Source organism: Cephus cinctus, unplaced genomic scaffold (genome assembly GCF_000341935.2).
Source record: "Cephus cinctus unplaced genomic scaffold, Ccin1 Ccin1_scaffold0345, whole genome shotgun sequence".
Classification (NCBI taxonomy): Eukaryota; Metazoa; Arthropoda; class Insecta; order Hymenoptera; family Cephidae; genus Cephus; species Cephus cinctus.
Window position 1 is genome coordinate 160583 of NW_014333037.1, and position 55070 is coordinate 215652.

The 55070-nt window shown below is 39.0% G+C and overlaps 3 protein-coding genes and 1 long non-coding RNA gene across 18 annotated transcripts; 3 read left to right on the forward strand and 1 right to left on the reverse strand.

The window, feature by feature from the left end:
• Positions 1-12294: 12294 nt before the first annotated feature.
• Positions 12295-42128, forward strand: LOC107267125. 8 transcript variants are annotated; one of them, XM_025084327.1, is made up of 4 exons: positions 18230-18614; positions 18882-20526; positions 23711-23778; positions 40533-42128. In XM_025084327.1, exons 2-3 carry the CDS (start codon positions 18894-18896, stop codon positions 23767-23769), a joined length of 1692 nt encoding a protein of 563 aa, XP_024940095.1. In that variant the 5' UTR covers positions 18230-18614; positions 18882-18893; the 3' UTR covers positions 23770-23778; positions 40533-42128. The 8 variants fall into 8 exon arrangements, 2 of the variants coding, with proteins under 2 accessions (XP_024940095.1, XP_024940096.1); XM_025084328.1 differs by lacking the exon at positions 40533-42128 and adding an exon at positions 23874-24573; XR_003059499.1 differs by lacking the exons at positions 18230-18614; positions 18882-20526; positions 40533-42128 and adding exons at positions 12295-12829; positions 23874-24573.
• LOC107267127 (breast cancer type 1 susceptibility protein homolog) lies at positions 21452-44365 on the reverse strand. 8 transcript variants are annotated; one of them, XM_025084325.1, is made up of 9 exons: positions 44182-44364; positions 43367-43581; positions 42167-42182; positions 41993-42079; positions 31889-35244; positions 31736-31800; positions 24602-25349; positions 23565-23682; positions 21452-23483 (listed from the first exon to the last, which is right to left on the reverse strand). In XM_025084325.1, the coding sequence occupies exons 5-9, from the start codon at positions 35150-35152 to the stop codon at positions 23293-23295; spliced, it is 4386 nt and encodes a 1461-aa protein (XP_024940093.1). In that variant the 5' UTR covers positions 35153-35244; positions 41993-42079; positions 42167-42182; positions 43367-43581; positions 44182-44364; the 3' UTR covers positions 21452-23292. The 8 variants fall into 8 exon arrangements, with proteins under 8 accessions (XP_024940093.1, XP_015593896.1, XP_024940092.1 ...); XM_015738410.2 differs by lacking the exons at positions 41993-42079; positions 42167-42182 and having other exon boundaries at positions 24602-25200; positions 25249-25349; positions 44182-44363; XM_025084324.1 differs by lacking the exon at positions 41993-42079 and having other exon boundaries at positions 42115-42182; positions 44182-44363.
• A 2493-nt stretch (positions 44366-46858) lies between these two features.
• LOC112494250 lies at positions 46859-47690 on the forward strand. The gene is made up of 3 exons (XR_003059503.1): positions 46859-47307; positions 47397-47456; positions 47534-47690. It is a non-coding gene; the product is annotated as an uncharacterized LOC112494250 (long non-coding RNA).
• Positions 47691-48045: 355 nt separating this feature from the next.
• LOC112494253 lies at positions 48046-51172 on the forward strand. Its single transcript, XM_025084332.1, has 3 exons — positions 48046-48746; positions 49700-49799; positions 49923-51172. Exons 1-3 carry the CDS (start codon positions 48723-48725, stop codon positions 50315-50317), a joined length of 519 nt encoding a protein of 172 aa, XP_024940100.1. The 5' UTR covers positions 48046-48722; the 3' UTR covers positions 50318-51172.
• The last annotated feature ends 3898 nt before the right edge of the window (positions 51173-55070 follow it).

Genomic DNA, 55070 nt, shown 5'->3' on the forward strand with positions numbered 1-55070 from the left:
CTTTGCCCATTCTCTTCCTATACCTCTCCTATACTATTATCTACTCTATACCTCTCGTATGCCTCCACCTATGTATCCTCCACATCTTTTAAAAATCCAGAATCAAAAATCGGCTAACACTCTGTAACTTTCACATCGTAACTCGTAAAGCTCTGAAAATTGGCATACTCATTCCAGTGAAGAAAAAAGGGGATATGTATTTTTGCATTTCTTTCTCAGAGAATTTTTTCAATTTCACGTATTTTTTTGAAAATTCAGAGTCGACAAGTGTTGCGTAACTTTGCCACCGGAAGTCGCAAAGGGCTGCAATTTGGTATGGACATTCTAGGATCGAAAAAAAGGGATACGTGTTTTTGCATTTCTCTCCTAGTCCACTTTTTCAATTTGACGTATTTTTCACAAGATCCGGGGTCGACAAGCGTTGCGTAACTTTGCCACCGGAAGTCGCAAAGGGCTGCAATTTGGTATACCGATTCTTGGAACGAAAAGAAGGGATACGTGTTTTTGCATTTCGCTTCTTGCGCAACTTTGCCACTGGAAGTCGCAAAGGGCTGCAACTTGGTATACCGATTCTTGGGACGAAAAAAAGTGATACGTGTTTTTGCTTTTCGCTCCTAGTCCATTTTTTCAATTTGACGTATTTTTCACAAAATCCGGGGTCGACAAGTGTTGCGTTACTTTGCCACCGGAAGTCGCAAAGGGCTGCCATTTGGTATACCGATTCTTGGGACGAAAAAAAGGGATACGTGTTTTTGTATTTCGCTCCTAGTCCATTTTTTCAATTTGACGTATTTCTCACAAGATCCGGGGTCGACAAGTGTTGCGTTACTTTGCCACCGGAAGTCGCAAAGGACTGCAATTTGGTATACCGATTCTTGGGACGAAAAAAAGGGATACGTGTTTTTGTATTTCGCTCCTAGTCCATTTTTTCAATTTGACGTATTTCTCACAAGATCCGGGGTCATGATACGTGTCTTTGCGTTTCTCTTATAATCGATTTTCCTATTTACGTATTTTTTACAGTCTCCAGAATCGATGAGTACTCTATAACTTTGAAATCAGAAATCGCGATGTCTTGGAAATTCGATACGATAAGACGAAAAAATAATACTTCTATGCTTAGTTTTCAATTCATTTTAAATTTAATCCATCAGTCCCACCACCCACCCTCCCGACTCCCTCTTACTTTAATAATCTGTTTTCCTCCGGACTGCTATAAATTTCAGTGCATGACGTTTTGGACACCGTGTACCGGTTTTTGTCTGGCTGAATGCATATCCCGAAACAATTGCCGATCGCGCGTTGCACGTGTAGCTGCTGCGCCAGCCTAAGTCACGCCCATGCCCATATTGGGAGTAGTGCATGACGTTTTTGACACCGTGTACCGGTTTTCGTCTGGCTAAATGCATATCCCGAAACAATTGCCGATCGCGCGTTGCACGTGTAGCTGCTGCGCCAGCCTAAGTCACGCCCATGCCCATATTGGGAGTTTGTCAACGAAACCTATGACGCTCGCTCGGGCTATGAAACAATTGCTAAGCGCGGAATTTGTGGGAAGCTATTGCAAAGCAGCAATCTTTGGCATCCGCGAATGAATCCGCGGAAATCCTTCATTCTGATTGGTCGCACTTAAATGCTTCTCATTTAAAAACTATAGCGAATTTTGGCAAACGGTTTGCGGGAGGGTACTCAGGGCACCTCCAGCCATCGCCCACTTTCCGGTCCAAAAAATTCCTATGACGCTCGTTCGGGCTATGAAACAATTGCTAAGCGCGGAATTTGTGGGAAGCTATTGCAAAGCAGCAATCTTTGGCATCCGCGAATGAATCCGCGGAAATCCTTCATTCTGATTGGTCGCACTTAAATGCTTCTCATTTAAAAACTATAGCGAATTTTGGCAAACGGTTTGCGGGAGGGTACTCAGGGCACCTCCAGCCATCGCCCACTTTCCGGTCCATCTATCGCGAATTTTGGCAAACCCTGAAAACTGCTCAACAGCACGATGCTTATATTTTAACGAGTCAACTCTGTAATTAAATTCCGCTGGTCAGAAGCTGCTTTCAGACACGATTCCATATTTCATTTATACAAAAACAACCTGCACTCCTCAAAAAGAGTTCCTGCAGCAACGTCATACTGCCGGTGCTGTCAGCAACTCTCCAGAATTCACATCACCAAAAACCCTTCCGAAGTGAAGATACAGCGAACGGGAGTCATTGTGACCATCTGTGGGTTCTGATCTTTACGACACCTATTTCCCGCTGGACCACAGTCTTCGGACGCATTGTGCACTCTGCTGTATTGTGGCCGCAGCTCCTTCTTTCCAAATCCCTAAAGTGAATGATTCGATGAACGGAGATCATTGTGATCATCTGTGGGTCCTGCATCTTCACTGCTATCACTGCCCGCTGTGTTACAGTCTTCGGACGCATTGTGCACTCTGCTGTATTGTGACACCAGCTCACCCCTTCCTACAGTGATTGATTCAGCGAACGGGGGTCATTGTGACCATCTGTGGGTCCTGAATCCTCACTCTCCAAACTTCAGCTACGCCACAGTCTTCGGACGCATTGTGCACTCTGCTGTATTGTGACACCAGCTCACCCCTTCCTACAGTGATTGATTCAGCGAACGGGGGTCATTGTGACCATCTGTGGGTCCTGAATCCTCACTCTCCAAACTTCAGCTACGCCACAGTCTTCGGACGCATTGTGCACTCTGCTGTATTATGGCGATAGCACTCTCATCCCCACCCCAAAGATAATTGGCTCGGCAAACGGGAATCATCGTGATCACCTGTGGGTCCCGAATCATTATCATCCTAACCTTCAACTGGACCACGGTCTTCGGACGCATTGTGCACTCTGCTGTATTGTGGCGATAGCACTCTCATCCCCACCCCAAAGATAATTGGCTCGGCAAACGGGAATCATCGTGATCACCTGTGGGTCCCGAATCATTATCATCCTAACCTTCAACTGGACCACGGTCTTCGGACGCATTATGCAGTCTGCTGTATTATGGTTCCAGCTACCTCTTTCTAATCCAAAATGCTAGCAGAGAGAATAAAGTAAACAAAAACACTTCTTGTCGCCTGTGGTACCACTGGTAAGCTAGAGACGCCGGAGACGCAAGCCGGAGACGCCGGGACCCTAGGTGTTTCCACGTGGCCGAGAAGATGATCGGTAACTTAGAGAATATTCGACAATTCCAAAGCACTAAATTACCACAAAACGCAATTAATTACAATATATTCGATATACTAGGTACTCTACGATAATAAAAGAAAAGCGAAATAAGATAACGGTATCCGGCACTATCGTCCTTTTACTTAGAGGGACTGGAACGACATTCAGTCCCGGTAAGCGAGAAAATTTGCCATCGAGACAAAGCGCCTAGACGGGATTACTTCAATTAAATTCACAAAATCTCCAAAATTAGGGTAACGGAAGGTGCTCACCAAATATATCAGATACGGAATCGAGGAAATCGGTTCTCAGACTTCCTTCCTTCCTTCAATATAATATAAGTTTTAGAACTCGGTAATCTCAATGGGTCGAACCCGGTTCGTCTTTGTTCGCTCGGAATTACTTTTGAAAATCAACCACAGGCTAAGATGCTCCAAACGCAAGTGAACGAGCCGGAATTCGTCGCTAGAGGAAGAGCCCTAGGGGCCCCCCTCCATAAATTATTAATTCCTTATTCGCACGGTAGAGCGATAGCAAAATATAATCATACAGAATAGGTAAATCTAACGCTTGACGGTAGCCAGAGACGTAGCATTACGCGGCTAGAGTCGGAAGATAGGCGGAGAGGGCCGAGTTGAGCGCGGGAATCCTTGGTGCGGCCGATCGTAAGTCCTCGGTGCGAGCAGCAGGATCCAGCGAAAATAAAAAAAATAAAAACGAAAAAAGCAGAAGGGGGAATAAAAATAAGCAGAAAGGACGATAGGCGGAAACAGAGTGCATAAACGATAAGCGAGACAAGCAAAGCCGTCTTTGGAATGTCGGGTGACTGACGTTTGGAAGATCGTTGCAGGTGGATGGTTTCTTTTCCCTACTTCCAGCAATCTTTGTGACTGTGAACTTTGTGACTTGTGAATTTCCGAAATTCACGTCACAGTACATACCATCAAGTTGAGGGTGTGTCGCTCTTCGTCTGGTCCTTCTCCAAGTGCCTGTCCGGCTTGGTAGGACCTGCCAGGAGCCAAGACTCCCGCCGGCATAGCCACTTGGGTCATCAGGACTCGCAGGCCCCTCCACCACGACCAGGTGGCGACACATTGGGGAGGAATCTAACCTAACCTCGCAACCGGTAGCGAAATGGATGATGCTTTCAGCCTTGTTAGTTTTTATTTCTTTCACATGGTACCTGATAGGACCATGGCTGTTAAGATTATAATAGTATTAGTAGTTTATAAGCTGATCAGGGTGATGCGCTCTAACGAAAAGCAGCATTAAACCAGAGGGATGACCATGGTATAAAACCCTGTTAAAGGTATCATAAGTAATGTTAATATTAAAGTTGGAACTTCATTCTAAAGTTTGTTGTAAGGAAATACACACTGGCCTTAGACGAGATAAATAAGTAAAGTAAAATTTTGCTTAACCAAGAAGTAATGATTTAACTGTTTGAAAGTATAAAGTGATAAATATCTTTAACAGAATTAAACTATAGACTGTTGAATAAACTCATTGAGTAAAGAAGCGTTGCATACATGATGTACATACAAGGCTATTAATACATGATAAGTAAATCAGGTGATAAAAATAGTATTCAATTTAACAATAGATTGCACGTCCAGACCATAGTTTATTGAAAGAGTCCAGAGCAATACAAGATACAATAAATAGAGAAAGTGCTTACTGATACAAGAGAGATAATAGTATTACGAGTGAACCAAGTAGTGCAAAACGTTGCTAATGATTTATTCCAGTACCTATAATTATTAATCTACAAAGATAAGCTGGGCTTTAATAGTCAGGTAACAAATAAATTCAGATCTCCAAGAATAAAATAATTAGCACGAGTTGCAACCTGTGCAAGTAGTATATTTTGTCATATTATAAAGCCTGTTAAGAGTAAAAGTAATTTATAAAAGGAGAAAGGACAGTTTAATGGAAGGAACAATATATTTCAATATAACGTAAATAAAGCCTTTCATCAGAAAAGTATTCTGTGCAGGTTATATAATATATTTGACGAATAATGAACAAATAATAATTTCAGTGAAAATTTACAATTTAAATTATGGTCAATAGAGACTATTGAAATAATAGCGTAATAAAGATTTATATCTCACAAAAGCATATGTGGTGTGTATTTCTCGTTATATTATGAATAGTTAATATAAAAATAATATATTAATTTCGGTTTCGGCAATAGAAGAAATACATAGTGTTATGATGCTAAAGTAATGGGAAGTTTCAGTAGCGGCGGTTAATTCTAAGAAATCCCGGTCAATTCCAAGAATTGCAATCACGTGATTTCTAATATCGTCGTTTCTAACATTTGTTTGTTAACCAACTAAAGGATTATAATTTGTTACTATTTTTAGTTTTGTTCGAGTCGTTACAAAATGTTTATAACTGGTAGTTCAATAGCAATAATGTTATTTGTAGTGCTTAAGACTAGTTATGAACATATATTCATATTAGAGATATTATTAAGTAATATATTATTATTAATTAATAAGTTTTGATGTGATCGCTACACGACTCGAGTCTTGTGAACATGGTTTGAATAGTAAGTCAACAAAATTAATATCCAGCGACGGAAGTATTGGATTGTATTGGAATTTATGCACATAATTGATCATAGAAAGGTTATTTTGGATAACAAATGACTTGATTAATATAATTATTAACTAGCATAATTCTAAATAATAAATTCAGAAATTTAAGAAATCCAGACTTCCGATTGGCTGCCGAGAGCGTAGTGGGGCGACGCTGTGCATCTGGCGTCTGATTGGCTGCGCCGGAAAGACTACTAAAGTCTATTTAAGAGGGGAGCGCACTGGCTCTTGGTTCTTTGAGTCTGCATATCGCTAGCCGTGCGTACACAACGAGCTCCGCAACTATACTTGTAATTCGCGTCTCGCGCATCGTGCAAGCACTAAGATATAATAGACTACTCTTCCGGCAGTCGTGATAGCTAATCGCAGATCGGTTGCTGATGTATCTTACTTACCGTGATTAAGCCTGTATTTCAAGGATTGTAGTCGGGAGTGTTCGGAAATAATAATAAATATTTTCGTTCGTTATTTTGAAATTAAATTCGCTTTATTTTAAAATCCCACGTAATACATCACTTGGGGCTGAAGCAGATCAACGGGGGAAGTACATCGGAAGAGAGGAAACCCTTCCTGTTGACGGATAAAACAGGTGGCGACCATGCACAACGGTTCACCATTCAAGAGGTACACGAGTCAAGGACCGCCCTCCGTGGAGAAGCTGGATCTAGGGATATCTTCTTCTGGGATAAGGTGGAACATTCCTCCTGGGAGACCCAGTCCGGTCACAACCTAACTTAACTTTGCGACCGGTAGCGAAATGCTCGACAGTTTCAGCTTTGTTGTTCTTATGTTGCTAACCTGGAACCTGATAGGACCAGAGTTTTTTAAAATAGATTAAGCTCCTAGTTGATAAGATGATTAGGGCACCTCACTCCTATAAGATGCTATGGCGAACCAGAAGGAAGTCATGGATGCACGAGAGGATTGAAACCCTGAACATGGTATCATAAGTTATATTAATACTATAGTTTGAATTTTATTTCGAGAATCTTAATATAGCTTATCAGTTTGTACGAAACTACACACCTGTCTTAGATGAGATAAAGTAATAAACAGAGAACATAGATTCATGTTTGATTGAAAACTAAGTCAGTTGTTCAGGAATTTAAATACAAAGGATCCTGGACAGACATAAACATAGATTTTTAGATAAAATCATTGAGCCTACAAGCATTGATCATATAAGTAATTAAGTATTGATGCATGGAGCTGTAAATACACGGTAAGTAAGTCAGTTGTCTAAAATATTAACTGAATATCCAATCTCATGATATAGTAGAATCAGAAACGTGAATTCGTTGAGAAAAAGGGATTGGATGAATTAGAAGAGATAAAATTATAAGGATAAAGCCAATATGATAATATCTATTGTAGAAGCAAAAGTTCTTATAGAAAGAAAAAAGGAAATATAGCTAACAGTGACTCAAGTATCGTAAAACATTACTATTGGTCTATTACAATAAATAGAATTTGTAATTTGCAATGACAAGGTAGATTTCAATAGAAAAATTACAAATAAATAAAAATAACAATGAATAGGATACTTACCGTAATCACAGCCGATGCGAGTAGTTGGTTTTCTTAAATAATAGACACCTGTTGAAGGAAAGGTAAAAAAATATTGAGAGAAAAATCAATTTGATGAAAAAATATATATATTTTCAAAATTACATTTACAGGGATCTTTAGTGCACTAGAAGTACGTATAAGTAGTATCAAAGATCTAGATATTAATTAAAAAACAGTAATTTCAGTAAAAGATTGCTATAATAAATATGATCAATGGAAACTATTAACAGAATAAATCAATAGAAAATATTATCTCGAACAAGTATTTATGGTGTGTGTTTCAATAATAATTTTTATTAGTTAACATAAGACACGTAGATTAGTTCAGATTTCGGCAATATAGAAATCACTATTGTCCCTATGGTAAAGCATTGGAAAATTCCAGAAGCGGCGGTTAGTTCTGGGAAACGACAACCAATTCCAGGAAATAAGGTGGCGTGATTTTTAATATTGGCGAAGCTATAATATATACGGCGTTTCTTTGTTTATCAAGTAACTGCTTATAATTTTTGACTATTTTTGAGTTTATTCGAGTTAAGGTCAAATGATTGTAACTAGTGTTTTAATAGTTAAAATCTTTATTTTAAAATTTATAACTAGTTATAAACATACACGCATAAGTTAAGTAATATTAAGTTGAATATTCTTGTGTTACCTACCATCTTGCGTCACGGCGACATGACTCGAATGTTATAAATAATAGACGAATAGTCGAAAATCTAGAAACTTGTATAATAACGGAAGTGTTTGTCGATTTGGGAATTTTGCAACGAAATTCGGTACAGTAAGGCATATTATAATAACAATGTACTTGAATCGTGTTATTGTTAGTTAACGTTGCGTTTAACAACAAATTCTTTAGATCAACAAATCCGAGCATTTGATTGGCTTGCGGAAGCATGTTGGGATATCGCTATGTTACTGAGCGCTGATTGGCTGAGCTGAAAGGCGTCGACGAGCCTATAAAAGGAGGGGATAAACTGTCTCGAGGTTCCCAGTCATGAGTTTGCGACCACTGCGTGCACATCGCGTATCGATAGTTCCGAGTCGTGAAACAGTGTTGCGCGTGCGCATCGTGGATCGAAGGTTATAGTCTATTGTTCGCGTACGTTCTATGTTCTTCGCAAGGACTTCTCTTCTAATAGCGAGATTGCTAATCGCGTATCGTACGTTGGTGAATCTTTTACTTACCGTTGCCATTGTCTCGATTTCAGGATCATCGTCGCGAGTGTGAAGGGTGTTAAATAAATAATTTTGTTTAATATTTTAAAAATAAATTTTTATTTATTTCAAAAAATCCCTTACAAAGTGATATCTCCGGCGGAGGCAGGATATCGGAAGAAGATCATCGGAAGAGCGGGAATCCCTTCCTGTTTATGGATAAAGCAGGTGGCGACCGTGGAAACGGTAGTCCATTCTAAAAGGGTACACGGATCAAGGACCGCCCTCCGTGGTGAAGCTGGATGCAAGGTTACTAAGTTGCAGGCCAAGGCAAAGGATACATCCTGGACGTACCAATCCGGTCACAACTTAACCTAACAAATACTGGATGTCTAACATTGAAAAAAATATATACAAATTTGGTTTGAGAGTCCGCTTTATGGTCCTCAAAACAGTCATTACGCTGGAAAATCTTTAAGGTTGGTCCTCAAAACAGCCATTTGTCCTCAAAGAAAAGGCTTCGTAAATGAAATCGTTTGCAAACAGCATATGGCGGTGTTCGGGAGACACCACTGATCACGAAAATAACCTTCCTTTTCTCCGGAAGGCCATAGTTTTTAAATAGGAGCAGGTCAAAGTTGACCAATCAAAGCGAGGCGCCAAGAGAAACGTAGGCACCTACGAACTCTGAGTTTTCTTCCCTCGCTTTTGTTTATCGGTGGTTTGTTTCTTGTTTCCAATAGGCATGTCTTCGGCTGACGTCATCCTGCCTACAGTAGACAGTAGTACTTGCTTCTTGTACATGATGATTATAGAAAGCGTTAGTATACGATCAGTGCGGGTGTCTGAGCAGTACTGCCTAAACCAGGCGTATTACAGGCGATAAGCTTCCCGATTGATTTAAAGAGAAGCCGGTAATAATTTGTTTCGAAAACGAGCGGTTTAACCCGTATACAGTAGACAGTAGTACTTGTTGCATGTCCCCCAGGGGGCGTACCACGGTCGGTAAGTTTTTAATCATCCTAAGAAGGTAAGCGTACCATGGTGAAGTAGAACGCAGTGTTTTTGTATGAAACGCTATATGTATTATAAAGCTGTCTGGTGTGACACATTTTCGATGACTAGCCTGAGCCCTGTATAGAGGAATACGCTTATTGTTTTATTTCCTACCGCCCGTTACCATTATTGACAAGATATGGGGAGATACTACGACGGTGAGAAATTTTTGCGGCATAGGCGTATACAAAGGGCGAAGACACGAGCCCTCTACCGCTACGCAAACCCCGAACAATATCCAGAGGAAGAGACCATACGAGATTATTGACAAGATATGGGGAGATGGAGGTGAAGGAAACAAAAAAAAAGAAAAATAGGTATTGTAAATATTGTATATATATTGTATATTGCAAGGAACAGTAGTTGTACAATTTTATTAAGTGAATAAACCCTTAAGCATGACCGTTCTGGGCAGCCGTGGTGCTCCGCACGAAGGAGAGGTACTCATGGTTATACAGGGAGAGTAGCTCCACCAATAACTGATAAAGAGCTGGCGACCACAGACCTTTCTTTTCCAAAACCATCCGAAGATCGTCCAATATGTTGTCCCTGGAGGCGTCATCCCCGCGGCGATCGAGCTCCGCAATCAGCGTGTCTTTGCAACTGTTAGCGCTGTCGGTGATCTCGCGTAGTCTGTTTATTTGGACGGTCACGCAGCGCAAGACCCTTTGGAGATTGAGGTACGACACCCTTTTCATTACGACCACGGGTGTGTACGCTCTAGCTTTTTTAATGCCCGAGTCGTCGTTACTCGTAGATATCGGCACCGATGGTTTGAAAATAATAGCCCGCTCGCCATATGAGTACGTGAAGATTATTTCGTGAGCGGGCGTGGAAATAGGTGTGTTAAAATCCTTAGGTACCTCCTTGATGTTGTCCTCGGCGGCGAAGAACCTGTCGGTGACGGGGAAGTGTTCGGCGACGATGCCCCACTCGCTAGGTTCAAACTCCACGCCGGAATAATCTTGATTAACCAGGCGTATTACAGGCGATAAGCTTCCCGATTGATTTAAAGAGAAGCCGGTAATAATTTGTTTCGAAAACGAGCGGTTTAACCCGTATACAGTAGACAGTAGTACTTGCTTCTTGTACATGATGATTATAGAAAGCGTTAGTATACGATCAGTGCGGGTGTCTGAGCAGTACTGCCTAAGGCGGTATCTAAAAAACGGATCATCGAAATATCATTGAACATATACCCCCACCACCGCAGCCTCCGCCACACACTGTTTTCATAGGATACAGCAGACAAAGAGTACATGGCCTTGACAGAGTATTCTGCTGATACCGTAGGATGTATCAGAGATGACTAGATACTGATGATACCCTATAGCGAGTGAGTCACTCCAGCGTGCATCTACATCAGCGTTAACATGATCCAGCGGCGGCCAGCGGCACGCGCGAGCATCCACTGATGTACAACCCGAGAAAGTCAGTAGAATCGCTACAGAGGTACATTGCACAAAGAAATTTATAAAATTGTACGAAGAAGAAATGGCGCACTACGACGGTGAGAAATTTTTGCGGCATAGGCGTATACAAAGGGCGAAGACACGAGCCCTCTACCGCTACGCAAACCCCGAACAATATCCAGAGGAAGAGACCATACGAGAATGGCTGCGATTAGGTCATTTAACGGGTGTACCACTAGTATGGATATACATGTCGAAACCAGGAGCCCTGCACGCTGATGAGCTATACGGTGATAATGCACTCTACTCTGCTGTTGGATATTTACAAGCAATCTGCAGCATCGTAAGGATAGTCACAATGGTCTGTTTAGGGTCTAATCTTTCGGAAATTTACCCGGATCGGCCGCTTACTTGCACCTTATGCCGTTGATGGTCATGAGACTTGATTGTACAGAACGGATTGTTACCGACGGTTGATAGAAATTCAAATCCACAATTGGAAACTATTAAGAAAACTGATAACATTGGAATTCTACGTATGATGTGGTATACTTGACCATGAATTAGGAATTTATGGGATTGTTGAGCGAAGATAAGTTGGTTTAAGGATTAAAGGAGGGTTGATGATACGGAAAATTATACGGAAACGTCGAGTACGGGTAACAACAGATTCAATATACGAGTTATATTTTAATTTAAAGGTAAAATAAGATAACTTACGTTTATTATAATAGATTGTCAATATGATGTTCAAGAGTTGAATTCGTAAGTTTGGAATGGCGGCGGGTTAGAATGGTTTGTTAGAGGTATATCGGATGGAGATGGTTGACGAACAGCAAAGACTGATTGCATATAATAAAGATACAAGAAGAAATAACGTTAAAAAAATTTGAAGTTTGATCGAAGATTCTCATCCGGATGTAATATGTTCATGGATTCTGTCAAATCAACAAATAGTTACATAAAATTACAATCAACCTTTATTTTATTTTATATAATTTTTTTTAAGTAAAAAGGATGCGTATTTTGCAGTTACACTACTGAAATGAGAATGGAGTTCGAGTACCGATAATATCGGTAATAGGTTCAATGTGATTTTTGTGGAGGATACGATGTATAATTGAAATTGAGGTTATGCTATATTTGAACTCAGTGAGATGTATTTCTTATTGTTTGAAAACAGGGGCATTGAAGATGTTTCCTTCCGTTTAGATTTAAATATACAAGCTGATACGTTTTCAGATTTTATTGTATATCAGGAATAACAGCATTAGTCTACAAAAGTTTAATTAACACAATTTCTGTGCAACAGAGGTTCAGAAAACAATATATCTGAAATACAAGGAAATATGACTTGTGCCATTTTTACTGGGTGCCGTGGATGTAACCATCATAAAACAATTCCATATTACGATAATAGTTCGTTTCCCATGTGAAGACTGGAATAGACTGTACCCAGGTGAACCTTGGGTCTCTTTGGTCCATAAACCTGTACTATATCCACGAAAACACACACAATGAATCAAGATAGTCACATACATACACGTATGCATGCGCACGCGCATCGTAACTTCTGCGAGCAGTCCTTGCTGGTCTGAAGAATCCCGGCGTTCCAGTCGTCTATGCGCCGTTCGATGCATTACGTGGGCGTCGTGACGCATAGTTTCTTTTCTCATTAATACCCAGTTTGATGAAATATCACGACGCGATCGAAATTTATTTCGCTTTCTAGCGAAATTCACAGAAAATCCTAGTTCCGTTTAGCTCCGTTCAATTGGAGTCTTCAAATTCAGACTTCCGGAACTTTCCTTAGATAACGACTCGACCACCATATACGGTGAGCATATGCTTATATTTTTATGTACATTACCTAAATCTCAAATGCATTTATATGCTTATATGAGCGTAAAATATTCGAAGAGTAGAATGTTAATTTTCACCTAAACGCCATTCTATATAATCTATACTCTATATAATGTATATCGCCAAAAGATACTGTTATTAGTCACCAGACTGTTTATCTCGCTGGTTTTTTACTTCCGTGGTTTAAAACACTTTTATTTTCCCTCTATTTACACAGATATATTATCTTTATCACAGTACGTCGAGTTTAACGTTCTGGGCCAGGATATTGATTTTCTCTTACCATGTATCTTTGTATTCGAACAAAGTACAAATATATATTAATTAAGAACAAACTCACGTCATTCATGTTATTTCCTTTCCTCGGACTACTGCCTGTTTCTACCATTTAAGACGAATTTAAATATTGAAAAATTGCGAAAGGTATTCTAGATTTTTTAATATGTTATATTTTTATTCCTATTTACTTATTAAGTTAATTATGAAAAGCAAAACACATCAGGACGTTTTTTTAGTTACATTGAAATATACTGAAAAAAGACTTTATTTATGAATAAGAAACACATTATATGCCACTTTATGTAGATTATTTATTTAAGAGAAACAAATTTAGTGATTCTAAACAAATATAACGTAATATTTATCTTCAAAGTATTTATTGTAAATATGGCATTTATTTGGACACATTTGTTTCATACGAACAAAAGACGATTTTACTATAAATAAATAATGGGATATAGTCTGTTAGAAACCGTTTTGTTAACATTAAATATTTGTTTAATAACGGTAAAGCAATTTTAGTTCATTGAATAGATTCATAAAACAATATATTAAATAAATTAATTTTAATTACTAGATGTAACTATATCATTAATCGATACAATTCAATAAATAAATAAATTTAATTAACTCATTAAGTTCTCGCAAATGAATTATTTATTTACTATAACCAAATATTTTGTAACCTTATATTTATTTGCTTATGTCCAAATATAGGATTCGTTTACTACAAGTCAATATCAATAATTCTAAATGAACTCTTTTTCTTTAATTAAACCACACTTAACATTTATTCCTGGTTACGCTTAAAGTATTTTATTGAGACACTATTTCAAAAAGTCAGTTACAGATTTACCATTAATTGTAGAAATATCAATTTCAATCAGTATTTCGAATTTTCATAAGCGACAGCGTTCTTATTTTTCCATAATAATTAAATTATTTTATACTTCCATACACACATTTACAAAGCATTTTCAATCTAACCTTAAGTAATTTGATGACTCATGGTGAACTGGATTTTTAAAAATTTGAGCATTACCTTGTTATCGTAACTTGAAATTCATAATGTTTTCAAATGTAAACACACTGTAATTATCAATAATTTTATAAGTCTGCAAATTTATATAATTTAGAGACAATAATAAACATAGAATACTTATTTAATTAAAACTTCAATTGGTTAAGTAAACATTTTAAATAACCATAGATCATCACACCTATTTATTTACACTTAGGCCGTCACGTATAGTCTGCCAGATGACGTTTTCATTACTTTATAACTTTTGCATAAATGCTTATTTTTAGGTTTAATTATAGTAAAATTGAAACTCCATACTCCGACTAACAATAATAAACTATAGTTCAATATCAAAAATAAAGTTTGAATAACTATAACATTAAAAATGTGTCATGAAGAACAAGTAAAAATGCAATGTTTCCTTCGATTCATCGGAAAAAGTACGATGAGATAGGGTTCAATATCATTGTAATCATTTTTTGAGAGGGTATAAATCTTACACGTATAAATCCTACACGTATTAGATGCCACTTAGACGTATCTTACATATGAAATATCTTAAACATTATATACATATGCGACATGAAGAAATCCTACATGTGTTGAATTAATTGTGCAGAGTTTGTCCTATAGAATTGAGTCCCACTCGGAACGGACCAAATGTATAGGATAGTGCAATCTGACTACACGTGTAGGATTTCTTCAAGTCCGTACTTATAACGTTTAAGATATTTAACATATAGGATACGTCCAAATGGCATCTAAAACGTGCTGTATATGTATGTACACGTAGGATACGCACATGTAGGATACACATGTGTATGATTTATACGTGTAGCATTTATGCCTTCGCCATTATTTGAATATCACTTAAACACGTTCAATTTTAGTTTACGTATATCCATTTTGACCTTTAAATCGACTTTCAGACTCACAAGGAAATCGCGCGAGGTGTTAATCTCTGATTTTTATGGAAGTGCAGGATTCCATAGTTAGTATACATATTTGGCACGTGTTTTTTTTTGTTTTAGCGAAACCCCACTTTTAAGGAGTGAAATGCACCGTTAAAAATTGCAAATTTTTCAAGTTTTTCGAATATAACTCGTAAATAGAGCGAAATAGAAAAATGATGTAAATTGCAAAATTATGGAAGTTTTTGTGTACTATACATCTATCACAAGGACGATGAATAAATGAATAAATTGCGAATTATTTATTTAAAAATGTACTTTTCTATGCATATCTAAGAGGTTTTTCGTTCGTTTGAAATGTTACTTTGTAGATGTATAGAGCATAAAAAACTACCCGTTATATGTTTTTTGGTTTCTTTTATATCTGGTACTGAAGACGTGAAAACAACCCTCAACTTCTTCGCTAGTATTGCTGTACAAATGTATAATGCGTTTTACGATATTTAACTTCTTTCGTATCTCTGTATATCGTCGAATTACAATTGAACATTTACCAGAAAAGAATTCATTCCTAAGCGACGAAAAGTACCCTCGAAAATAACAGATTTTTGGTTTGGCTTCCTCACAGAGGAAGTTATGTGACGGTGGAAAATTTGTTTTCGACATCTTCATGTTACCATATTCAGAATGTTCCAAACAAGTGCCAAAACACATTTGGGGAAAATGTCTGGATGTATGTGTGTGCTCCGGCTCGGATTCTATGTCGTTTTCAAATTCCCAAAAAAAGGACGTTATCACTCTAGCGATCCCAAATTTTGTGATACTCATCTAAACAGTTCTTGACTAAGAGATTTGTATCCAAGGTTGGTTGGTATTGCATTTGGGCCAAATCCATCGAGAAGTTTTGATTTTATTTTATTTTGAATTTTTCGAAAAATTAAATATATCAATACAACTCCCGTCAACTTTGACTGATTGAGCTCCAACTCTCCAAAAGTATAGAACATCATTCAGCCGTGATATGTATCAAATTTGGCGGAGATCGGCGAAACAGAGCTGATTCTACATCTATTCAAGTTTTTGAATTTTGAAGTCCCTATATGAGGAAGCCAACCCACACAGCACACTATATTTCGAAAACATTACAACAATATTTCCAATATTTCATTGCAACAGCAATGTTGTTGATGTCTTTATGTCAAATATTGCACAATATTTCAGGGTAATATAATAAATAAAACTTTCTGATATATTGCTGAAATCATAGACAGTTTTTATAGGTGGCAGAAATATTTTAGAACAGTACCTATAAAATGATTATTTTTTATTATTTAAAAAATATTTAGCAAATGTTCATTCGAACATTTTTTTCCATATTAAAAGCGATTGCTTTTTAATATTTTTGTAACATTTGAAATGATTCCATATCATTTTTTTTCAAATATTTTTAAAGATGGTACAATTTTTTTAATAAAACGCTGCTAATAAAAAAAATAATTCTAGAACAGTACCTATAAAATGATTATACAGCAATGTTGTTGATGTCTTTATGTCAAATATTGCACAATATTTCAGGGTAATATAATAAATAAAACTTTCTGATATATTGCTGAAATCATAGACAGTTTTTATAGGTGGCAGAAATATTTTAGAACAGTACCTATAAAATGATTATTTTTTATTATTTAAAAAATATTTAGCAAATGTTCATTCGAACATTTTTTTCCATATTAAAAGCGATTGCTTTTTAATATTTTTGTAACATTTGAAATGATTCCATATCATTTTTTTTCAAATATTTTTAAAGATGGTACAATTTTTTTAATAAAACGCTGCTAATAAAAAAAATAATTCCTGAAACGTATTAAAATATTCGGACAAAACTATGATATGAATCGTTTTGAAATATTGCAGAAATCTTAGTATTAAGTCGTTGTCAATGTGATATGAATATGGTATGATGTGAATTTCTATTCAATCTCGTTATCGTTAACAAAATAGTGCAATTTAAATATGTCCTTCTAATGACATATAACACCTTTTTTTTATGAGAAGAAACGAAAACCTCGATGCGCAGATCAACAAAAATATAGATAGATTTCTATAATCGCCTTAGCGTACATACACATAAGTAACAATATCAAACAAAAAAGTAAAATAATTCAAATCTGGGGAAAGTTTTCACAAGAGATTACATCTCGGATTCGCTGTCCTCTCTAATTCTTCTAGATGCCTCCTTCTGTTCTTCAGCGCGGAATCTCGCTTGTTTGGCTCTGCAATTCAATATATAATTATATAAATCTTTAAAATTGTTTATGAATGTCTGTCGTATATGAAATTTTAATGTGAAACATTTTCGCCAAGGGGGTAACGTGAAACTCAAAAAATATTTGACGTTATAAGTGTATTGCATGCCCTACATTTTTAGTAATACAATATGTAAAATTTCAGACACTCACTCTTCTCGCATTCGACGCGTTTTGGCCTGTGATAGCCACGTACTATTCGCTTCTGTGATTTCTTTATCGGTGGCCTGAGGTTTGTGTGTTCGGACTACTTCTAAAAAGAGTGAATAATATTACTATAATTTGACTATTTTAACAAGAGGGATTATGGTATCAAGTACAGGAAACCCAGCGAGTTCGAGAGTGTGAGGAGAACAAGAACTACACTTCAACTGTAACTAACGCAAATATTATTGTCCGGTAAAGTCCGCGAATAATATTACTATAATTTGACTTTTTCAACAAGAGGGGTTATGGTATCAAGTATAGGAAACCCAGCGAGTTCGAGAGTGTGAGGAGAACAAGAACTACACTTCAACTGTAACTAACGCAAATATTATTGTCCGGTAAAGTCCCAATTATCTTTCAATGATTTGAGTTATTCATTTTTAGGAGTTCAATAAAAAGAAATGATACCATCAACGACAATAAATTCATTAAAATAATTGGAAACTGAGTGGAAAGAAAGAGAAAGAAAAAAAGACACTGAGCAACTCGCTATGGCGCAATGGCTCAAGTAGGACGATCAAGTTCGGGTTTATCGATATCAATTAACTCGAAAAATGTACACTCGCTATAAAAGACAAAAGAACAAGTAGGTTCACGTTATTACGAGTTTACTGATGAACTATCTTAAAAAATAAATACTTACTTATAATCAAATCGGCATTATAAGCATATCGGCAACAGGGTCGACCAATAGCATCGCGTGTGATACATGTATTTGCCGTGTCTGTTACTTTGGCATCCGACAACTGCGCTTTCGTTGAAACGAATGCGTGATCTTGCCGGATTTGCCACGTGAGCTTGCCACATGCTTACGATCTGTTCACGAGGTCCTCAGAAAAGTGTCGATAATTCTGCTTCATTAATAATTCGCCCGTATTATTACAATAAAAAGTCTCTTATAAAACGTGAAAAAGATATTGAAAAAACGTGATTATATCGGACTCTCATAACTAAACGTTTTTTTTTGGTTCAGATTATTGTGTCATACTTTTTCTTGGCTACTCGCCGAGAGTCTACCGTAATACAGGAAAAGAGGTAGGTACTGAAGCTTCAATAATATCATAACAGATGCATGTGGTGGAAACGGCGTTAATGTGATACAAATAGTAATAAAATCAAGCTTTTGATTGAAAAATGTATATTCTCAAAACATGGAGTCTCACCATCAAAAATCTACTTCAACAATAAAAAAAAACACAACAAAATTAAATATCTTGGCTTATAAAAACTTTGAACCTAGTGTTATAAAAGTAGTAAACATCAATTTCATGCAATTGAAAACTGTACAATGTTTTATTGCAGAGTAAAGACGTTATGCGAGTACTCCTTTACTTGGCGATCATTGGTTTTGTATTGTTGAAGAATATGGATGAATATGCCAAAGGCAAAATATATGGTAAACGACACATAAGAAGATTACTCAAGGCACAGACCGATGCCGAGTTGAAAACTCTGAACGCATTAACGCCAAGCGGAGATTCTGTCACGCGCGATCATAGCTCTGATTACCGAAAAGCCGATAATAATACTGAGCAACATAGACATACAGTTTCAGAAGCACACGCCGAAACAGAACGATGTGAACCCGAACTTGGTCATACTTTGCAGGATATAGACGAACATATTGAACAAGCTATTGATGAGACAGTAAGCAACAGTGATTGTGAATCTATCAATTCGAGTCTTCGTAGCGATTGTTTTAGAAAATCTAGCGACGGGAATTCATCAAATTGTAATTATGAAATCGATAATACTGAAGCAATTTATGTTATTACGGAACTGAGCCCCACTGAAAAAACGGAAAGATTCAAACACGAAATCCGTTCTTGGGCTCTAACATTCGACATCTCTCACGGGGCATTGTACCACTTGATGCCAATTTTAGGGCGTTATTCGGAGCATAACTTCCCAGTTGACCCGCGCACACTTCTCGAGACACCGAGGTCAACAAATATAGTCACTCTCAGTAATGGCAATTACTGTCATTGTTATTTTGAAGACATACTAAAAAGAATCTTAGTTGATGTGAAACGTTGTACAAGCAATGAAATTGAACAACTCGACTTGCTAGTTGGTATTGATGGATTACCAATTTCAGACTCGTCTTCCTCGTGTCTGTGGCCTATTTTATGTTCAGAAAATATTACAAAAAAGGTACACGTAATCGGAATTTTTCATGGATACTCGAAGCCGAGAGAGGCTAACGAGTTCTTGCAAATGTTTGTTGACGATATAACTCATTTCATAAATCATGGAATTAATGATGAATCACGAATTGTACGAGTTCATTTACATGGATTATTTTGCGATACCCCAGCAAAGTCGTTTGTACTATCAGTAAAGCGCCATGCGGGTTATTATAGTTGTACAAGGTGTACCATAAACGGAGAATATGTGGAAAATACTGCCTGTTTTCCAACAAAGAGAATACAGTCGAATTTACGAACTGACGATGAATTTGCACGTGGAATGTACAAAAATAATTATCAATTAGGGAATACTATTTTGAAAGATATACCGAATTTTGGATGCGTATTCAGTGTCCCGAATGATTATATGCACGTTATTTGTCTTGGGGTAACGAAAAAACTGATTTATCTGCTACTTAAACGCGTCCATAACAGAGGATTGTCCAACAAGATAGAGGAAGCATTTACACATTTTCTTCCTCAAGTTAGAAAAACACTCCCTATAGACTTTGATAGGAAACCACGAGCTTTGAAGGATTTCCAACACTGGAAATCCAAAGAATTCGAGATGTTCCTCTTGTATTTAGCCCCCCGTGCGTTGTACAAGACGGTCTCTCACGATGTTTACGACAACTTCATGACACTACATGTGGCGGTCACGCTTCTCACTCGAGCCGATCTTGCTTCGAACAGAGATTGCGTAGACTACGCAGAAAAATTATTAGTACACTTCACGCAAAACTTCGAAAAAATATACGGTAAGCGATATATGTCGTATAATATGCATAATTTGCTACATATCGCTGCAGACGTCAGAAAATACGGCGCATTAGATGAATTTAGCTGCTTTCGATTTGAAAACTATATGCAAACATTTAAAAAACTTATCCGAAAAGGAGATAAAACTTTGCAACAGTTTGCGAGAAGGTTCCACGAAATGGAAGTAGTTGAGCGAATGACGGAACACGGATTAAAAAATTCTGAAATGCGATGCGAAAAACCACACAATGACGGACCGATATTAGATGGAATTGATGTAAAGTGCCGATATAAAAACATGTTTAACGATAAAATGACGACTCGCTGTGACGGTAAAAACAGCTATTGTCTTCTGTCGAATGATAAATATTTTTTTATTATGAATATCATTGCGTGTACCAGTGGCGAACTGTATGTCATTGGTAAAAAATTCACTCGCTTGAGAAGTCTATATGAAAAACCTGTAAATTCCGATGTTCTGCATATTCAAGTCGTTTCAAGCTCTATGTCAAGATTACAAATGTGGCCGGTGTCCGAAGTCCGAGCAAAGGATGGAAGATACCATTTGACGACAAGTCCTACGTTATGTTACCTTTATTGCATTCGTTTGTGCGTAATAATAATATACACTAAATTATGAATCGTGAAACATGTCTCTGCTTATATCCAATGGGACTGCTATTCAGAATGCAGAAAGAAACTATAATACGCTACCGACTCTACTGATTATAGAAACAGCAATTAGTTCGATAAAAAGTTAAAAATTTTGAAGGTAATACCATAACGCTCCCATTTATTATTGTATAAATGAATTTGAATAACTTTTCCAAATAATAACTTATCATCAATAATGTTTTTAATCATTAGGGATAACATATTTATATTACTTATTTGCTATTTAATAGTAAAAAAATAAATCGCAGATAATTTTCAATTTTATTTACTTCTTAAATTGGTACATAAAATTTTTTCTGATTTATACGGTACTCACTACTATAAGTGATCAATGAGTGAAATGTGTGTTTGTGACATACAAAACAATGAAATTTCTATGATAAAATGTTGCATACAGTTTTTATTACAAAGTATGCATGTATACGGTTTTGTACTGGATTACACTACCGGTCAAAAGTTTAGGTTCACCTCGCTTTCTTTGTAACGCTCCCATGACTGTAGTTTGAGAAACATCACATTTAGAAGCAATTTTTCGCGTTGAATAACCTCTTCTTCGTGTAATGCCACAATGACTGCTCATGTCTCTACACTCAGCTCTGCTTTTCGACCCATTTCTCTACGATTGACACATAAAATACAAGATCTTGCAAAAGTCTGCGTGCAGTACGTAACATTTGAAATAATCATTTATGTATTACTAAAGAAATAAAAATAGTAAATACCTGTTAGACGTAAATAAACGCCATTGTGTCCACTAAACAAGGAACACAACACAGCACATATTTCTTTTCAATTAAGGAAGATAGAAACAAAAAAGTACAAAAGGTTCGAACATCCCCTTGAAAAAGTCTGCGTGCAGCTGACATTTCGATTATTGATACACAGTATCAATATTTGGTTGGCCATCCTTTGGAATTAATTACGGCTTTGAGTCTTCGAGGTATGGATTCTACTAATTTTCGAGTGAACTCAGGGCTAATATTTTTCCATTCCTGTTGCAATAATTCTTTTAACTGGGTCTTGCTGCTAATATCGTGTTTTCTTAAATTATTTTTAAGTTCTGCCCATAAATTTTCAAGTCGATTGAGATCAGGAGAATGTGGGGGAGTCTGTAGAATATGAGGGATGTTATAGATTATTCATTGTCGTACTAAATAGGCTGTATGTTTAGGATCGTTGTCAAGTTGAAAGTAAAAATTGTCACCAAGGCCAAGTTTTTCTGCACTGTCTTTCACATTTTCTTTCAGAATATTCAAATAAACCATTTTATCCATTATATTGTCGATTATTTTCAAATTTCCAGGACCAGCTGCAGACATGCAGCCCCATACTAAAACTCCACCACCCCCATATTTTACACTGGCTTCTAATATTCTCTTACGCGTAATATTCAATAGACACATCGAGAGAATGCAACCTGTCATAACAAGATTGTGCTCGATCTACGCGTCTCCCAAACACGGCAAACTCCCTTCTACACTCTGACCAGTAGCGTGTATCGACTTGTTATAGGTAAAACGCACGTGCTTGACAAAATTCACTGAGTACCCGACTTAATTGTGTAGAATTCAAAAATAAAGCAAGTGAAGTTAAATTTTTGACCGGTAGTGTATATTAAATCTTTTTATTTAGCATATATTTCTGTAATTGTATGGAATTTCACGTATGAATTGCTAAGAAGTGCATTGTTTGCCATCTGCAAAAAAAACACATTTTACTCATTAACGGACTATAGGCACTTTGTACGCAACAATTTCACAATTCAATTAATCTGTAAAACAGAATCCTTAAATATATGTAAACAATTATTAGAAAAAGTTATAATAAATAAACTATTGTTAGGAGTTCTGACACATTTTTATAGCGTAAACTTACAGTGTATCTTTTTATTTGAATGATTAACGAAACTTAATGATAGAATCCAGTTAAAAAATGTTATAAATAATAATGACAATAAATGCGATGAAAAATAACTGCCATAATCCAAACTTTGCAATGAATTACAATAGATTATGGCACAATTCACAAACAAGCTCCTAAGACATCAACAAAAACTAGCCCATCAAAATTAACAACAGAAGTTAGTAATCTTAAGGTGATGCATCATTAGTCACATCGCTTTCCTCAGGCTCAACAAGTCCCAGCGGAAATCCTAATTCCAAAAGATCTTGAGATGTTAATTCGCGAATAAAAGAGTGAAGCGAGATTATTGTATATTGACTGATACATTCTAAAAGCCATTCATTAAGTACTGGCACTGCTTTTGTTCTGCGATACCAACCTATAGGATGAAAACAAAACTCTTATAGATATATATCAAAACAAAAATAAAATTAATAATGTAAATAAGAATAAATTTCACCAATCAGTTCGTTGTCATGAATAACATCAGGAATTATAATGAATTTCCACTGGTGATTCGATGCTGCTAACGCATCTAGTGTTTGAACGACATGTCCTCCAGTACAACGTACAAGATCCTAAATAATACAAATTATTCTGTTTCAGTGTGTCATCTATTCTTAATAATGACAAACATTACCATACACTGCAGGAATATCAGCTAAGAGTATCATGTAAGTATTCTCACATTCATTACATAGTTAATTAAATAGACAAATAGAAAGAACACAACATTGTTTCAATATTCATATTGTACCTTTTTCTTAAGATATACCTGATATGCAGAAATACATAGAGAAACTTTTATACGAAATATTGTCAAACTAAATACACTGAAGTTATGAAAAGAAATCTCATAAATACAGAAATTGCTACTATCAAAGTAGCAAGGAATATTATACTGACTATAGTATTTCAAGGAATTTTTTCTATACTATAACCCCAAAGTATACGCTCAAGGAAATTCCCAAATTTGCAGCATCCAAGAAAAAAGGTACACACACACGCACACGCACACACACACTATACTGCGAAAATACAAAATACTATATAAACAGTGACAATATTCCGTGTATATTCTAAATTCAACTTACAATTTTTAATATATTTTCGGTATATCTTCGTAACATTGTACATTGTTATATTGTTCCAATATTTTGGAAAGAATAATTCATACAAAAGTTTCTTCGTTTAGAAGTAATAGGAGCTTGAATCATTTTCTAACCTAATCCATACATAAATAACAATCGAAATGGAAATATTCAAAGACAGTACAGCAATGAAAAATGTGTAATCAAACTGTCCATGCGTATCGATATTTATGTCAACATGCACAAATGTATATTCTATTTCAATATATTTATATATCCAGGTTTCTACTATCGATCATTGATAACCAATATCGTACTATGAATTGATGTATTGTAAACTTTACGTGGATGCACAAACTAGTAAACAATTAACAAGAATAATATAGTCTCTAATAATCGGTCTTACCTCATAATTTTCAACAGTAGCGCCCTCAAATGGTCCAACACACAAAAATGCAAACCCTTCAAAAAGAGCATCCTGGTACAGTCTCGATTTTCTCGAGGCCGGCTCGCTGGAAAACACGTCCACAGGTTCATACTTTTCCTCTTCGAGTAGAATTCCTTGTTTCAGGGAGTCCAAAACCCATGAATATGATACGACCCATTTCTTATGCGCAATAGCTTGTAGATATTTCAACGTTCTGGGAATCGAATTATTTTCCGAGTCTGTTGCAACAATAACATGCGTCACTTCTGGGTGAAAAACGGTAGTAAATTCAGCACCCACTAATTTAGCAAAACGTTGCACATTTTTAATCTGCTCGGTGGTCAAGGCGGTGCATAAGAAACATAATGTAGACGTTGACTTGCATATTTGTGATTTTGCACACGTTAATGTCCCTGTTGTACTTAGGTTCAATTGAGACTTCCGTTCTCTAAGACGGGCTTCGGGTGCTACCCAACTATTTCTAGCTGTGTACGAGATTTTTGGTGTACTTTCATATAGCATAAATAATCTGCTGTCACGATTCGGTGTCTCCAAAACCTTTGAACTAGAAGCCAAGACTGTATTACTATATGATGCTACTGGTCGTTCTCTCTTGCAATTCATACTTGGAGTTGCTATCGATGGGTTTTTCATTATTTTTGGAATTGGTGTCAAATTCAGTGACATCCAGCTTTCTGGAGAGCTTTTGTTTGGAGCGTGTGGACTTCTGAAAATGCAATAACTCATTTAATTAACGTTCTACTTATTATATAAATATAGATGAAAACTTTTAGTAATGCCTTATTTTAATTATTTATGTTCATAATTATTAACAAAATATTGCACTAGTCTCAAATTTATCAGACTCACAGAGTATGGTAGTATTTAGGACATAAAAGTACGTAATAATAGTGACCTTTGTTTTATTTAACGTATAGTCTAGCAAGAACGTACAAAACACTCTGGAAAGGTTAACAGCACAGTGGTGAAAACGTTCAATTATTGAAAAATTTCACTCCTATTGTGCTATTTACCGATGAAATTTAATATAGACCAATAAGTAATAATAGTATTCAAAATGTAGAAAGGCATACGTAAAACCCTCGTATAATATCACAACGAAGCTGGTATGTGTATCTCATATTATATTATGTCTAAGATTTTACAGTTTTCATTCAGTGTTTCGCTGTCACTCTCGGAACCACTGCACTGACTATGTAATATGTATACAAAGGCATATAGAGCTTGCTTCACTCGTCACGTAGCCACCGTAGATTAGAAGCCAAAGAACAAATATCCAAGTTCACAAGTGCCTACTATCTTTGTCCTCGGAATACTTCTATTAGCAAACGGTTTGCGGAAAGGTGCTCGAGAAACCTCCAGCCATCACCCACTTTTCGGTGTTAAGGTCATTCTGGGACACCCTGTATTATGATGTGGCGACACAGAACTGGAGAGGATACTACCTAGGAATGATCAAAATAGTACTTTGCGATACAAGTGCGAGAAAGCGAACTTTATAGGCAGGCGGTGAAGTTGGTCGCACGAGCCGCACACAAGTGTGACAAACTTCACGAACTGCGTATAATGTTTGCTTTATTGTACCAGTATCGCATAATATTTTTTGTAACGAATGCATGAAAAACGCTACTTTTTGTGCCTCCAAAGTGAGTGGAACATCTCTTCGTTGGAGGAGGCAGCCATAAGAAGAGCAAGGAAGGCTTCCAAAGTGAATGCATTTCATGACAGCGCGCGAGAACAAAGTTTACTTTATCGCACTAGTGCGAGAAGAAAGCACTAGTGCGATAATGTAAAATTGGGCCGATTTGCGCATGCGCAGCATTTTTATCGTATCCATAGATATAAAGCGCCACTTTCGCCACACTTCGGAGGCACGAAAAGTAGTATTTTTCATGCATGAGTTACATAAAATAAATAAATAGGACTTATGAGGTCGAACAGTGGGTTCGACAGCACAGTGGTAAGTATCCGACTTAGCAACCGGAAGGTATCGGGTTCGATTCACGATCTGAACTCCTAATTTTTTGGAAATTGGAACCCTCTAGCGCTCCCTGGTGGCCCTGTAGATAAATTAATTATAGCGGGGGAGAGACCGGTACCATGTTATAATATACATGGTGTTCCGAAATTACCTGACCAACGGAATATGGCGGTGTTCAGGAGACACGACTGATCACGAAAATGACCTTCCTTTTTTCCGGAAGGTCATAGTTTTTAAATAGGAGCAGGTCAAAGTTGACCAATCAAAGCGAGGTGTCAAGAGAAACGTAGGAACCTAAGAACTCTGAGTTTTCTTCCCTCGCTTTTGTTTCTCGCTGGCTCCGGGCAGGATGACGTCAGCCGAAGACATGCCTATTGGAAACAAGAAACAAGCCACCGAGGAACAAAAGCGAGGAAAAAAAACTCAGAGTTCGTAGGTGCCTACGTTTCTCTTGACACCTCGCTTTGATTGGTCAACTTTGACCTGCTCCCATGGTAACTATGGTAGCTTGGCTGAGATGGGTTCTCGAAGGAAACCAAGTAATCCAAATTGTAGAAAAATGGTCCTTACAATGCTATGGTTATTAATATCTTATTTCTAATTTATACTAAGGAGGAACTAGGTACGCGTAAGACCTGATTACGTTGAATAATGTTGCTTGCAAAAAATAGGGCAGGGGGCGTCTGGTGGAAATTTTAGAGGTGTAGTTGCGTCGAACGTAATATCTCCCGCCTTGGACGGAACATCGCCAGTAGGTGATGCTTCCTTGCTTCCTCCCCTCCGTGATTGTTGTTTTCTTCTGCCGTGGTCCTCTAATTGTATGGGGTGTAGGGACATACACGGTGGGCTGATGGTGGTATTACAATATTTGCCTATCATTGGTCCTACGTTTCTCTTGCTCGGACACCTCCGCGAATGCTTAGCACGAGTTCTTCGACTTCCCTTGCTGCCCTTGCGTCTGACCGCGGTTCGTTCAGCGTCTTGGTCGTGAGACCCATTCTTCGTCGATCGTGCCTATGATTTCATTGCGTAAACTGGTAAGTGTGTCAGGATTTATAACACTTTTTTCCTGTTGTGTTTTACCGCGTGTGTTTCAATTTTGATTTTTTTCAGGACTGCCGCGGCACGTTGAAAGACTTTATGCAGAAAAGACAGGCCAGGGATCGGTGGACGACCCCCGATTGGGTTGAGGGGTTCTCGAATAATCCCGAGAGCGCCGACTCGTTCGGGCTCTGGAGGTTATTCGGAACCCCCTGGCACGCGGGTGAGAGCCGGCGGCAGCTGGTTTTTTTTTTTTCAGTTGCCGGTGGGTGGTGAGTGTTATTCTCTTGCTTTCATCTACTTGTTTCACGGACGGGTTCCTAATGTATTCCTGTCTCGTTTCAGGGACTGGTGGGTGAAAGAGGCGGGGACTCCCCTATGGGATTATAGGGGGTTCCTGCTCGATGGCTGGGGAGACGTGCTCCCCTCCCCCAACGTCGGGGAGACCCTGGTGGCTTTGAGCACGATCGGGGACCGTTCAGCTACGTCAGGCCCGCCACTTCCATTAAGGGAGCACAGAATTTATGTAGAATAGTTAAAATAAAGGATGTATATATATATATATATATATATATATGTATTGTGACGTGATTCTCCCGAATCGCGCCACAAAAATTATTAAACTTTTCTTTTTCGCTCAACCTAGACTCCGCACGACAATCCACTAGCGAAATTCCGTATGCGACATTACTATTAAGTTTTCCGTTTGTGAACGTCTACTATCGTCCTTGATGTCAGGTCCAATTACGTTTTCTACGACTAATTATTACTTTTTGCTTTTGTTACGATATACGCAATCTTTACTCTCAAGCCTCTCGACAACGACAAAAGGGCGTGAAGGCAGGACAGCCACATTGAAGACTTTGGAGGATTTTATGGCCATTCCGTTTGGCTCTTGATGCCGCTTTTGAGATTATTGACGTAAAGGACAACCTTGGAGGGATCAGCACGCCGCTTCCACCGACCAAGAGATGCCCGCCGGTACCGCCGACCTGGATGTCGCCGGGATCCTGCTGCTCCCACGACGCCAAAGAAGCCCTGGAGCACCCGGAAGGGGACTCCGCCGTTTCCGTCGGCCGGCGAGGGCTGCCCTCTGGGCATATCCGCCGCCGTTACGGCCGGCAGGGAGATGAGGTTTTCCTCCCTGGCCCGCCTAAGGCCTGCCGATCACCAAAGTCAGCGCCTCCGTCCGGCCGAGAAGCCGCCGACCTTCCTTACTCGCCACGCCCAGTGTACTTCGAGGGCCGTGCCGTCAGGATCGCCGCTCGATTCCGTCCGGCCGTTTCCGCCGCTACGCGTCGACGCTCGGTTACCCTCGTCAACGTTCGTCCTATTCCGGTGCCGTCCCGCCTCACCTGCGCCCGCTTGCCAACGATTGTCGATCGATAATTTATTGTCGTGCGAAATCTGAGAGCGGATCCACGTGTAGAACAATTGGAGATCGAGAAACAAAGATAGCTAGAGAGAGAAACAGAGAGAGAAAGAGACAAAGAGGAATATTGCCTTGAGGGCCTTTTGGATCTTGGGAGCTTTACGCTCTGGTTTCTATTTCATTGTGGCGAGATCTTTCGTTTTCCTTAATATTTTCTGTTTTTTTGGTGTTGAAGATTATATACACGTGCACAGCTAAACCGTCCGTTTAACCGGTGACGAATTTTCTTGGTCGTTATCGGGCGAATGTCTTTCCGTCCAGTATCATATAAAGGACGATAGTGCCGTTAATATTTATATTTTTGAGTTTCCGATTTTGCGCTTTTCTGTATGATTTGGTGTTTGCTATTCTTTTGTAATTAACGAACTTTCTGGAATCTTCGCCTAGTGTACACGTGGGAATCTGCCTGCACTTGTGTTTGACCCCGGATTAACCGGCTTGGTTGTGCTACAGCCAAAGTCTCCGGCCGCCGATTATATTCTTGTGCCAATTAATATAAGATATCGTTTACCGACAAATTATTATTCGTTTTCTGTAAAATCATTGTGAGACTTCCGAAACCTAAGTTTGGTTAAATTTAGTGGCGAGCCCACGCCGTCTTTCTTTTGCATACTCTTATGTTCCTCTTTCGAATGGAAATACGTTAAACAGAATACTTTTCTTGGTTTTGCTAAACTTTCGTTGACCTTGCTGAAGGGTAATTCCGAATTTAATATTCCTATTTTTGTATGCGATATCTTCCGTTTTGATTTTTGTGATTTCTTGCTGGTGTGCCGTATCTGATTATCGTTGCCGAACATTATTGTAAGTTCATCGTTATATTCTCTTGGGAACTTTTGTGAATTTTGCGTGTCGCACACGTCCTTCCGACGTCGCGCGCTAGCTGCCCGCCGAGGCGACCTTGCTTGTTGACGTTCCTCGACGTCGCGCCTTTGGTCGATTTCGAAATTGTACTACCCGTTCCGAGAACGTCTTACCGGGGCAACGATAATTATTGCCCCGATTTATTGTAATAACGATTTATTGTGATATCTCTAGTTATTGTGCTACTTTTCGTGTCCGCGATTTTCGAACTGGTGTTAGTGAACCCGCGTGTATTACCCTTTGTCGTGTTTCTTCGTAGTATAATTTCTTTTGCGTGACTCTTTCGTATTACTATTGTCTACCGCGGTTATAATTTCGCGTGTGCGAGAATTGGAACCGCGCAGATCGTTCCGCTGTTGTTCCTCTTCCTATTTAATTTTGAAAACTTCAGTATTTGTTTGTTGTAGTTTTGACAGTGAATCTCCCTGGCTTCCAGATTGCGTTTATTGTCTTCCAAACCCAGGACTTCATCGCATAAGAACTGGCCAGGGTGTCCTTAGGAGACAGCGGTGTAACTCTGGTTATACCTGGCGCCCAATAATTTAGCAATTTATTAATTATTTCTCGCGGTGCCATTTATTTGTGCGTCACCGTTAAAAAATGTCGTCACAATATATATATGTTGTATGGTAATATGGTAATAATGATAACGTAATGAGCTCAGCAGTGAAGGCAAAAGAGAAGTATGGTAACTTGGCTGAGATGGGTTCTCGAAGGAAACCAAGTAATCCAAATTGTAGGAAAATGGCCCTTGTCCTCGCCGCTAGGGTAGGCACTGACACTAGTGTAGTGGTTGCTATAAACAAGGACACTGAGTTCAAAAGGGATAGAACTTGTCGTGATTCACTGATTGGGTTTTACTACTTGACCCTAAGGTGAGGAAGACAAGATAGGCCCTAAGGTATCTTGGCTAATACAACAAACTTGCACTAAATTCGCCTTTGACTCGAATTTTAATGAGAGTAAAGTGTCACTGGTTTAGAAGAGACTCCTAAGTTTCGCTGCTCGATTCTAGCTCGAGGAGCGTCTGGGCCCACAGAAGGGATGGAAAACTACCGATTCGGTGTATTCTAGAATCGTGTGACCACCACGGATTGCTCTTGGTTCCCGCGGTCTTGCCACGTTATCAGCACGTACTTTGGACTTCATGGTCCTAGCGTTCTCTGATTCGTGCAAACCTATGCTACCTTCTCTCTTACACCCACTGGTGGGCTCCTACGGGAACATTCCGTAAATGGACCGTTCCCATGGACTTACAATGCTATGGTTAATAATATTATTATTTCTAGCTTATACTAAGGAGGAGCTAGGTGCGCGTAAGACCTGATTACGTTGAACAATGTTGCTCGCAAAAGAATAGGGTAGGGGGCGATTGGTGGAAATTTTAAGGGTGTAGTTGCATCGGACGTAACAGCATATAATATATGGTACTGCATAACCTTTCCTTTTCACTTCATTTCGTTTACCTACCTTATATATTGCTGTGGGGAAGTTCAATGATAAGGATATATTATATATTGTACTAGATAGTGTATACTAGATAACTCAGAGTTTAACCCATGACCCGCTTCAAATTCCTTAACTAACCTTTTCATTTAAACACTAATCTTTTCAATTTTTTGAATAAAAAGAAGTTTTAAACACGTTTCATTGCATACTTTTTCATCTCGGATCATCTTACTCAACAAATTGGAAAATTGTTGAACACTGTATAACAGAAAACAACCAGTGCAGTTTAAAAAATAGAGAGAGCAATCAAATAAAACTGACTCACACTTTTAGTTTATTTTCAGGCGTTCTTTCAACAACGTCATCTTCACTGTATGGTATGTCATAATCCTAAAAAATGTACCACGTTGATTAAAAATTCATATTATAAATACAATTTTTATACGATTAGTCATCATAAACAGGATAATAGCTATACCTTATTGCAAGAATCTGCAGAAGAATAATTTTTCTTATTAGTAGTATGTATAAAAACTGATTTCTTTGTCCTCATACTACTAGCGTCTTGCGATTTCATTTCTTTGATAGCAGGTGTCTGTACAACTTTTAATTTGCTTTTGCCACAAAGTTTATCTTGGGTATTTTTGAACAGCATACTTTCTTCTACAGTATTCATCAATGAGCGACGTTCGCAAATACTAGGTTCATGCAACAACTCTTCATAAACTCCTTTGTCTTGATTATGCATCTTGAACGACGTCACCGATTGGCAATCTGCTGTCTTCTTATCAGCCACATTCCTATTGCTAATATTTTGCTCCTCAATTTGATAAGCTGTGCTGCTATTTGCCTCAATACAAGCAACATTATTATGGACAGCTGTTTTTATTGCTGTATTGCAAACATGTTGTGTTTTCGATTGACTTGATTTAAATTTGGGAGATACTAAACTCTGTTGTTTACTTTCGCCGTGAAAAGTTGAGTTGTGATCTATGGTCGACAAAACTCTGTCTTGCGTTGCATTGATATTGCAATGTTCTTTATTCGAATTATTAGAAAACTGTGATAGATTGTAAAATTCCTTTAAATTCTTCGAGGTACTTGATGAATCAACGTGTAAATTCGTTTGATAAGGTTTCCTGCTCGTTGGCGAGTCTCGTTCAATTGCATCCTCAGAATCTAATGATGCGTTGGTGGATTGGGATAATTTTAGCAAATTAGTTTCACGCTCCGGATTGGTCTTAAAAGTCGTTGATTGCTCATTTTCACCTTCGATCACGCCTGCCAAAAATTGAATACCCACATTCGCCATTGCTTCGTTGAAATTATCTTCCATAGCCATTCTATCTTGAGTATCGAGTTTGCCATGGGACTGATAATTCATAATATGATCCTTAAAATTTGGTGTATCTCTGTTCGACGACAACATTCCATTATCTACGATGCCTTCAATATTTTTAACACCCGATTTGGCCATATCGGGTGCTATAACGTTCTTTCTGGGTGTGACCTCACATCGGTTTAAATCTTTTTCCAGAATGCTAAAACAGTTTTGAATTCGCTGAACTTTCGTCACGAATTCTTTGAAATCTTTAGCGTTAACGCAACCTTTTGTTTCACTTAATTTTCGTTTTTTTGTCCTGACTTCTTCGTGTGATCCGTCTGTTTCTGGTGTAAACTTTTCGTCACAACGAATGTAAGTCGAAGGTGAAATGTTTTTCTTTGTTGTTAACAATGATGTCTCTCTGTCGTCACACGTATCAACGACGACGCCTACTTGACTGTTAATAAAATTGGTGCTTCCACTTTTCGAAATATTTTTCGTTTCCAGAACATTTTTTTCTTGTTCAATACATGTATTGTCACATTGATCTTCATTATCTGAATGAATCAAAATGGATTGACTTTGAACACTGACAGGAATTGATTTCATATTCGTCGACGTTGAAACAGAGGAATTTTGTTTCTGTGTCTCATTTTGCCCAAATGTTTCATTCGTATTAATTCCAACCTGAAGCAACACTGAGGATGATTTTAAAGGAATTTGACTTTCAGAAAAACATCGTCTAATGGTAGTTCGTTCTTCTTCTTTAATAGTTAATTTTTGTTGATTGATAATTATTTCCTGATTTTTGATTGTTAGTTTTTGCTTTGCTATAATTAATTTTAGTTCTTCAATAGTTAATCTTTGTTTTTCAATTATATTTAACTCTGATATTCTTCGAGATGTTTGTATTTGACGGCTGTGAGTAACTGTTCCACTCTGAATTGTAATGTCATTGAAAGGTTCGTTCTTTGCATCATTTAAATCCATTTGTTGCGATAAACTTCTTCCGTTTACAGGCGTTAATTTCGATGGACCTAGCATAACGTCCTGTAAAGTACAATCATATTTCCGTTTTTGTCCACGCTCTATACGACTCGGTGATCCAAAATGTCGAACGAGTTGATCTTTGAAATTTGGTATTGGTGACAGTAATGGCATTGCCTGATTGGACACATCAGATTCATTCACACAGGCCTCCCTAGCAGTTATATTTTTTGTGGACACACAGTCAATGTCTTTTGAAATCAACTGTAAACCTCGCTGTATTAAACTATTACTATGCATTTTATCATCAGGATCAATACGTTGGACATTTTGCGTGGGGGAGACTTCAATACAAGAATTTGGCAGTGATATAATTTTAGGTTCAGAAGTTATTTTTTCAAAAAAATGAGAGCCATCATTATTATTAACATTCGTTTTAGATAATGAATGAATGGTGGTGTTGCCTGCGCCACCTGATGAAACAATTGGAGCATAAGAAATATTACTCATAATCACAGTCCAACCATCCGTACCCCCACTTAGGTTGTGTCGGTCTGAACTTTTTAAACTGCTTACGTCATCTATGACTTTACTTTCTTCAATATCTTCACTTACAGTATCCCTTGACTTTGATAAAGTATTCTTGTTCATTCTTTGGTTGTTAGTATAACTATAAGGAGATAATGTTGTATTCACAGTATTATTGTGATTACCAAACTGCATCACCCGGGACGAAGTATCATTTGCTAAAGTATTAAACAACTTCTTGTTAATTTCTTGCACTCTCAAGTGTACACCTTTATATTTCAGATTTTGATTGGCAAATTTATCTGCCTTTATTTCGGAAATTTTACTGGACATTGCATTACTTTCTTTACTTAAAGACTTAACTGCTCCGTTGATTACGTCCATAGTTACTGTTAAAAGGTTATTTGTTTTTCTACTGTGTTCATCTGCCTCAGCAGAAGAAAAACTCAGTATTTTATTTTCATCAGAAATAATTTTATCGATGTTCGATTTACAGGGATTTCCTTCTATGTTTAATTGGTCAAGAGTATATGTTGCACAAGGGAGGCACTGTTTCGATGTCATATCTATATTTCTCCGTCTGTTATGTTTAGTTTCAATCGTTTCCAATTCTTCATCCCACTCCATGGACTCAAGCCACGCTGTGACTTTTTTTCTCGGTACAGTTTCATGACTATGATGAATGCCTTTTAATATTTTCATATATTTAATACTGGCAATATTAGAGTCTTTGTTTTCATTTACATGGTCCACATCATGACTGTTGCTTGATTCAAGACGAGTATTATTTTTAATATTTTCAGAATCTTTTATAGGTTTTGCTGATTCATTTAAATTGATGGGTCCAGCTGCTGCTTTATTTTTCTTCGCATTTCTTAGTAGATGTGATTTGGTTGCGTTCATCCTGATGTTTTTTCGTTCGATCAGAGTGTTTGATTTATATGGCGTTCGAATTCCTTCCCGTTCATTTCCTGGTTTACTCACGTGATTGCGGACTACAAATATACACACATATTAATTAATAAATTGTGTAAAGTAGCATTATTAGGGTTCCTATAGATCCAGATCGGAAAATATAAAATAACATATGTGACACATTGTGATAATAATTTAATAAGGCTTTGTCTTGTAACAATAAATAATATGAGGTATGTCTCTGTCTGTGAAATTACTGCAGTAGATTATATATAGGGATGAGAAAATTGTAATTAAATTAAACATGAAATATGAATTATTTATGTAATGGATACTTAGCCATACAAACATTTTGTTTGTATTTGTCAGATCAGCCGCAGCCTCCACAAGGTTATAAGTTAAATGCATTACCAATTACTTTTTGCGTAATTGGATGAACATATAATTTCAAATTACATAATTTTCGAATGGACTCACATACAATTTTTAATTATTTTCATATTGTAATATAAACATTGGTGAAATTGTGTCATTGAATTACATTGAAACGCAAATTCTTTCAGAATTAGTTGTCATATTATGACCTAATTTTTTTATTATCTATTAGGGAGACACTCAATGCAATCGCATGCTCCTGTCATCAAATTCCGCAAGACCAACGACGCCCCTCAAAATTACCCCGAACATGGCATACGGATTGCTATGCACTAATCTAGCTATCATGCTACCTATATAGTTATTCAGCATAAATGCATCCAGCTGAAGTTGGGTCAAAGTGGCCGACATGGCAGTATGGCCTCTCCAAAAAAAAAATTACATCTAGGCATTGCTCACCGTCCCTAATTCATAATATAAGCGTACACTGACACTTCGCATAGCAATAAGAGGTTATTGAAATATTTTAATGATTAGGTTACTGAAATAATTAATTAAAAATGACAAAATGTAATATAAGTTAAGATTTATTTGTACAACAGACTGTAATAACTGTCAGGACAGTTTCAGGATATGTAAATAGAAATCACAGAAGTGTTAGAATATTACTAGGAATTTAGCGGTGCGTTAGGGACGTAGAAGAGGGTTACCAAAGAGTTCACCGCTCCTTTAATCAATGGCAGAATGAAATGAAGCAGGATGACTCTCTGGACTATGGGGCAGCCGTAGCCCAGTGGATAGGGTAACAGATTCACGACCGAAAGGTTGCAGGTTTGCGCCTAGCTTCCAGCGGCATTCACCAATGGGTTTTCATATGAAAACTTAAGTGAGTATTTATACGGATTTCACCCAACACTGTTCGGATTCGGTGTATAAACTTTGTAGGTCCCCTCACGCTGCGTTGAATAAGGCCCGTCTCGCAAGGTACATCGTCATCTATTATCGAACTTCCAACCTTGATTATTAGGACCAGTTACTGGCACATGTCCCCTATTGGGGATACAGCCATAAGGAAAGGAAGGAAGGAAGGACTCTCTGGACTGTATCAAGGTACCTAAAAAGATTCACAGGAGCGTTAGGATATTTCTGGGAATTTTTAAAAATTTATAAATAGGATATGGACCCCGAAAAGGCTTACCAGAGAATGATGGAGAACCTGAGGACCTTGTTGAATTTTGTTGTATTCGCCTATCCCTTAGTCAGTGGCAGAAGGAGATTATTAATCATTTTAATAACCTAACTATTGAAATATTTCAAAAATCTAACTTATTGCTATGAAAACTGTCAATGTATGCTTATGTGAATCAGTGATGACGAGCTGTGCCTAAATGTCACAAAACAAATATGTATAAGGCATCCTAATGCGACAACCATTAGTCAGTAGCGATCACCTGAATCACTCCATAGAGCCAAACCTCTGTACATTGACTCGCATTAGCCATCGGCTCGACACATATAGGCCACAGACTACATTACCACCTTAGGACATACATAAAAGGTCAAGTCGCGAGCTGACTACAAGGATATGTCGTTAATACGCCTCAGTAGGAATCATATTTCAAGTATACACGCTGCACTCGTTAAGGAGGTTGGAGCGCTTCACACTAATCAAATCTGTATTGATATTTAGTAATCGTTTTTATAAACTTTATGCATTATGTAACATTGGTTGAGTCTCATTTGTATTATTACATGTGTCCTTAATCTACAGGAACATTAATGCTGAATAATTTGTAAAAACATGAACTAATTAACGGTAATCTCCGAGAAAGTATGTTTTCGTTGAGTTTTTTCAAAAATAGTCCGTAATTTTTTACCGTTTTAAATGTGGGGCCATTTATTCTGTTTCCTGAAAAATGTTCTACAAATCGACCGTCTAAATATTGAATAGTGCTGTTTAAAAATACAGCCTGTTTTTTATCCAGCGAAAAAATTTCTTCATAAACAAATGGCTATAATTTGTGACGAGCTCGGTTCAATTGACCCAGGGTCAACGCAAAGACAGCTATTTCAAATACGGGAGGGATCTCCCTTAAGGCTAACAGAGTATAATTAACCAAAAAAATGCCGGTGTACCAGAAAATATACTTAAAAAAATAAGAGGAACCAAGAATAGGACCGAAAAAATAAAGAAAATATAATAACTCGAAATAGAATAACTTAGGCTATAATACGTGATACAAAACTAAACACGCAACCAAAACAATACACGCTGGTGCTCGCTCGGAAGCACGCGGTGTCGAAGGGTTTTAAACTGGTCAGTGGGAAGGGGAGTAGAGAGACAGGAGGGGCAAGGAGGACTTACCGGCACGAACTAATACGCAAAAATAACACCTGGGCGCCAGCTACTTCTACAGCGCAGCACCGTCGAGTGACCTTGGGAGGTCCTCGAATGTTTACTCTATTTGAAATTGCGCGACTAGCGGGGGAAGAGGTGAGGGGTCTCAGGGAATAAGGTTCACGAACGCAAAATGGTTTCCTACAAATTACCTCGGCTTTACAATACTCGAAAACGGATGAGGAAAGAAAGGGCACAGAGGGTTTTCAAAAAAGGGCGCACGCAATATACCACGGGCCTAGATCTTTTGGGCAAAATTTGGCTTTTGGTCCCGTCTGGAATAAAAAAGGACTACAAAGATGCCGGGTTACGTGGGACGGCTCGCTATTGTCCGGAAGGGAACAACGAAATATAAAACGCAACTAGCAAAAAGGGGGTAGGGAGAGGAAAGGAAAACGCAACCATACGCAAAACTGTACTCAATCAATCCGTATCCGCAATAATATCCAATTCACTCTACCACTCTCACCCAAACTCACACACGCTATCAATATTCGCAACACTTCCGCTGCGAATTTTCGAGAGAAAAATACGATGCGTGATATAAATCAGTGTTTGATAATGAAAAATAATAGTGTTCTAATCCACTCATTTCGTACTTAAATTGACAAAATTGTTGGTAGATAAACATGGGCTGTCGGGTAGCAAAAAAAATGAATATAAAAAAAAAAAGTAAATTTGTGGTCGGGCGTCGAACCCCGGCCGCTCGCGTGCTAGTCAGGTGCGCTGCCACCGAGCTACGCTGCCTTCTAGAAAACACTAGCAACGGTGCAGGTATATGAATAGTGCTGCGTTTTTCAAACCGATTTTTTTCGAAAACGGCTCCGCGTCGGGTCCTGCCGATTAGTCTGTAGTTTGTTACTACAAAGTACTTTCCTACCCCAAAAGGACTCTGAAATCTGTGTGATCAACGTCGCGCCCTCCTCTTGTTAGATGTAGACAATGGAAGCAGTGAGCGCGTGGCTCACAATCAGTGGGCAGCGCTTCAGCTTAGTAAGCGCGTGGTAGCTGGTTCGGGTTTTGGTGCGTGCGTATTATTTTAATTTTTTTTTTTTCATCCTACGTTTATTATAGGTGAAAACATTTGTAACGAATCACATTTTGGTTGCAAAATAAAAAAGATTGGGTTAGAAATAGATCATTTTTTTATTTTTCCAAGTTAGAGAAATAATGAAATGGTAGAGTACTGTCTAACAATAATGTTTTCCGATAGACATTTCAAAAATGCCTTGTAGCTGCAAAAGTTCAGAGTACGTCCAGTGTGCTAGATGTCGCAAAACCTTTTGCTTCCCGTGTTTTTACGACGATTACCATACGGGCTCATGTGAAACTCCAGCACAAACATCGGAAGGTGCAGTTACCGATGTAAAATTATAATAAATTTACATTATTGTTAAACAGTACTCTACCATTTCATTTTCTCTTTAACTTGGAAAAATAAAAAAATGATTTATTTCTAACCCAATCTTTTTTATTTTGCAACCAAATTGTGATTCGTTACAAATGTTTTCACCTACAATAAACGTAGGATGAAAAAAAAATTAAAATGATACGCACGCAGCGAGACCCGTACCAGCTACCTTGCGCTTACTAAGCTGAAGCGCTGCCCACTGAGCCACCCGCTCACTGTTTCCATTGTCTACATCTAATTTTCAAAATCGATTTTCTCAAAAATGACCAATCATCTAGCGAAATGAATTTACTAATGTATTATTGGGGCTCTCTACTTTGTATGTACCATAAATATGAAAAAAATCCCTGATCCGGTTACCTCATCTTCTCCTTGTAAGTTCAAGCACGATTACCACCCACTTGATCTAAAGGTTCAAGAAGCACTGAAGCCAATATACGTGGATTTCACTAGGCGTGAGTTATCCGACAGATACAAAGGAAATAATACGCAAAATAACAACGAAAGTTACAAGAACTTGCTCTGGCACTTTGCTTCGAAACACCTCTACAGTGGTTTCAAGATCATTGAATTATCTTGCTGTTACAATATTCAATTATGATTTTTCATCAATTCCAAAAATGTTAAATGTGATGGGAGTGATAATTGAACCTGCAGCAAGAGGTTATGCCGCTGACAGAGAAGAAAAGAGGCTACGCATAGCAGTGCATCGTCACCAAGTTGCCTCGAAAGAGGGTCGATCAGCTCGAAGGAGAGCTTCAACAGCCCAGCAGGTGCTTTTTGAAGCAGAGGAAGGTGAATTGTATGGGCCTGGAATAGCAGATTAGCGCTAGATATGATATTTATCGATTTATAACAATGAAATCAATACTTTTATCTTTAAACGCGTTTTTCTCAAAACTACACTTTTCAAATTTGCTGCAGTTCTAACTCGATAATGAATCATCCGATCGATTGGATTTTTGTTTTAGCATATTTAGTATTTGTTTCTCCATACAATGACCCTCCAGTTTTTCGATTGGATAAAAAATGTAATTCTACCATGCCAAAAACCATAAGATTTTTTAGCGAAATTTTAAACTTTTTTTTTTAAACTGCCATTTTGTTAAATTCCAATTCAAAATCCTGGGTCATTGTATAGCCAATATCTTCTAATTTAACGAACTATTTTTTTTTTATTTCAGACAATGTGAAGGCCGCAATAACTGCAGCAGTGGGGGAAAGTTTTTTTTAGAGACTCGGGAGATGGCGAATAACTTGCTGAAAATCGAATATTTTCATTCCAAAAAATTACTATGTTTACATTATTTATCTACAAATATATGTATATCCTCAAAATTTTTAGACATTCGATGCAATACTTTTCTTTAAAAAAATTCCCGAAAATCGTCTCTTTTTTAGGCAGTCACACTAGTGGTGCCCCTTAATGCCAAGTACCGATAATAAAATTGCATTATAAAAATAATTTGTAATTGATATAAATTTCATTACATACTACAAAAAGTATGGATAATTAAAAGTGTAATGAAATTACTATTGTATCCATTGCTTACAGTCCTGATCATATGTCTAATATAGTACTTGCTATACATGCAATACTAGTATATTTCAGATGAGGTACATAAAAATTCTTTTAAAATTATAAAAATTTTAAATTCATACTTCGGTCCGTAGTGGATAACGAATTTATAATGATCTCATCAAACGAAATTCGTATTTGTATCTCTAACCGAAAAAGTAATGTCGAAGAGCACAAATCGTATCACCTTTCTGAGCTGGTTGACATATTTCGTTCGTGAAATTGAAATGAAATGTATTTTCGATCTGTCTTCTTCCATGTGTACTCTGTTTTGGTATGAAAAGTATTCTGAATGTGAAATAAAATTGATATTTTAGGCAAGGCGCGTGGAAATTGTAATTTATTTCCTTATTTTCAAGGTTCCTTCCTTTTTTTCCTTCTGGCTTTATCCCCAATGAGATATGCGTTAGTAACTAATGCAAGAAAATTAGAATGAGGAGTTCACACAATTTAGCAATGTACCTCGCGAGATAAACGTTATAAAGACAAATGTGATGATCTTACAGAGTTTAGACGCCGCATCCAAACAATTTTGGACGAAATCCGTATGAGTACTCAATTAGGCTTTTACGAAAAACCTATTGGTAAATGCCGCTGGAAGCAGAATGCGAACCCCAATCCTTCTAGTAAAAATTAGCGAGACTACGCAATAAAATACGATCGCCCTCACATTCAAGGTTATAGTCAAATTCAAAATCTTTAAACATATAATATAAGGAAATATGAGGAATATAAGGAAAAGAATGAGTCCAGAAGTAAGGGATAAAGTTCCGAAAACAGTATACCTCTGAAAAGTATGGTTTTTTGTATTCTGACATATTTTGACGTGCTGATGACGAACATAATAGTGGAAATCCCCGCAAAATTAATTTAAAAAAAAATGGCCATTTTTGAAGAAAAAAAATACTCTTGATATTTTTTTCAATAAATATTGATTTTAGAGAAAGTTTTAAGTAAAAATTGTAGCTTGTAAAAAATTACATCTTTTATGTCCTATGCATTGTTATTATAAAACTATTATTTTTCGAGAAAAATGAGATAATGTTAAATAAGCGAAAAACTTACCTATCTAAAGAACCTAATGAATGAGGGCTTCGCTTGCAAGCTCACTTTGCGATTAAGAATAAAATCCACCCTGTCTAAAAACTCTTTCTAAAAAAAATAAAATAAGCAAAAAACTAACCTACCGAAAAAAACCTAAACAACGTAAAGGACGTAATGAATATGGGCTTTGCTCACAAATATCTCCCGTAACCTAAAAAAATTAAAAAAAACATTAGTGACGACAAAAAATATATAAATCATAAAAAAACATATTTGTTAATTAAAATATACAAGTGAGAAATACCTAACATAAAAAATACAAAAAGCAAAAAAAAATACTAAAAGGAAAAATTCAATTTAAATGTACTGAAACTAATGGAATAGTAGTGACAAAATCTATCAATCATAATTATTCTTTATTACAATTCCTTTTTACAAATGTTTGTTTCTCTGAACTTTATCTCATTTTTCTCGAAAAATAATTGTTTTATAATAAAAATTCATAGGATATAGAAGATGTAATTTTTTACAAGCTAGAATTTTTACTTAAAACTTTTTTCTGTAAGATCAATATTTATTGAAAAAATATCAAGAGTATTTTTTTTTCTTCAAAAATGGCCATTTGTTCAAAATTACTTTTGCGGGTATTTTCACTATTATATTCGTCATCAGCACGTCAAAATACGTCAGAATACAAAAAACCATACTGTTTGGAGGTATGCGGTTTTCGAAACTACAGTCAGAGTAAGTCTCAAACAATAATTAGTTTCTATAATAGATAAATGTTATAGCTAGTGACATCATAATTCAAGGTTCGAAGAAGCTTTAAAAAAATATTCGAACTTCTCTGAAATAATGTAATTTAAAAATTAATTTGATAAAATATGTACCTACTACAGCAATTTGAAATAATAGTATACATCCATCCAATATTGGGGGTTTTCCAATTACTCAAACTGAATCAACAGAACTCAACAAAAAACTTAGTCTTTTATTGGTTCTAATGGAAAATGGCCATAGTGGCTGATGATGCGACTTTGAACTTGTGAGTTCTGTTGATATAACTGGTTCATACTTATATCTCTATGTTACACTGAAATTCATCCAACTTCAACCAAATCGAAAGAAATTAAAACTTTTTGTCTTAGTTAAGTCAACGTTTATCCATGTATCCTATGAGTTTACACCAAATAGCTAGACCAGCTAATCAAATATATGTAACAACAAAGATATAAACAATAAAGATACCTTCTTTCATAAACAATATTTTCTACCACAAATTATTTTGTAATGAATATGTTGAGTATTATGAATCGAATGACAATATTTTTGTACAAGTTGAAAAAAGTTATTTGAAGATAAAACAGATACTTTTTTATATGCTTTATTACTTACTATCAGTTCCTGTATCAGCTTGTATCGCATCAAAGAGAGCTTCGAATCTTACACTGAGTTCTTTTGCTTGTGTATCTATGAAAATGCTTCGCCGTGAAATAGGCTCTTTACAAAGTGGACACATTGCACCTTTTTTTATTGCCACAGTCATAATGCAATTGTTACAAAACAAGTGACCACATTTTGTTTGTACTGGAATTGTTATTGTCTCCAAACTGTCATAATAAACATAGAAATTAAAATAATACAAAAAATATATGACATAATAACAAATAAAATAATTAAATCTAAATAAATCATGTAAATCTTACATTTTATTGTTATAAAATTCATCACATTTCAAGTTCACAATTATAGGATATGATAACCCTTGAAGTCTAATCGTCCATGCTTTATTTTATTAACATGAATTAAAAATAGTTTACAGCTCTTTAATATACATTTCCTCACCTATGAAACATGCATTAGCTAAATAATGGACTACGACTCCTTCTTGAAGTTAGCTGTAGATTATTAAATGTTCAAGAAGGAGCCGTATTTGCAGTTTTACCAAACTGTTTGATATACGACATACTTCCCTTCAACTTTAACATTTACGTTAATAGTTATCAAAATACTACTGCATTTCCTTTTTTTCCCATGTATAGAATATTTTATACAAAATAATTAATTCTATTTGAATGCTAAATGCTTATGAAATAATTTTTCTAATCAGATGTATACTTTTATGATACAAGATTCGTGACTATTTTAACCTTAAAATTTTAGACGGTCCCGTTAAATGAATAAGTATGACGCTTCACTGACAAACTTACCATATCACACACTCTAAACATTTTTGCATACACTTCAATATGTTAGACAATTTTTCAAGTTGGTTTTCCATTCTCAATGTCATTAATAATTCGAAAGCTCGTAGTACGCTAGTTATCACTGATGAGTGCCACCGACATCAAGAGACTCGGTCGAGTCTCGCGCCAAGTACAGGCATCCGGTCGTACAGGGCGCAGCGCGCCGAGACTCTTTACTCGAGTCAACTCCTTATACCTGTGTTTGAAACGAAATATCTTATGAACCGCTATATATGAGGAAAAGTTATTGATACATTCACTATAGGAATTGAAGGTTCTGAAGCGATTGCCACCAAGTTCAATACGATTAGTGTACGAGATCAGGGCGTATTGAAATGGCGAGCGAGATGATTTTATTTCAGTTCCGTCGTCGTCGTCATCGTCGTCGTCGTCTTCGCACGTCCATCGCATTTTTTACACGCCAGATGGCGCTGACCGCTTTGCCTTCTTTACCTATTTGTACTCTGGATGGGTTGGTAATCAAGAGACTCGGTCGAGTCTCGCGCCAAGTACAGAGTTCAGAGTGTTCAAGTGTACCTCTGCATAGTTTTCTTTGTTTAGGTTTCCCGTTCTGAATCGATCGGCACCAAGATCTAAACAATTGCTGTACGAGATCAAGGCATATTGAAATAGCAAAGGAGATGATTTTAATTCAGTTCAGTCATCGTCGTCGTCTTCGTACCTCCAACTACTTTTTTAGATAACAGATGGCACTGATTACAACACGTAGTTGAGAGATATAAATTTGGTACAAAACCAGTACCAATTTTCTATAGAAAGCATATTAACAATAGCTCGTCAAAAATAATCACGGTAAAAGCTTAATAACAAACATACAGCATTAGAATACTATGAGCACGTGCAAAGTAAGTACTTTGGAATTCCTGGCACGGACCCGCCAAGTAGTACTCGGTGGTGGTGGTGGTGGTTGGTGGTGATGGTGCTGGCCCCGTATTAACGCCGTCCATAGCAGTGCTATAACCATGAAATTTCCTACTTTTGTTAAATGATTTTCAGTAAACGATATAAATACATATGACTCCTTCGTGAGAACAACTGCCCTCAGTAGCTTAATCTCTTCATCCAATGATGAACTAGACTGAAAAGTTAATAGAAAATAACTCACAATATTCTCTCCCGCAATATCCTTCATAGTAATAAAATAAACATGAGACGTGTTGCGTCTTGTTTCCTTATAACTATTGAAGAACTACTATATTTGAGTGCAGAACTCATATTAGTACTCATGGTTTCCGGATGGAAGCCGCGTCTGTGTTCAGCTTCATGCCGACGTTTCGCAAACGTTTCAGTCTGCATCTTCAGGTCTAGGAGGCTCCGATACTGAAGCTCCCTGTTGTCAGGAAGTCTTAATATACCTATGATTGCTCATGCGGATCAGTGCTTCAGCCGATCATAAGTTTGTCAATTAGAAAACCGGGAGGACGGTGTGCCAAATGGGGTTTACTTGATATCCTCGATCCCTATTTAGGTTATCTGGGTGTTTTAATATCTCTAAACCTTCGCGATGTTTTCGGGCGAAGTAACCTGTAGAACTAGCTAGCATTTCTGTCTTTTCATGATCCTCTGAATGTCCAGTGTCCATCCAATGTTCTGCGAAGGCAGATTGAGAAAAATTACCGTATTTGGTAAACCGTTGATGTTCTTTGACCCGTGACTGATTTTCCTCCTGGTTTCACCTATGTACACTTTTCCACAGGAGCAAGGGATTTTGTATACTCCTGGAGCACTCAGTGGTGGTCTACGGTCTTTCGTACTGGGAATTATTAGTCCAATCTTTTTTGGGGGTTTGAAGATTGTATGGATGTTATGTTTCCATAGCACCTTGCTGATCCGGTCTGTTGTACCTTAAAGATACGGTAGAGCTACGATTTCCTGTTGCTCGGCTGATTCATTAGAAGATGGGGATAAATTTTCATTTTGTAGCTAACGTAATACATGGTTAATTTGTTTGCTGTGGTATCCATTCCTACTAAGGGCTTCGTTAAGATGTTTGATTTCTGTATCCAAGTGTTGTGGTTGAGAAATAGTTAGAGCCCGGTACATAAGGGAGTTGATGACAGAGTTTTTCTGAGAAGGGTGGTGATGTGAGGAGGCATGGAGGTAAGTAGTTATACACCACTTCTGGCCGGCACAACAATCCCCCACCACTATCCCCCATGAGTCATGGAGCGCATAGCGCTCTGACTCGCCACGCTGCGCTATGACGTCACCCGCCTCGCCGATGTGAGCAGCTCTCCCTAACCCTCAGCTATGAGGGGATGCCCCACCATGCGGTCCTAAGACCCGAAAATGCCCAGCGGTGTTGCATGTCCCCAGGGGGCGTACTACGGTCGGTAATTAATCACTGACCCCTTGTCGGTACCTTTTTAACAACCCTAAGGAGGTATCGTGGTAAAGTAGAATACGGTTCTTTTTTTGTAAGAAATACCTTATATTATACACGTATCGCACGTATTGGCGATACTTTTTCGATACTTTTAGCTATCAATGGGTGGATATCCAACCCCCTAATATTTTTCTCGGGGTGAATCCTCCACATACCACGTAACTGTTGGAATGATGTTACCCTTCTTTCTCCTTAGCAGCGTAAACTGCTACATGTGTCTCTTATTTGCAACTATGCAAAAAATTAGGGAGCGCAAGTGTAGGAGTGGGTGGAAGGTGGGGAGAAAGATGGTTACCTGTGAGATATCTTCGCAGCATCTCGTCAGTACCTTGGTGGCAATTGCGAGATACAAGTAAATAAAAAAAAGTGGTAATAAAAAAGAAGTGAAAAACAAAAACAGTTTAAAACCAGCGGTAGGTGTAAAAAAAAAATATTTTTCTCGTTTTCAATTTCTACCATTGTTATTTCATCTAATGTTTACCCTGGTTCTAGGATAATTCCGGGAAAAAAGTGGAGACAAAAAAGAAAAGTGGTATCTATAGTGGTGTTAAGATTGTACACATTTTTATTTGATTTGAAAAAATTTATTTTATATCTGGTATCTTTTACCTTTATTTCTAGACATTAGCAAAAAGAAAGAAAAAGCATGAGCTTTCTGTTTACCGCCGGTTGTTACCGAAATTGTAAGTATAATAATTTTTAGGCTTGCACAGATTTTAATTTGATTTTTAAAAAATTTTATACATTAGACACCCTTTATTTTTATTTCTAGCACAACCACCACCATCATCACCGCAACCTGCAATAGCCCCAACAACGCATTACTAGATCGGTAAGTGTTATAATTTTAAGACTACATGGTTTTGTATTTGCTTTAAACATGTTTATTAAAAAACTGAAATGTTACAGATTATGGCACCACGGACGCCTGATATACTGCCCGAGGGGGTTGAGGAACCATTTGAGGGGCCACTGCTAGATGGCATACCGCCACCCTTAAACGCTTTCTTCGCCCCCTTCCATGAAGGGCAGTGTTTTTTCGGTTGTTTGTACGTACGGGGTGTGGAGGAAGAGTGCTACGGGTGCATGCGCGTGCAGCCACCCGAAGACAGGGCAGCGTACACGCCTCATGTAATGCATTACCTACAACTAGATCCTGCAATAGACCTGCGTGTAGGTATATATGTACGCTTGCGAGCTGTGTGTGATGCACGCGTATGCACCCGCAGATTGTATAGCATGTATAAGCTATTGTTGCGACAACCGGGACCTGATATTAAGGCAGGGTGCTGCTGAGGTCCCTCCACCACCCCGGATTTAAATTGTAGGTTATACATATATATATATATATTGTGACGTGGTACTTTGTGCACGTCACAAAAGAAAGAGGAAAAAGGCGAAATAGGAGCTACACCGTGAGGTCCGCAAGGCAACCTAACATTTACGTCGAGCGTGGACTGAATTTAGCGTGTAGAATATTTATTAATTCCCTTCGGGGTCTGTATTTTGAATGTTACTAGTGGTGGTCGGTCCTGTAAGGGAACCGATCGGAGAGAAATAAGAAGCAGCAACGGCCCTGACTACAGCAAAGGGGCCCGACCAGTGCAATCAGCAGCACTGGCGTGACGTAGCTAGCAGGAGGAGGACCAGCGCGACCGCAGAGCACCACGGAGCGAGGCCACCTACGCGGAAGGACGCCGCGAGAAGATTGAAGATTCGGGCAGCATCCGAGGGTTGCAGTGGCGGCCTGGGGCCGTACATCGAGGTATAGGTTGCGGATGAGATTCCCGCCCCGAGAGAAGACACGGCAATCGCCCAGAAGAGGAGAAGATGCGCAGATCTACTTTTCGAGTATCCCATAGACAATTGAAGATCGCGGGCGAATTGGGCCGCGTAGGGACTAGCGGAAATTTGATTGGGCCCAAGGGTAATATTCCTCCGCGCCACTAGGGCACGTTAGTGGGCGAGCGATCGGGTAGCGTCACTTGCGGTGTAGCTAACGTTCAGTACGTGCGTGTGCCAAAAGTGTAGAGTGAAAGTGAAGGAGTGAGAAAGAGAGAGAGAACGAGAGCGAGAACTATGAATCCGGAGAATATGGATGATTTGGCTAAGGCTATTTTGGGTGAGTGACGCTACCGAGCTTCCTAATTTTGTCTGGATCTTCGATCCAGACAGCACGTGTCGCTTTCCGCTTATACGATTGTTGAGATTCAATGGTTGCGAATTCGGTGGCGATCTGGAGGATCCGTTATCTCGCAACAAAATATAGTTTCTAGTTTTTTGTGTTTGTTTATTTGTAGGGCATGTTTGAAGAACCTGCATGCCAATTGTTAATATCCAGTCCACGCTACGCGTAATCGTTCCGGTCGCACGTTATGTAGCCGAAGTGCCGCGCAGTGGTACTTGTTTCTCCTAGCCATATCCGCGGGTGTGAGGAAGGCGGTTAGGGGATTGCGTATTCTTTGACTGATATTTTCAGGAAGGTAATAGGTCTCCGGAGCTGATTCCGACCGTAGGATTAACTGTGAAGGGATAGGCTATACACGCGAGACGCCAATATAAAGATTTAGATTCCTAGCCGGGAATCTAGGAATTCGGTGTAAGGTCAGGGACCGTTAGGATTACCGCGCTCAAACTTGTAAATATTGGAGCCGACGAGTAGGGCACTAGGCCACTCGTCAGCTGACTTTGTAAATATTACTGCTTATACTCGTGGCGCGTGTATTATCTAACGCGCACATTGTTGCGGGAAGTGACCGGCCTCCTAGGAAATAATTCCGAGCGAGGAATTCGGGCTCAGCTAATCCTTCGGGGATTTATTAGTTGTGTCGTTGCATCTATGGTATTTTAGAAGCGGCCGTTGTTCCCATTCACGTTTATTATTTTGGAACTGTTGTTCCATACTGTATTCCGTTATTACGCCTTTCCATTATCTGATTTTCTTTATATTTTAAATTTTATATTTTATCTTCTTTTATTATCTTTTGTCTTATTTTTCTTGTGTTCAATAAATCGGACCCGTTTGTGGGTTCCGTGCTTTTAAACGAAACCTCAGATCTGCTTATTAACTTTCAGGTTAAGTTATTGTCTCCGAGACCCAGGACCCCACCGCACAAGAGCTGGCCGGGGTATCCTCTGGAGACAGCGGTGTATCTCGCGGTACACCTGGTGCCCAGTAATAGAAGAGTTTATTAATCCTTTCTCGCGGTGCCTTTATTTGTGCGATTCGTCGTTACAATATATATGTACTTTTTTTGTAATCCTTAGTTTTACTCTCGTTTTTCACACTTGTTTTTAGAAATGGCCCCACGCTCTGCTATGAGTAGGGATGAGGAGACTCTGGGTGGGAACCGGGCCTCCCCAACGCCAAGGCCCGACGACTTATTCTATGAGGCCCTACACAACGGCCTGTGCTTCCACGGTTTAATTCACGCCTACCGCTGGGAGGAGCTGTGCACCGGGTGCGTAAGCGGGCTAGCGTCGGACGTGCAGCCGTTATACATCCCCCACAGTGTACATTATTTGCTGCTCGACACCGCATTGGTGTTTAACTTGGGGCGGTGCACAACCTGTGCTCCGAGTGTATTGCTCGAGCACGCACCCGGTGCATGCCGAGGATGTGTCCTATTCTATGAAGCCCATAGAGACACCCTGGTGCGGGTTGGGTACGGGGAGGTTACCCTCATTTCTTAAATACTAGTAGTAGTATAGGCTTATATTGTATATATATATTTTTTCTTACATACATATTATTATTAATTGCTTACATTACTTATATATCTAACCTAGATGAGTATTATTTACGCTATATATACATTGCAACCTTATTCGCACGATGCGGTTCTCCGGATCGTGCCAAAAAGGCGGGTTCGAGCCAGAATCGACTGTTAGGAATTTAGGAAAAATATCAGGCGGAACAAATGAAAGTAAGATTTTGTTTTACAAATTACAAAAGAAAAATATATTATCCTGCAACGGAATACAATCAGTGTTAGTGCAGGTTCAGCCTAGAGAATGCTGGATGTTAGTAAGCGAAGAATAGATATAAACGCAAGCGGAAAGTAAGAATGATCATAAATATATACAAAATATTAGTGTTCGGAAAGTAAAGTGTATCAATATGATTGTAAGACGCAGTTTACCTACACGATAGGTATGACGAGAACGGAAATAATAGGTCCGTCTACTCTCGTGTGATTCTATTTTGACTTTTGTTGTTTTTCTATAAATGAAATATGGAATCGTGTCTGAAAGCAGCCTCCGACCAGCGGAATTTGATTACAGAGTTGACCCGTTAGAATATAAACGTCGTGCTGTTGAGTAGTCTTCCACTAGGGAACTCGTGATCGCAGGTAGACGTGATCTTATCTAAAGCAACGTCGCTATCTCGGCGAGGTGAGAGGTCTCATTCGCAAAGTAGCTAGTTGTGCAAGTCTTTAAATAACGTTATGATGGCCTGTATAGCGGAAACGGCAAAATGATCAAATGTATCAAAGTGACGGCCCAACTAAAATGCAGAGATTGATTCTATCTGGCAGAGGAGACGATTTGCTCCCTACCCGAGAGGTTTGCTCGATTACAAGAGTAGAAGTACCTCTAGAAATGATGGTCAAGTGGGACGGTTTGCCCGCTTGCCCGAGACGGTTTGCTCGTTTACTTTACTAAAGGTAACCTAGCTAGCTCAGGTGATAGAATGCTCGAGTCGAGAAACGTCGCCGCTTATATACCCGTCAATGGTAGGCCAGGGGGCCTGAGAGGCGCGGAAGAATTGAGCGTCGCGATGCCTACGAATTGTTATTACTTGATATTTAGGGTTATTCGGGTTAGCGGGATTTTATTATTACCGCGATACGAATATCCTCGGATGTATTGGTTACAATATATATATTTTAACAAAAATGTTACAATGAACTCCTCCCCGTCACCTGGCTCGAGGGCACCACTGGCCCCGAGCACGAGTATTGCGTACTGTATTGCGAATTACCGTTTATTGCGTCTGTTTAGTGTTTTAGGCCTATTGTATTTAGGATAAGATCCCTCCCCTCCGCCCTTCCCTCCCTGTCACCATTCCCCGTAGGACACTGGCTCGAGGACCATCATCGAGGACCGCTACCGTGGACCATCTACGTGGACACATCATCCTTGGATGGACCGCGAGAGTGACTACGTTGCCGAGGCAACGGAAGGCAGGAATAGCATGGACAGAAAGAACAGCTGACCAAGTCTCCCGTGCGATGATGCCCGCCAGCCGCCACCATCGCCACAGAGATGCAGCCCCGGTGCAGTCCCGTCACACGAGTAGTAAAGAGGCCCGTGTGACAGCGGTGGAGCCCTCTTCCTCCGAAACCGCGGATGTGCCCGGGAGGAATTTTGACAGGCCTGGAGGCCGCTATGTTTCCTGGTGCGCGACAGCCAGCCCGCGCGCCTGCGAAGCCAGCGCCGTACCACCCGCCTGCCAGGCCTTGGAAGGCCCGCCAGCGAAAAGGACCAATACCCTGCAATGCCGGAACTGCCGACCAATGCCAGAGCGCGTAGCCCTCTCAGCCCAGCGATCCAACCAATCCCCGAGGCCCTGGAGGCCTGTGAACGGAAACAGCGAGGACCGGAAATCGCCAAGAGATCTCCACTTCGAGCCAGGGTAGCGTGCAAGATAGTGGTGAAAATTGCGAGTTGAGTGAGAGTGGGAGAGTTGCGTGTATTTTGGATTATATAGGGCCACGTTTTGAGTGAGTACTATTTTGCGTGATTGAGTTTCCCCTTTTTGCCATCCTTTTCCCTACCCCCTTTCCCTACTTGCGCTTTTACATTAAAAATAGTTTCATCTTTTGGATTTGGCGAGCCGTCCCCACGTGGACCGGCCCTTTTGCGTAGCTTATCTTTTTGAGTTTGTCTGGCCTTCCGCCAACCGCGTGCGGCCAGTGGTATATTGCGTGCGTTCGAACTTAGTATCTTGCACCCTCTTTGGACAAACCCCCCCGTGCCCTTTTCTTTACCCGCCTGTTTTGGATATTGTGAAACCCGAGGTATTTGTAAGTAGCCATTATCGCGTTCGGGAACCTCCCTCCCTGAGACCCCCTCACCTCCTCCCCTGCTAGCCGTGCCATTTCGCGTTAGAGTAAATATTCGAGGACCTTCTGAGGTCACTCGACGGTGCTACGCCGAACAAATAGCTGGCGCCCATTTGTTGTTTTCGAGATAACTAATGCCGGTAAGCCCTCCTGTCCCTCCTGCCCCCTTGCCAGTACCCTGCTCCCCCGTTCCCTGATTCCCCTCGCCCTCTAGTCCGTTTAAAGGTCTCTTCTGACACCGCGTGCTCCCGAGCGAACACCCGCGTGTATTGTAGTGATTGCGTGTTAGTCCAGAGTTGCGTCTTTGGCGGTATTGCATTGCGAACATCCTAGTTTCTTTTTAAGTATCTTTTCTTTTCTGTCCTTTGCGTTGCGCTATTTTGTAATTCTTCTGTACACCGGCGTTTAAATCATTAATTATATTCTTTTTCTATTTTACCACGTGTTCCCTTTTCTGTTCAAGATCCCTCCGCCCTGTATTTGCGATAGCTGTTCTTGCGAGATCCTGGGCCATTTTCGTGGTCCAGTACGTCACAATATATATATATCTAAAGCATTCTTTGAGGCTTTGACGAACCCCATATATATATATATATTGTGACGTGGTAGATTTTACCCCGTCAGGTCCTCGGCGGGAACTGTAGTGATACGCGGGAAAACGAGAATTAGAAACAGAATCCAGGGAAGAAGCCACCACCTCAAGGGCTAACGAAGTTGCGAATTTGTTGATTTCTGATTTTGTTGTTTTGATTTTTGCTATGTCCCATGCCGCGAATATTGTATTCGCGGGCTTACCGAATCTCAAGAAGAACCAGCGAGGGATCATCAGCGTGGGAGGAACGAGGATGAAAGGCTGAGTGACGTCAGAGCGCCAGCAGGGCCTGAGCTGCGCGCGCTGCAGCTCACCGCACCAATCACCTCGCAACTTTGATCAACTCTAGGCACGCTATCACCCGAGCTACATGAACTGGTCTACGCGTACCGAGTAACTAGCAGGGAGCTATTACTCTTTCCGCGTGACATAGACCTACGAACGACGGAGCACCTGTAACGCACCATAACTCATGACGGAGGCCCACCGCTATCGACGAATGGAACGAAGACTCGCGAACTGGGAATCCGGGGACGCCTGGTGAACCGTTGCGAAGTCCTAGGGGACGACGGAGCCCATCGCGGGACAGCGCGTAATCGCTGTTCCCGAATCGTATGAACTGTCGCGAAGACGTATTTTGAATTGTAGCGCGTGGTGTCAGATCGGAGATTTCTGATTGGGGCCGTAGGACCAATCAGCGGCGGTTCCGAATAAGGGAGAGGATGATACTCTCCGGTGCTGCCGATTACGATCGAAAGGGAAGACAACTTCCTTCTTCTTGCTTGGACCGTCGACGACGCAAGTCGTGTTTTTGAAACCGTTTGTTTTCCGGGGTAATTTCTGTGGAGAATCCGGACTCCGTCCGAGGCCGCGTATACGGGCTCAATTCTCCAGATCGAAAATACGTAGAGATTTCGGTAAGCGATTTGTTAATTTTTGTGAGCGACGAAATCTCGTAACACCCCGCGTTTTGTACGTTTGTCGTTGAATTGTGCCTGTAGGCACGTGGGAGATGTTCCCACTCGTAGAACCGCGTTCGTTTTGAGTACGAGATTCCGCCGGCCGGCAAGGGACTGTGTTCGCGTAAATATGTTGCTCATCGTGGACATATTTATCGCGCGTTTGTCAATCGAATCGAATGAATGTGTTTGAATAATAAGTTCTCTCGGCAATATTGAGTGTTAGATCTCCGAATCTTATTGTATCACGTTCACGTTAGGGACGTGTTGCCGAGAGATACTATTATTAGACGATAGCGATTATCCCCGACGAGGTTCCTTGGCTCTGCCTCAGGATGCGGATGCTGTTACTCCATCGAGGTGCACGTTTCCCTATCTACGAAGCCGGTTCTCGACGGTAACTCTTCTTCCCTGTATCGTAATATTAAGACAGCCTCCTGGGTGTCCCGTCGGTAGGGTCCACGGGATCATCCGCCTCGCTGCCTTGGCTTTACGGGTGCGAAGGCGCGTCCTCCACTAGTCGCAGTCTTCTCAGTATGGCTGGACCCTGGATTCTTTCGGCAGGTATCGCTGTTGTTCCTGCGTCCTCAGAAGGGTGTTGTACCTTCTCCCGTCAGCCACCGTTTATCCGAGGCCTGAGAGGCGCACTGCGGAAATAGAGCGCGTCTGGCCTTTGGCACGTACCGCTAGCTAGGTACAGCTGGGCCACTGCTCTGGTACCTCTTCTGCCGCCAATCGGCAAGCGATACGACAGCGGGTCCTCCGATTCTTAGAGGGATGGACGTCACTAGGTGTTAGCGGCGATCGTCCACGTTCCCTTATGGCGT

What these genes read in the sequence shown, in the direction of transcription:
- LOC107267127 (XM_015738409.2), bottom strand. Translation starts at nt 44,264, where the DNA reads ATGACATTGAGAATGGAAAACCAACTTGAAAAATTGTCTAACATATTG. An exon ending in AGCTGATACAGGAACTGATA is followed by an intron (nt 35,245 to 43,366) that starts GTAAGTAATAAA and finishes GTATATTTGTAG; the next exon opens with TCCGCAATCACGTGAGTAAA. An exon ending in CTGCAGATTCTTGCAATAAG is followed by an intron (nt 31,801 to 31,888) that starts GTATAGCTATTA and finishes TACATTTTTTAG; the next exon opens with GATTATGACATACCATACAG.
- LOC107267125 (XM_025084327.1), top strand. Translation starts at nt 18,894, where the DNA reads ATGCGAGTACTCCTTTACTTGGCGATCATTGGTTTTGTATTGTTGAAG. An exon ending in AAACTTCGAAAAAATATACG is followed by an intron (nt 20,527 to 23,710) that starts GTAAGCGATATA and finishes ATTCTGTTTCAG; the next exon opens with TGTGTCATCTATTCTTAATA.
- LOC112494253 (XM_025084332.1), top strand. Translation starts at nt 48,723, where the DNA reads ATGATTTGGCTAAGGCTATTTTGG. An exon ending in TTTGGCTAAGGCTATTTTGG is followed by an intron (nt 48,747 to 49,699) that starts GTGAGTGACGCT and finishes ATTAACTTTCAG; the next exon opens with GTTAAGTTATTGTCTCCGAG. An exon ending in CGCGGTACACCTGGTGCCCA is followed by an intron (nt 49,800 to 49,922) that starts GTAATAGAAGAG and finishes ACTTGTTTTTAG; the next exon opens with AAATGGCCCCACGCTCTGCT.